The sequence below is a fragment of the Amblyomma maculatum genome, chromosome 11 (assembly GCF_055883805.1).
Source record: "Amblyomma maculatum isolate TAMU_Amacu chromosome 11, ASM5588380v1, whole genome shotgun sequence".
Lineage (NCBI taxonomy): Eukaryota > Metazoa > Arthropoda > Arachnida > Ixodida > Ixodidae > Amblyomma > Amblyomma maculatum.
Window position 1 is genome coordinate 88,384,830 of NC_139354.1, and position 71,801 is coordinate 88,456,630.

The 71,801-nt window shown below is 47.1% G+C and overlaps 2 protein-coding genes across 4 annotated transcripts; one reads left to right on the forward strand and one right to left on the reverse strand.

Annotated features, from left to right (window-relative positions):
- The first annotated feature begins 11,822 nt into the window (after nucleotides 1–11,822).
- On the forward strand, nucleotides 11,823–33,245 carry LOC146174339 (uncharacterized). Of its 3 annotated transcripts, XM_084585674.1 has the most exons (5): nucleotides 11,924–13,019; nucleotides 13,386–13,585; nucleotides 26,158–26,409; nucleotides 27,993–28,278; nucleotides 30,415–33,245. In XM_084585674.1, the coding sequence occupies exons 3-5, from the start codon at nucleotides 26,168–26,170 to the stop codon at nucleotides 31,291–31,293; spliced, it is 1,407 nt and encodes a 468-aa protein (XP_084441800.1). In that variant the 5' UTR covers nucleotides 11,924–13,019; nucleotides 13,386–13,585; nucleotides 26,158–26,167; the 3' UTR covers nucleotides 31,294–33,245. The 3 variants fall into 3 exon arrangements, with proteins under 3 accessions (XP_084441801.1, XP_084441800.1, XP_084441799.1); XM_084585675.1 differs by lacking the exons at nucleotides 11,924–13,019; nucleotides 13,386–13,585 and adding an exon at nucleotides 11,823–11,909; XM_084585673.1 differs by lacking the exon at nucleotides 13,386–13,585 and having other exon boundaries at nucleotides 11,925–13,019.
- Nucleotides 31,642–33,027, reverse strand: LOC146174340 (neprilysin-1-like). Its single transcript, XM_084585379.1, has one exon. It carries the CDS (start codon nucleotides 33,025–33,027, stop codon nucleotides 31,642–31,644), a length of 1,386 nt encoding a protein of 461 aa, XP_084441505.1.
- Nucleotides 33,246–71,801: the final 38,556 nt, after the last annotated feature.

Sequence of the window (71,801 nt, forward strand, 5' to 3'; positions counted from 1 at the left end):
GCTGGTGACTGAGGGCCGAGGTTTTATGGAGCTTATCATAGGAGGTTGTGGCCAATTACTGCACCAGGGTGGCCAACTCCTGTTCTGGCGAGGGAGTGCGTTGCCGGAGGTGTTCACCGGCATCAGGTCGCACCCCAAACCTGTATATGCAATTCCATCGACACGCGGATTTTTTATTTTTTTTTTTCATCCGGTGGAGAATTGCGCGGCACCGGGATTTGAGCCCCGGTCCTCTTGCATGCGAGGCGGATGTTCTACCGCTACGCCACCGCTGCAATATTATCTTCTCCCAAAGCAACACCCTCCAAACCGTTATTCAACGAATTAACATAATCCCATTCAACATCGCCCGCGATTAAAGAACTGACATTTTAGTCCACCTAATAATTAGCACAAACACTCTGCATCCGTCTTCTATGTACATCGTTCCCAGTCGTGAGACTAGATAGGCACAGCATAATAGTTTTAAATTGTCAATATCTCATATCATATACGGGCGGCGCTCAGTATCTTTCACTGGTGCCAACATATAGAATAACGTACTGTGTAAGTTTAAACAATCTGCGAACGTCGTGTCCTCACTAAAAAGATACCACCCCTGCAAGGAATTTTAAGTGTTAAACTAAATCCATGTTGTTCATATATTACCAGCATTGCTCCTGAAGTGATATTGCTTTATTATTAACGATGCTTGTAATGGATCTATCACAAGCCGTAGCGGTTAAGGATCCATGTGACTTTTCAGCACCTTTGTAAGCATTTTTGTGAGAAAAAAGCGTTCTCATTCTGATGTTCCAATTACGCACGTATTAAGCATTGGGCCATGCGAGTGCATTTTAAGGTGTACAATATGCAGTCCGGCAGTTTCACAATTTCAGTTCGAAAAGAAAAATATCATAAAAGTAATACAAAGCGCCAAGGACAATGCCAAATTCGTTCAAATAGAAAAAAAAATTTAATAATTCGAATTGCATGCAGAAAGGGGTAGACTGCTCGCCAGCAAGGTACAGTTCTATTCTGAATCAATTATGTGCGTGCTACCTGAAGCTTTGCTCAGAACGCTGTAGCACGGGCCATCAAAACGACGTAGTCGGCTGCCATTATCGTTAAAGGGCTCCATTACATAATATTGATGGCCAATTTGGCAGATAGACAGCACTATACCGCTAGGTAGAGCTTATTTAGCTGCCATTGCGCGTATTATATACCTGTCAATTAAAGGGAAGTGGTGGTTGCTCGTGTTGCATACATTGCAATAGGCACTAGGCAAGCATCTTAAAATTGGATTTTCAAACGAGCTTTCTTTGCGTATAAAGACGCCTACTGTACAAAACAGAGGCGGTAAAGTCACTGCATTTCGTTTGACAGCGTATCAGCGAAAAAGGGGAAGATGTGCAGTAGAACACTGAGCAACCAATGGTACAGGTTAACGCTTGTGCTGACCGAGCTCGCGGCCTTCTGAAGTGCAATGAAGAATGTCGAAACTAAATCGGTCTCAACTTAAGACCCCTTAACAAAGCCCTGTTTTGCCAAAGTTCATTTTATTTCCATCTGGCCATGATTTAGGCGAAAAGAAAACGGAAGGTAGCAAACAAACGGCAATGACAATTACAGCACCATTCACCTCGTCGCCACCGCCAGCCACTTCGTTGTCGCAGCATGCAGTGTGGCCGAGTGAGGGCCACTTTTTCTTTGAATGCCGCAGTCATGGGCAGTATCGAAGATACATCTATCTTCCATACTATCTTTAGATACATTTTGTGTATCGGTATTAGGTATCACCTGCTGAAAATGAAAGTATCGGAGTATCGATGTCGAAAATACATGTTTAAAGTATTGTGCATTTTGAAGATACTCGATACTAAAGAAAACTTCAATATTGAAACCACTGGGAGACTTTGGGTCTACTGCGCTCACTCAGACGGTAGTACAGGCCCTAAGAAAGCTCAGTGTGTAGTACCGCCTCAGTTCTCTACAAATGCCCCGGGCCCTCAGCGTCACATTTCCAGACTCCCTTTCTCTAAACCTCACAGAGACAAAGGTAAGTAGCTTCTCACGAGGTGCTCAACTTATAAGCACTGATTGCTTACAGCGAGGCTGCTAAGCGTTTACCATACACACAGAGAGATATGAAAAAAGCGAAAACGCAAAGCGAACACGCAGTAGAGATCACGCACACGACTATACCCGCTCTTCCCACCCTTTGCCATCTGCCTCCCGCCTCTGTTGTGTTTAATTCTCGTCAAGCAGGGCCCTCAGTGTGTTGTCGGATGCAGTAGCACAGCTCAAAGCCCCTGTGCTCCGTGTGCCGGCTCTGCTTGGTGGCAAGAACACAAGCTGCTGAGGCCTCAGCCACCACGATGCAGTCGGCTAACCACGTTCCTGTATTTACGGCATTTCACGGAAAACAAATCCATTCTTTTTAACTGCAGAGGGAACAAGCTTACTGTAGAATTTTTTGTGGAAAAAATATACAACCAAACTTTTATGAAATGAACGACACGAAAGTTATGTATGAAATTTCCAAGCACAGTTCAAATAACATATTATGCCTTGTCAAACATTTTTTTTTTTTTTTTTGCAAAAACATTTTAGCACACCTTGAAAAAACTTGTAATTATATCTCTGTCTTAAAAAAAAAACTTCTATTTTTGCAATATGCGAAATGATTGACACTATATTAGCCACTTTCTGTTAAAAAAGATGCTTCTATCTTTTATCTCCAACCAGCCGTATTTCTCCCGCGACCCTAGTGAAGCTCTAGTTTCTGAAGTACCTATAGGATGCTTGAGCATGGTTCAGTCTTACACACTAATAAGAGTCATCTTCATCTAATAAAGCACTGTGGTGTGCTCGTGTGCGTATGTAGAGAGGCGTTTCTCATTTGCGTCGCTTTTAGCACGCTCACATCGCACTAAATAATGTTCAGCCATTTATTTTTCTTGTTTTCCTTCTAGTTTTTAATAATATGCCGAGCTTCAAAGTTTGTTATCGGACTAATGGCAATATACCTGCTCAGTTCTCCAAACGCACGCAGGCTGCACCTTTGTATTTGTATATATAGCCATGTGCTCATAGTCGATTCGCATGAAGAGCATTATAAAGTTTTTAAAAATTTCGCTAGGCTCTTTGTAAAGCAATCGCTTAACTGTAAGCATGCCTTCAATTTAAAGTTAAGTTCTGAAAAGGACAGCTGCCCAAACAATAACTACGTTCTGGTGTATTCTTTAAGCCCTTTCAGAGAAACTACGTAATAGGCATGGTTTAAAGATTCCAGAAAGCACGGTGAAATTTGTTAATGCCGCTAATCGTATCACCACATTTATTATGTTAGCAGTTCAGTTACGTATCGAACTATTGACGATACAGTACTGAGTATATGTATCAAAACTCGATTTCAATCTTGTATCTTGTATTGGCATCGGAAATACAATTTTTCAGCGTATCGGGTATCGATATCGAAGATACTTTTTTGAAGTATCGGGCCTAGCCATGCAATGCCGGAGAATTCTATCAAAGGCACTCTTCTATGTTAGTCGGCTGCACAGCTATATCTACGAAGCTCTTTCCTGAAACAAGATTATTACATAGTTCGTCTATATAACCAAAAGTGGTATTCTTCGTTATTCGGCACTCCACTGGCGTCTGGCCCGTTTGCACGTAAGTTCATGGACGTATTCTTCTTACGAAGAGCTTGACATCATTGCCTGCGACTTCCGTCTCTGGTCACAGCAACTGATGGCAGAGGGCAAAATGAAACAAAAGGAAATAAAATTTTTACAACCCTTGAGCAATTGTTGTCTTACTCTTGTTGCTTTGTTTTGTTTTGGTTTTTGTTGTTTTTTGTGCAGGCCAAAACTGAATGGAGCAGCATACGAAACGACCATGGGCCGACTCCAGGCAGTGGCTTCCGGAGAGCCATGTTGCCAACCGTCGCCCTCGGTAATTATCCGTAGATCGCTCAAAAAGGTGAAATTTATTCAAAAGACGCGAAAATGTTGTGCCGCAGATTTCAATGGGATCACTGTTGTCATATTCGTCAACGCCGTAGCTAGAGGCCTCTCCCATGTGCTTCCAGTTAAGCCTGTCCTGTGCTAGATGCGACTAACTTATTCGCCCAAACTTCCCGATCTCTTTTACGATCTAAATCTCTTCTTTCGCCTGTTTTCTGTTGAGTAGATTAGTTGCCTTCAGCGACACCTGGTTTCTTGCACTCGCATTACATGTCATGTAGGACATGCCCATTTCTTTTTAATTTCAACCAGGATGTCGATAATTCGCATTTGCTCTCTGATCCACTTTGCTCTCTTCCTACTCATAACATGACCCATGTCGTTTTCATTCTTGCTCAAAACCTTATACTCGGCTCAATTTCAGTGAATTTCTTCATCCTCGATGTATGTTTCCTCCCTATAGTAAATCACTGAAGATAAGCAACTGTTTTATATTCGTTTTTGAAAGATACTTGTAAACTGATCTTCATAACCTGAAACTATGTCCTCTTCTCTGTAAGTTCACGTGATTTTTCAGTTCCATGATACTATGTCCCAAAAATCGATTTGCCGCCTATTGTAAACTGCTGTTCCTTTCCCCAAACAATATTACTAAAGTATCTACATTTTAAATGCGATAACAACTGACGTGCCTTTTCAGTCTCGGTCCTCACTCATTCCCTGCAATGGGACTCTTTATTTAATTACCAAAATAATGCAATCTGAAGTCAGACATTACTGTGCTTAGGCACTCGAAGTTTCATTTTTATCCTAAATTTCCCATTCCAATTCTTTGTATAGTATTACCTGTATACACGCTGTCTAAAGTAGGGCAAAAAATCTATCTCCTGCCTGACATGCTTACTGAATGCAACTTCACTACTTCCCTTGTGAAATATTATGGCTTTGGTGCAGTTAAAGTGCAGATTTTCCATAACCTTAAAATGTTCGTATAGGTCTTGGTTAAATAATAGAGATAATTTTCGGATGCAATGAAATGCTTTCTCGTTATATACAATATGAATGGATATTTTAACATTTTCAGTTTTAGTTTAAAAATACGTGTCTGTTAGATGTGTCTCAAGAGGAGAACGGCGAAAGCCAACATTTCCTCTTGTATCATTTGCCTCTCTTCCTTTGCCCCTTACCATTTACCTCTCACCGTTTGCCTCATTCTCTTTGCCTCTTTCTATCTTGTAACCATTGTAGTACTCCAAGTCATGATGTCATGCCCAGCCTCGTAGTCATTATCGCTCATCGCTAAGTGTTTTTACTCGTTTCAAGTCGGTTGCCATTTCAAGTCTGCGTTTGACACATTCGTCGTTTCATTGTCATGATGAGTCATGCCTAGTCATTTCAGTCATTACCACTCGTCACTAAGCGTTTTTTTTAATCAATAACAATCAGCAGCAGTCATTCAAAGTCGTAGTTTGACATACTACTCACTACAAGTCTTTTTCGGCATTATAGATCGACATAATAGTCATTAGCATTAGTAATTAACTCTGTCGACGTCTATTTATAACGTTTAATCATTATCCATTATTATCAATTGTTTTAATTCTTAAGCTCCCTCCTCCCACGTCAGCTAATTGCGAGTGACATCTCGCGATTCTCGCTCCATGAGCATAGAAAGGTTAAAAAACTTGCAGAGATTCGTCGGTGGCGTCTCATAAGAAAAATTTTCAATGTCATCCGCCTCGCATTCGTGATGTACCTGGTTAGATACCTGGTGCTGCCGGATACCACCTGACCTCTAAAGGGTTTAGATTTTCCCCGGCCCTCATCCTTCCCAGTCGAATTAACAATGAATGTCAGCGTTCGATCACATGACCATAAACTGTTAACATCCTGAAGCGTGACCGTCATGTAACACACACCTAATCACGGTCACGTATACAGAACCACTACGTAACAGTGTTTAAAGTGCAGTTTTTGGGGTAGTCCACGCTGCCACACTGCCTGTAGATTTTATACGTAACTATAGGAGGTATTCAAATGGGGTCGGGCCCATTTTCAGTTCAGCACTGCAATCCAGAACAGATAGTCAGCTAGTCACTTTAATAGGCCGCGAATCGAGGTTGTTGATGGGCATAAAATTCTTGGTGGGCATTTTTCATCTCATTTAGGCTTAAGCAGTCACATTAGATACGTATGCGCGAAACTTCCCTCGATTGCAGGGACATTATCAAGATGTCGACACATACTACACAGGAAAACGAAACTACAAATATACCAAGCATTGTTGATTGCCAGCTGCATTACGATACCTTGGTGTGGTGTACTACCTCAAAACCTAATTTGAACAAATTACTCGCGTATTGTAAGCATGAGAAAAATTACTATAAAATGATTTTTGTTTACTTCAAATAGTTTCTGTTGGGCAAATTTATGAATTCTTCGTACTAAAAACTTTTCATTTATCTCAAACACCAACAAAATACAAGGTCTGCAAGACAAACATAGCAACACTTAAGCACATACTCTGAGAGTGCAAGCCACAATTGACAGGCGTTAATACCGAAACCCTCTCGTCGCGATGGTCCGCTGCTCTGCGCAGCTCCAGCCTCAACAACAAACTCTTGGCCGTTCAACAGGCCATCGTAGTAGGGGCGATAAATGTTTATTTATTACTTTGTATAGGGAGATGCTTGGACCCAGTTCCAACTGGCCCGGGTCCTCACAAATCTAGGTGCAGCTCCTATTCCGGAGCCCCGATGGTGTCTAACAAGGTCCGCTGCAACTGTGGGTCATGGCAGCTGAGCAGCGGCGAAGAGACAAGATCTCGACGTTCTTAGGTGGCATACCTAGGCCCAGTCGCATCAAACCCTGCCAGACACCAAATAAATTTATTCCACTTCCTCCTCTTCTCCTGCTGTTACAAAACAAACAGCCACAATTTCATATCCGGAACTACGAACCATTAATATTAGGCGCGAGGACATAGCGTGGCGCCACCTCCCGGAAGAGCCCTCATGACGAAGTGGGATAACGCACGTCGAACGGCTGCTGTAGGATGCTTTCCTAGGCACTTCAGTTGCGCATTAGCATTACGTTCATTTATTTATTTAATATACACCTCCCTCTGGGCCTGTATAAGCTTATTTTGAGGTATGATCGGCAAAAAATCACTTCACCGAATCAGAGTTATCGAAGTTGGCGAGCTTTGCTGATAGACGACGCGCGCCGGCTGCAGCATTTCTGCTATTACGAAAAAAAAATAAATTAACTGAAGCAACCACACAATCAGTCAGGTGTTGGCAGTCCGAGCACATGTAATGGGATTCCTGTGCAAGAGCAGAGGACTGTCAGGATCCTGACAGATGTTGAGCGCCTTCGCATAGCGCTGGCGGAAGCGGCACCGTTCGCCTGCTTCCTTGAATGTAGTAGAGTAACCAAGATTGACTATGGGAATGAGATGTATTAATGTTTTATCAAGAGTGAAGACGTGTGTTCCCCGAAGTGTATTCTTGCGCTCTGACTACCGTCATTGGCACTCTTTGTTAGAGCCGATATTTTTGAATTGATATTTATTGCCTCAGGGAATCAGTAGGGTAAGAGATGAAGGATGAATAAATGATCAATGAATGGAAAAAGATTGGCCGATTTTATGAAGTCTAGGAGTGAGCGATGATGAGGTCCCTGCGCCCAAGCGATGTATGAGGCAGGATTGGTTGCTGAAAGTTCAGCTATCCTCAGGTGCCGGATTCGTGTTGGTTTGAGTGGTGGGCAGTCCCACAGCAAGTGGTTAATGTCGGCCTCAACATCTTCGTTTTTTACAGATTGGGCACCGTGGGCGGGGATATAAGTGTCGGAAGTATGACTACGTCCTAGTGACATCTGATGTGAGGGCAACACCGACCCGAATCCAAGCGCAACTTCTTCTGCGCGGGTGATACCGCGGGGAAGGGATACGTGCACGTGTGCGGCGCCGGAGGTGTTCCTTTCTTGATAAACGGAGGGTAGCATCGTACACTTCAAGGTGCCGTGGGATTGATGCGTCTTGGTTCATGAGGCCGGTCGCTAAATCAGCTTGACTTTGTGAAGGCAGCAAGTCTCGTGGCACCCACTTAATGCGTACTGGTTGTAGGATGCACGCTGCAAGCTGGTGGATGTCTTGGTAACTTTTAGGGCAGCGGCTGACACGTCGGAGCAGATGTACTGCTTGAAGTGCGTCAGTGCGGATGAAAACGTGGGCTGTAGGGAGCATGGTTATGGAAGACACGGAGCAGTGTGCCTCCTGAACTGCCACGAGCTCAGCGCAGAAAGATGTAAGTGGTTCCGAAAGCTGAAACGTAGTGGTCTGATTCAGGCTAGGTCTCCGTGGACAGTAGATCGCTGTTCTGGCTTCACAGTGTTGCAGGCTTCCATCCACGTCCACTACAATGGAATCTTCAGGAAAGTGAGTATCTTGCTCTTCAAATTTCTGGCGAAGCAACGATGCCAAGTTTGCAGACGTTGGTCTGCGGATATCAGTTGGCTTGTTGTCTCTAACTGTACAAATTTCCAGGGAGGGAGAACTGGCGCAGGTTGGTGAAGAATAATGTGTGACGTTGCATACGCCCTCAGTGCTTGTGTGGAATGTGACAAAGTGGCCTTGAGTCTGCGAGCTTCACTGTGCTGCTGCACCAGTTCATCGTTGGTGTTGAGCTGCGCATTCTCCTGCAACGCTACGACCGGTGTGAGTCATGGAAGGCATGTTATGGTCCTCATAGCTTCTCGATTTACGGCTTCAAGGCGATCCCGTTATGCTCTTGTAAGACGCTGGAATTGGGCCTGGTAAACAATACGTGGCTGCAGAACCGCCCTCACTAACTGGCGTGCAACTGACGAGCCAGCGCCACCCGTTTTAGGTGCAATTCTTTTTATTAAACTGACAGTTTGAAGTGCTTGCTTTTTTGCCTGAGAAAACCAAGGAATCGCTGATCCTGATTGGTGAAATGTTAAGCCCAGAATTTTCAGGCTCGAACTTTCTTGTAGTGGGGTGCCTGATAGAAAGAGACGAATTGGATTTGAGGTAAGTTTACGGCGTTCCCAGCAGTTGGCGACTGAAGTGTATGTTGTTTTACACACAGAAAGTTGAAGGCTAGTGGAGGATACGTAATAAGAGGTTACGTCTTATGCTGACTGAAGGGCGGCCTCTTGAGTGAGTAAATCATGGTGAGTACTCCATACCATGATATCATCTGCGTATTGCAAAAGCTTGATTTCCGGGATATCAAGTAAGCGCCACGCCAATGGGATGAAAGTAATATTGAACAACGTCGGAGACAATACTGATCCCTGGGGCACGCCACGTTGTGAAACGAATGAACCAACTGCGTCACACACTGAGGCGTATTGCAAATTTTCTTCCGTCTTCCCGTGCACAGTAGGTTTTTTTTACGCATATCTCGATCAGCACATCACAACATGCATCCAATGCTCTATCTGCCATTTGAAATTACTAAACTACTGGGCAGAATCATCTAGTTCACTCAGTGAAACGTTCGTGTAAACGTGTTCATTTAGAATAATTTGAGACCTTCTGGCCTTCGCATGATCCCTTCTTTCATTGGAAGGGTATTGCTCCATGAAGAAGCTAGCATCTTTTCCCTCCTTCCAGCAATAGTATCGTTAGAATTCACATGTGATCAGAGCAAATTAAAACGCGCGCGCCGTTTCTTCCGCCGCTCACCGACCTTTTAGCGCCAACTCTATGGACAAAATCTCGCTCGCTGAAATATCTGCAGCGCACATCATGAGAGTGATCACCTGCTGATATACCCATTCATATTTTAGTTAAAGAAGGAGAATTCTGTGCACTTAATGTTTCGGATAGCAATGGGAGCTTGCGCCGGGTTCCTTCGCTTACGTCAGGGTACAGAGCAGTAACGGACCGTAGCAACAGCTTAAATAAACTTCCGCAACCTCAGTAAAGATGCAAGATCAAAACATGCAAGGCTGGCAGCATATATCAACCCGAACTACAGAAATAAACGCGACTATTAGCTTTTAAAACGCACAAATCCAATCGAGCGTCTGCTTCAGCAGCAGTAAGAGGGGTCACGTTATCCCACTTTCTCCCCTAGGTCGACACTATCGCCGGTCGCTCCAGTGGTGGCGCTCGCGCCCAACATCGACACTAAATCTGGACATATGGGAAATCCCCAGTTGCGATACCTTCTATAAACGCCGAGCTTTGTCTCATATTCTTTCATCATTACTAAACAAATACATGCACACAATTTCAATATATACAGATTAGGTCCTTATTTTCGTATGTAGATTAGAATGTATGTTTGTTATGCCTTTACGAAGCACTTACTTGGCTCATAGCGAAAAACGGCACGAAAAAAGCGTTTTCACGCAGTTTCTTGACTATGAATCAATACCAACTCGCCTAAATCGCAGCCTCAATTACCTTACTTAGTTTTTGTCATGCTATTGTTTTTGGAATGTAATTTCAATGAAATGCTCTGTGCTTGTTTGGACGTTCATCAATTTTTCATAGCTTTGGTATTTTTATTGGTGCCAGCCATTCATGCATTTTATTCAGAACAGCCGCTGTCATCAATTGTTGTCATGGGCCTCAGTCAAGCTGCTTGAGTAGCTTTTAGCCCAGGAGTCAATGCAAGGTTTCTGAAGAAATAATTCAATTGAACTGAAATTGAATTGAGATGAGGATATATGCCTACAATTTTTCGCCGCGCTTCATACACCAAAAAATTTCCGCCAGTGAGACATACAGCTGCATACTGAGTATAAAGGCTTTACCGCCAGCAAAACCCGCGGCGGTTCGCAGCAAGAGCTTGAGTTGAGCTTAGCGGGTTACAGCAGAGCAATTTTTTTTATTGCAAAGGTTCATGCTCAACCGACATGCTGGACTTTGAGCGTTTATATCTTCCTGCTTTACTAGGGGCTCGCATCACTTTAGACGACTGTTCGAATCATCTCCCGAGACTGGCAGTGCATCGTCATGGCAGTGCATTCTGTTTCTTTGTAAATAAGGTGTTGACAGTGGTGTTACAAGTACGAGGAAGGTTGGAAGAATTCTTGCATTTCAAGCACTGTGAAGAAAGAGTCAACGAAGAATTTTGTATAATGCTGGCCGAAAACAAATTCACTGCACGCGATTCACTTTGTCTTCCCGCTATCAAAGCCTACGTGAGGCCGAAAGATCCGAAGAAATAAAATTCCCTGTTCAAAATGGACGTATACAGAGCTGTTTTCCCCCGACTGCTGAATGTGACCTTGTCAGTGCCGTCATTTCATTTGCATACTGCACTTTGTTCTTGTTTGCTATTTACGTGGAATGCGTCAACAAGGTTAAACCCATCTGCGTAAATGCGGGAAAAGCCTCAGTTGGTCGTTACCTAAGTAAATGCGAAGCTCATTGGCATTGAGCAGGCCAACAACGTATTCCAAACATTAGGAAGCCATCGCATATACCGTCGCTGCATGACCATAATCTGGCTTAGCGTGCACTTTCTTTCCGGGTGGTTGATGACCCGAACACCAGAAGCCATTCGGGCACTGAAAAGAAAAGGAGAAAAAATGCCGGCCGTACATTCGGAGTGGCCTTGAAAGAGGAGTGCAACAAACTTTCGTGACACTTCCTCGCGGCGTCGTTGTCTGTCTGCGGCGTTTTATCTCCGTCGAGCCTTGGCACGCACTCGCTCGCCCTCGGCTCTCATTCTCTCGTAAGGCCCGGAAGTCGCGCTCTGTTTCGCCATTCATGTACCACGGCTCACTTCCGATCGCACCGTTGGCGCCCGCTTTATCACTAGCCTGTCCTCTGAGCTCGACTCCCTTTCCTGTTGACTCTTCTACCAACTGCGTACGTCCTGCCCCCTGCGTGGGCTGCGTATGTGCCGCTAAGCACGCGCTCCCTGTGACGTCATCATATTGTGGCTGCCTGCGTGTTTGTGCGCAAAGGTGGGTGTGTCAGCTCTCTCGCGGCCTGTTAGCGGCCCTGAGCTTGTAGGTAAACTTCCGCCAATATGCGCAATGCATATCTGCTACTGCGCGCGCATTCGATAGCGCGCACGTCATCTTTTGTGGTTCGTGCATCCGTGCGACTCTTAGTGAGCACGTTCTTGTGTCTGTGTTTTTGGGTGGGTGTTCAATAGGTCCCCTCTGTGCGCGTCATGTTGAAAGGGGGGGAGGGGGGAGAGCAGGTATTGATGGCCCCACATTCAGAGGACGTCACTGTTACTAGTTGTAAGTGTTCTGTCGATTCCTAAAGAGTACGTGTGCAGGAGATTTATTCCTTTTTTTTTTCACTCGTATCTCTCTGCCCGAGAAGATATAATATGCATTCGGGCTTTGTTGTGTTGAAGCCTATTCTAGAAATAGGCGCCGTAGGAATCGCATTGTCATTTTTCGTCCTTGTTAGGTTATTTCATAATAAATACATTGCGCACCCATTGTCCGTGAGCTCTGCGCGTGTTAACGCGAGCTCTTCCACATTTAGCGCATTCCAACTTCCCTCGTCATCGGGGACGTTTGTTTGTTCCTGCATTGTGTATGCACGGAATGTGGTTCCAATGATGTGTGTACCATCGGCTGCACTGATCCGTTAAGTTATTTGCGGTGGCGGCTGATCTCGGTCGGCGTCAGCCTGTGTAAGCAGTGGCGGTTGTCTGCCCGTTCTCGGTTTGTTAGTGTAAGGGCTCGTACACATCTCTTCACCTCTGCACGGTTGTTCGACGGGTGCGTTGAACGGGCTTGGTGAGTCGGCGCCCGCCGATCAAAAAGAGAAAAAGGCTCTGGAACCCTTTATGCTCTCCTCCAACCCACTGGCTTCAAAAGCGGTAGATTGAGAGAGAGCGAAAACGCTGTAGTGGGGCGCTGGCAAGCTGCCCGTGCGGAGGGTGAGGGGGTGAGGGAAGTGCGGCGTCCTGGTGGAGAAAACGTGTTTGGGGCGCCAACGACTGACGCATCCGTGCCCCGGCGCCTTTCGCATCCGACGACACCGAGCTATCGTGCGAGAAGACGTATACTCCAACAGCTTTCGTTCCAGTCGCACAAGCCACGTCCGATGAGGTGAGTGCATGTCCTCCGCCTCCTCTATTATATGAACAAGACTGCAGTGTTTGCAAAGGCAAAATATCGTGAAAGTGTATAGTCCGCTTGTAAAAAGTTTTTGCAGTCACACGAACTTAGTTAAGGCTTTTCAGCCGGAGATACTGAACACGTGTCCTTGATCCGAGAACGAGGAAGCTTGCTTCAATGTACGATGAAAATTCATATCCGGCTTTCTTATTGGCCGACACGTATTTCAGGCTCCTATGCGGATTTAAGTCTCTGATTCCAATCCGAATACGCCGTGCGTAAAAGCTGACCCGAACATCACCTGCTCCTGCACGAATAACCTATTAGCTTCTTCTCTGGTTTTCCCCGTCCGTGAAGGTTCCCTGTGTAAAGACTCTTGGCTCTACAAGCGTCCTTGTCCCATCGTAACGAAGGCACCCGCAACGCTTGCGCAAAAAAGGCTGTCTTTGTGCGCAACAGAGACCATCAAGATTGCTTCGGCACTGTTCACTGATCCCGGCTTCGTCCCCCTCCCCTCCTCCCCACAACGAGTAGTGCGAAATTTCATGCAGTTGACAGTAGGTCTCATTCTTTCCTCTCTTGAATTTACTACGGATAATACACTGATGCCATATCCGCCCCATTATGCAAGCCGGTAGTAGCAGCCCGGTGTGCATAATTATGCGAAAGGATGTTCATATATATGAGCGTCGTAGGCATGCTTTCAAGTTCTCTTTCGTGGCCGACATAGGCGCACTGCTTGACGGCATGTGCGTATATGGTTGAACGTGTGAAATTATGTGTTTCACGAGAGCAGTGAATATAGACGGGGGACTAGAAAAAGTAAGTACACACGAATGTACGGCACTGATAACCGGCTGGACTCGTGAGAAAGTACGCCGGCGTTAGTAGTAGGGTGGGACAACAGTTTCCCTTAGAAAACGGCGCCTTTGTACGCTGCCATGGCAAATTCCTGTCGGAATAACCGCGCCTTTCATTGCCATGAGCGCTTAGAAAAAAGCATCGCTGTAAAGCTTAACCCTTTGAAACGCCTCTTTTTATTCTCTCTCTAAAACGCAGTTTTTGCTCCTAAATTGTACATTCCTGCTGTAACAAACCTTTTTTTTTATTTTGGCGTAGAAAATGATAGCAGTTAATTATTTTCAACATGTACGCAGTTTCATAAAAAGAGTCGTAACTGATGAAGTAATATCGAAATCGAAAAGTCGCGACCTTATAACGTAGATACCCGAAGGCTCGTGAAATATTTTCAATTTCTGAAAGAAAGAAAGAAAAAAAAACTTTGTTACTACCGGTTGCAGACAGTGTCTGCACAGAAATGGCTGATGACATGCTGCCCCGCTTAGTATTTTGAGAAGTGTAATTTGTCTGTGTTTGCTTTATGGCATAAAATTTACTTGTTGGCGATACCAGATGCGATATTAGCCTTCAAATAAAGAGGTAACCGCTGAACGCACTACACTCATAGAAACAGTTGCGAATTCGCTTTGTTCATAATTGTCTACATAATTGTCTACGTGACCGAGGGTACTGCTTTGGCACCTAGTGCGTAGTTACGAAATAAATCCACAGTAATCTGACTGCTTTCATGGGTTTCCTATTCGACTTTGGCAATCATGAATTGCAGTACCCATAAAATGACTGGCCGTAATTTTTTCCTTGAGTGAAATCAAAGCGGCTAAAAGCTGTCTTACTGAATTAAAATTGTAATCGAATTGTTATATTTCTGAAATCCCTAGTTATGCACGCAGTTACCCATGTACTTTGATTTATACCATTGAAAAGACTGCAACAATCTGAATCTATTCTTTCTATCTTTTCCTCGAATCTATTTTATTTTATTTTTAAATTTTCTTTTTGTACATGCTGATAAGTCGGTGTTTTGAACATGCCTTTCTATAAAGAGAAATCAGTGTATTAATCGTGCAACTCTAGTGCACCTTCACACGCGGGCTTAAACCTGCATTGATATAGACAAGTATGATGGCTCATTCGAGACTGTCAGGGAATAAGTTATCGGAAAGCTGCTCAACTTGCTGCTGCGTTATTCAGAAAATTAATTTTCAAAGCAGACAAAATTTGCACACTGCAGGAACGTCAGTGCAAAAGTAAAGATGCTGCTGGTTAGCCACGTTTGCATTAATGCCGCGGCTTCCTATGCCTACAGGTGTTATTAATGTCCACAGTCGAAACCCAGCTTCCGTGAACAAGGTGAGTGAGTGAGTGATTGAGTGAGTGAGTGAGTGAGTGAGTGAGTGAGTGAGTGAGTGAGTGAGTGAGTGAGTGAGTGAGTGAGTGAGTGAGTGAGTGAGTGAGTGAGTGAGTGAGTGAGTGAGTGAGTGAGTGAGTGAGTGAGTGAGTGAGTGAGTGAGTGAGTGAGTGAGTGAGTGAGTGAGTGGTACGACGGAGCGAAAAGCTGAATTCCTTCTGATGACAGTCTAGCACTAGCACATCTGCGGCGCTTCAGTGGTTTTTCGATCCGCGCAAGCGGTAGGAAAATGTAACTAGTTTCGATTTCAGGTACGTCAGCACACCTGGAGTCCGGAATGAAAGTTATATTTAAAAGTGGGTTATTCTGCACTGTAATCTGCAGCGGGGGCTGAAATGTCCGACTCGCCAGCATTCGAAGCTCCACGGCAATGATTCGAGTCTCCCTCGAGGCTGCAGTTTTCTCTTCTATTTTTCTCTTGATACTCTCACCAACCGAAGTTTTTTCTTTTTTTTTTTTTTTTGCTCGATCCCGTCGCCATGAGAACTTAACGGCGCTCTAGGCTTGCTTCCGGCTTCTATGAAAAGAGCCAGCGATGTCGTCTAAGATGCGGAACAATACTTTCTTTGGAAGTGTACCGCACCCGTCCATACCAATGTGCTTTGCCCCCCTTATCACCACGTCCGCGGCTCAGGAGGCTGCGTTTAGCGTACTTCATAATCTACACATATTTTCATACTTATCAGAGCAGTCTCAATCGCTTTTACAATAGTTGTTTTAATGTTATTTTAGAATGAGTTATCAGCATTGTAAATGTGCGTTACAGCGTACACGCGTGGTTTTTGCATGCGAATGTGTTGACGAATGGGGATTGTTTGCCCGAAGCTTATGAGTGAACAATGCTCGCGCTGTACTTTTGCAATCAAAGCCAAAAAGAGATCCTACCGCTAGGCGTCTAGTTACTGTCATTTTCCGCACGTCAACAGGGGTGGTTTCACTTTACCTTACACACAACATTTTCTTTCGTTGCCTGTCTGGTGCCTTTCTTGTATTCTTGAGTTCTTTCTCCGCATAAAAACCTTTACTAGCAGTTTCTAATTTGTCATGCTCAAATGTGGCGGGCTTTAAATCTTTTAAGGCACGTACATCTTGTATTAGCAACATCCTTCATCTCTTTAGGCGCTATTCGCATTAAGCAGGCCCGTTTTCGATGGAGGCGAAAAGCAAGGCGCCCGTATGCTGTGCGATGTCAGTGCACGTTAAAGAAACAAAAGGACAAAGCGCTAACGACACATCCACAAGAGAGAGGACACGGGAGCGCTTGTCCGTGTCCTCTCTCTTGTGAATGTGTCGTTAGCGCTTTGTCCTTTTGTTAAAAAATGCTGCACCAACTAGCCCAACAAAAAGTCCTTCTTGAACACGTTAAAGAACCCCAGGGGGTCGAAATTTCATGAGTCCTCCACTACGATGTCTCTCATAGACTGAGTTGCTTTGGGACGTTAAACCAAACAAACCAACAAAAAAAACTATGCCAGCGCGAATTATTGTTGAAAACAATTTACGGATTTGTCCTTCCCTGTGAATTACTTTTAGAAAGAAAGTTCGACATCTGAGCTCCACAAGTTGCACAATCCTTATGGAACAATCGCAACTTACTTTTATGAGTACCGGTAAAAACAGTGCACTTACTCGAGCATGGCAGAGACGCGAAAAGAGTGGATATATTGAGTTTAGGCGATTTTGCTAGGATGCTGCGTCAGTGTTCATTCTTTCCCATTCGGGTATTAAACTGTAAGCGTTGCGCAGCCACGTTGCATTGATGTGTTGGTTGTACGCCCATGAATGTTGAACGAGGAGTCATGAAAGCCGTTTTTCTTCCCTCATCTGTACCCCAACTTTGCTAGGCTACGCTTGTTCCGGCGCTCATGGTTTCTGTGCGTGAAAAACTGCGGTAGGAAATAAAATTAGTTTATGAAATCTATTTCCAAAAGAAAAAGAAGAAAACAAGAGATCCCATTTCCAAGCTTCAACCCTTCGAGCATCACCTCGCGGTCTCACCGACCTAGAATTCCTTCTAGAAAAAAAAAAACATTCTAAAACACTTCTTCCGCAGATGTTCCGAAAAACGTTTCTGAACACATTCTGTCAGGAAAAAGTGAACACTTTTCAAGGCGCCTTTCTCCGCTAGGTGTATATGACAACCTTGCCTTGAATATCTTACTTAAATTCGAAGTATGTGGAGCACCAATGTGAAAACTGTTACAACATCGTGCTTATGGGTCCGCCTTTAAAGCGAAGGGCTCACGCTGGTCCCAGTTAGACATTACAAGATTATTTTGCTTATATCATGCCTCCGTTTTTCTCGGCTGGGTAATGTTCGAGTGTGTTACTTTTTATATCAGGAAACAGCTTCCTGGCATGCTGTTACTATTTTCACTTTCGTGACTCATTTCCGCTGATCGACAGACAGAAGCTACAACATGGAGCTACACATAACTTCCTCTGCCCGACCTCATCAACACGCGGTTGCGTTTAGCTATGCAATATCATTAGGAGCGACCGTAAAGCGTACAAAGAGCATGTTTCTGCTGCCCTTAGCAATAAAGCCGAAACATTTTGTTGCCACGCGTGACCCTTTCAATGCCAGCCGACAGCACTCTCTTTCAACTCTAGCTGCAATTGTCACGAGCCAACACCAGGCATAGTTTTCAGCTACGCGAGAAATTATTATTGTTCATGCATGTCGGCTTCACGGCTGTCTCTCATTAAACGCACGCTGAGGGTCGTTTCCTATTTTTCCCAAATGACCTTCAGCGCTGGATTTGTGAATGCACTTAGGCAGCCTCGTGTTCTGTATAATGATTTACTCTGTATGCTGAAAGAGAGCAACGTGACAATGTATAAAGTCCCCTTTTGTGGTTTTGTCGTACCTTCAGCAGCACGCCAGCCAAATTCAGTCACCTCAGATGTCGCCAAGTTGTTGTTCTGAAGGAGACACAACAAATTGACGCACGGTTGGGCACAGCCAACCGAGGAATGTCGTGCAGCAGCAAAACCATATGCCCTGGCTTACCATTGCTTTGGCGTACTGATCCACTATCCCCACTGTTGCCATTGCATTGACCGTAGCTTTTTTGGACTTCGAGCACACCGATACTTTGTGTCACGCAAACCAAACTGGGCTCCAAGCTTGCCCAAAAACCAGGCACATTTAGTCGTTGTTGATTTCGTTGTTTGTTTTTTTCCTCTTGAGACGTGGTAGGTACTCGCCAGAAGGCATTGGCCAAGGTGTGGTGGCGTTCCCAAGGAACGTTCCGTCCGCGACAGCCAGTCAAAACACAGCAACGTCTTCTTCATGCGCCACCTGGAAGCCAGATCTCACAATTTTGTCCCACTTTCAAAACTGATGCCTCCTACTCCGTTCTTTAGTGTAACTTTGTCAGAGAAGATCAAGTCTTTTAAGAGGACGGCAGGTAGAGGTTCACTGGTCACTGACCATGGTCAAAAACAAAAGACGTTTCGAAATCGCTACGGCTCCCTTGTTCACAATGAGGCAGCCTGTTATCACCCCTATTTGTATAGACTTTGTAGCGTTTTAAGTGATTTGGTATTCCCGAAACATAATTTTTGTTTACCATGGTCAGTGACCAGTGAACCCCACTGAGTAATTATTCCTGACCAGATGGTGTTCCGTCAAATTGTCGACTATAAGATGACGGCATCTCTAGCGCATTGCTCGAGGACACAACAACTTCTTGGGCGCACAGCGAAACACTGGCAGATTAGCACGGGAGGAATCCATCTGTGCTATGGCGTAGTGATAAATACGGGCACACGTGACTAAGATTTAAAAACATAAGTTATTCCTTGGACACATTGGCCAAAACACACTCGTTTAACTCTGATGTGAAACTTTGAAGATGAGACCAAGTTGAACAATTTTTAAATGAGCCCCATTGACTGTAAATTGGCTGACATTTTACTATTCGACCAGTATTTTATTGTTTTAAGAAACTGAGGCAATAAGGATTGAAAAAAAGAAAACGAGATGACGCACTGCTCTAGCGCAGTATCTAGCTTAGCTGATCTGTTTGGTTCTGCCTGGGTTTGATACCCGCAAGCGACCAAGAAGCTTTTCATTTGTTTATTTATTTGTAAAGATGAAATGGGGCTGCAGATACATTCACGAGAGGCGATGCTGTACGAGCCTGGAGGCCGCACAGATATGTCGGGTTTTGCTCAGGATACGTGTTGCTGCGCTCGCAACTAGCAACCCACGAAACTTGGACTTTTTAAAGTCCGAACTATTCAAAAAATATATATATACCAACAGCCGTCGTTCTGCTCTTGCATCTCTCTCTCCGCCCATTAAACGAACGCTTATTTTACGATTCTGCTGATAGAGCATTTTCTCGCTTTTTAGAAGGTTCCTTTCCGCCCAAGACGGTATCTTTCAGTCTATCGAACCCGATTAGCCACCGTTTTCAGCTATAGCCGTTACCGGCTTCTCTCCGGCTTTTACACTTGGCTTTGGGCCAGTTCACGGGACATGGTAAAATGAAAATCGCGGAAACTAAAGGACTGGGGCAAGAAGACAACAGATTATCTCTGCTGTAACGGTTGGTTTTGTCGGCCTAAATATGACAACTTTCACGAGGCCTGCAGTTAGCAAACAATATTGCTGCTAATGCAGGTCGGCTACGCAGCTGACTTTGAGTGAGTCCAAAACATAAAACAAACGCTGAGAAAGAGTTGGGCTTTTCCCTTGTAGTGCCGGTGTAATTACCGAAACAGATGCTGAGAGCTCTTCTCGCCGCAACGTCGGCACACCTGATGAAAATATAACCGAAAAAAGAAGGCTGAACTAGACCTGCTCTGTCTGTTTATTTCTGCTCTCTATAGACACTCTATAGCACTTCTCAGAGAAGGCGATAGCGCCGAAACTTGTAAAGTTTAGTAATCCTGAAGGGTACCGTATATATTTTTATGTAAGGTGATTGTTTTTTATCAACGCGTGATACGAAACTGTTAGGGCAGCTAAGACTCGAGGATTAATAAGTAGAATTCGTTGTACACTACCATAATTCATGTACACTGGAGAGCAATGCAGTCGTTGCCTCTCCTAGCCGCTCCGGCGGAAGTACTTGAAAGCATTTCCGTGACTTCACGCAGTAAGAATTTCACTGGTCACGACATTCCGCCTTGCACCGTGAGCTTGTAACCTGTGCGTTGTAGGTGAACGGGGCTTAAATGCCTATACGGGGCAAGAGTGAATCTTTTCTCACTTAAGTGTAGTTTGTGTTTTATACTTCTTGTCTTTCTTCATTACTCATTTCTCGGTTGCTTTACAAGCGACGATTTTTGTTTTCCCTACCTTTCATCTTGCAGGTATCGGCTTGAAATGTAGGTCACTCTATATTCGAGTAAATGCGGTATTCTTTCTTTCGCAACGTCCCCTAATTCCTCAGTGCATCTGAGGAAACAGAATCTGGAGAGGGTAAGCCTTTTCGCCACCGGGATACTGTTTGAAAAGGGGGAGAAAGCACGCAAAATTTTTCCGGGGCTGGCGACCGGCTCAAACTCCTCGCGCTCGACATGTACACAAACACACTCATCTTACAGCACCAGTTTCAGGAATAGCGACGGCTCTCGGCCACTTTTTTTTTCTGTCAAAAGCTGTAAACAAACCGTATTTAAAGAACCCGCTCGTTTTCAGTATGTAAACATGTCATCTTCTCTCTTGGTTGTTTAAGGCACTGCTCCGCCCCTCGTCTCTATTTGCTTCGAGAACCCAAGCGAAGCCTCGAGCCAGCGACCAACTCCTCAATGTTAGCAATTAACCCAGCCCGCCCCCGCCTTGCTTCTAGGACGCTTGTTTCGCAACCCGCGTGCAAGCGAGCGAACATCTAAACGACCGCGCACTTATAAATTTGCCTCCCGTGCCAAGCGGCAAACAAGAAGCGGACAAAGTGAAAACATGAGAAGAGAGTGCTTAGGAGAGCGCGACTAGAAACAAGAGCCGCTCTGGGAGGCCATTTGAGAGCCGAACCCCTGCTCGGCTCTACTCAGCTGCCAAGCCGGTTTCCGCTCGGCGGGAGATCAGAGGCTAGGCGGGAAAAAATGGTGCGAGCGTTGTTTCGATCGAATGGCGCAGTTCGATGCCAACCCAGGAGCTGCTATTTGTTTATGCCGGAGCCAATGTTGATGCTCCTTCTTCGGCCTACTTGCGACACGGTGAGCTGGGAGCGTTTATCGTGCACCTGGCCAGGGTTGTTTCTTTTTGCATGAGCTGCCACCGATCTGAAGCTGAGTCAGGTTTAGTAGAAAGAGGGGGGGGGGGGGGGGGCTTGTTTTTGTATATTTAGGGATAATGCACGTGACTAGTCACTTACATCTCGGTTTCCGAGCTTTAATGCCACAATCAGATAAAGGGCAATCGATAAAGGATGGTTTTCGCTAACGCAACTCGGGATTTCCCCCAAGGTAAGTCAGCCGGTTGCGGTTGACCTAAGTAACCTACAAAGAACGCAGTCTGTGTCGAAAGATGAGAGAAAAAGGACGGAGGATGTTAAAACTTTATATAAACAACGACAGGTCTTAGCTAGGCTGTAAGGATTTGTGATAGGTGTTGTGATATGTGACCTCTGCTGAAAGATCCAGCCGAAATGAAAGTGTGTGGTGAGGGGTAAAGCGAGGTGAGTGGTGCTCCGATTGTATGAAAGATTCCGTTCTCTAAAAAAGAAAAAAATGTTCATGAGTGTTTTTTTTTTTTTTTTTTTGTACGCAAGCTTGCCATAAGGCATATTATAGTTCATGAGTTAGGAGCGAACAATCACTAACACGCCCCTGACAGGTGATAGCTGACAGATGACATGACCAGAAATTCATAGTAGGCATGCTGTTCGAAGTCTTCAGACCACCTACATGGCCGAGTTGGCAAACTCGGCTAGTTGATTTGATAAGAGGGCGAGACGGGACTGCTTACAACTGGATTCTAAGCAGTATGTGTCAGAAAAGGGGCATAAATAAAGTGCGTCTACGAGAACGATGATATCGAAAAGAAATAGCAGCGGGCAGACGGGAGCGATTGATGTTATTGCGATATAAGTTTAAAAGCAGGGCTGAAGTGTATTCCCCCCCCCCCTCCTTTTTTTTTCTTTTTACGTGGACCTTGTATAGTATTTGTACTCTCATTCCTCTAATAGAAAACAAACAACGCGAAACAGATTTTTTTTTAATATGCATATTAACTCTAGTATTAACTCTCTAATATAAACTCTAATATTACTTGTCTAATATTAACTGCTCGTTTCAGCAAGCTCTTCGTTTATTTCCTTGTATTCCACCGTGAAGTGCAATAGTGGTGAAGTGAATTGTTGCTGCCATTGTGAACCAAGCTTCTTCCATCGAATAAATGTTGGGCTGCCGTGCTGCGAGACTAATGAAACGTGTACTGCGGCCGGATTCGACAGTTTCAGTCATATAGCTGACATTGGAGCAGAGACAGCTATGCCAACCCACGTCCAGGGGCAATGAATTGGCAAACGAACAGGGAGAAAAACATCAAAAAGGTTTCTAATTGGGCTAGTTGGTGACCGACTCTTCAAACATCCTTGCGCTTTTGAAAAACTAGACGTAGATAACTACACAAGACACTAAGCGCTATGAACTGAAATTTTATTGCAGAGAACGCACATATGAACGCTTTACCTGAAAAACATCACAAAAACCGACCGACAAGTCAGCAATGTCGTTATCGTATCATTGAGTAAACGCGTTACACATCTGTCACAAAAGATCAGTTTTCTTTTTTTTTTATCTTCTCAAAACATTTTTTTCTTGTTTCGTTAGCGTAACCGAAGGGTCGCTTACTTATGTCCCTTTTCCTGATTGATTTCATACGTCTGAGTTTTTCCAAAGCGCAAGGTTTGAACATGAGCAAGGAGAAAATATTTAACTGTGTCACAAGTACCAAAAACAGAGGTGGTTCCATCGGATTTGTCAAAGCGACAATAGTTCGGCACCATTCACGAGAGATTCACTGCAGTATGCATCTAAAACATTTTGGCTACCAATTTGCAAGCTGTTGTTGCTAAGCGCTAGCTCACACCTTCCGCAAGAAACGTCTTTTACAATAGCTTCAAACGCTCAAAGGTTACGAATACGAGAGCAGCTTTGTGCAGCATTTCATGAAACTATGCTGTTCACTAAAGGGAGGAGGAACTCGCGGAAGGCTACGGTATCACTTGGAAATTTCGCCTCCGCACTGTGGCATTCATACCGGAGTGTCTAATTACTTCGATATATATCAGCAAACAGTTCAAAGTGTAAAAGCGGCTTGAGACATTTCTGCTTGAGACACTTGATATTTCCTTCTTTTTTTATTTGTATCTTTTAGTATTTTTATATCTGCGTAATGACCGTATTTTCGCTAGAAAAGAAATAATGTGTCTTATATTACGCTGGAGGCTACACGCGTAATCGGCCACTTGATAAGAACACTCTTTTTAATCTTCAGCATGCCAACTCTAAAATATCAGTGCCATTTAGCAGTTGTTCAGCAGTAATCAACCAAAAATTTATAAAGAAAACTTATTTTAGACACATTGCTTTTCTGATGACGTGAAATTCGTTTCATAAATCTGGTATTCATTTTTATACTTTGTAATCTAAGAGCCTTACAGGAAATTTTTATTACTTATTGTTTCTTCAGTGATTAAGGAGCGTTTTTCATTTAACCCACGCGCCTCTTGGCTATTATGCTGGGTACATATTTAAATTTACGACAATGGCTATTTGTGTCTATTGTCTTGTATTGTTGCCTGCATTGTAAAGGAGGCTGCGTGCTCCTGTCTCTTCTAAAGCGACTTTTGCCCGCAGTCTCCTCCATCATTACTATTATTATTATTATTATTATTATTATTATTATTATTATTATTATTATTATTATTATTATTATTATTATTATTATTATTATTATTATTATTATTATTATTATTATTATTATTATTATTATTATTAATTATTAACTGCAGTTCTTTTAATCTTCAGCTAATCTAGTAGAGTCTCCGCTGTCAGTAAGCAGTGAAGTTTGCTTGTATGCTTTCCTTGACATGATTTCATTGTCCTTTTCTCTCAGTGATTTCCCATCTGCATTGAAGCAAAGTTTTCCCGCTATAAAGCTATTTAAAGACTTTTCCTTTCTTTATTAAGGTCCTTGGTTCAAAGAGGCTGTTGCCACGACTGTGTGACGGCAGTTCTTTTTTTTTCCCTCTACCTTTCGGCAGTAATAGCAAAAAGCATCTCAACCATCGTAGAATTTCGTTGTGACTGATTCTGATTTGATTCTCCATTTTTTTTTCTAACCAAGCTGGAAAGTACTAGTGAAAAACGCGTCATCGCACAACACGCCCATCGACACGCTTTTATTGTTCGGGTTTTACGCATGGATTGTTCCACTTAAGCGGCTTAAGCATGCACCAGCCTGAAACCATCGTCTCTATGCATTCAGAGCGCGCTTTTTGAACGCGGCACTCCTACACACCGTTGGTGCGAAGGCGCTTACCGTGGAAGAATGCGCGCCTCCGTCTGGTCTTGAATAGTACCGCCGTACTTTCCCAGTTCCTCGTCACGTACGGGCAGTTTAAAACGCGAGACCGCCGGACGCCCATCTACCGTCTGCGGGGAGCCCTCGCACATTGTTGAAATGGCCGTCGGAAAACATAAACAAGAAACTTTCGGGGTGTTTGATATTACCCTGCTAGAGAGCGGGGGCTCGTGTCGCAATCGTGGAATCCCAAGCCAAGCGTTGCCAGCCTCATTGGGTAGGAACTTAACTTTTATTTAAAGGCATGGCTTTCTCGCTGCCTATTTTAGATATTAACTGGTAGCGCGAGTATACGAAGACGCTCACTCTGGTATTTCACGAGAAGGCGTTGTTTTTATGCATCGGTTTTTTTTTTTTTTTTGAATACCTGTGGTATTGCTTACTTTGAAAATCCCTAGATTTGCAATGTAAAGTATCTAGTTTACAGTCTGTAGAGTACAGTTCACACGCCTATTCTGCTGTAGGTAGAATTATTCTTTGATGCATGTGCATATTGAATGTAGAGTTTATTACAGAGTGCTATAAGTTTTGTTCTGCCACTCTGCTTAATGGAGAAGAGGCCGCACACGACATGACAACAAGCATTAGTCCACGTGGAGGCCCAGAGGAGTTTTTCAGTACTAAGGATGTGAATGGACAATTTATAATTGCAGGACAAAACTTGGAAGAGAAGTACGGCCCATCAATAAGCCGACACATACTCAAAGCACGGTGCGGTTTGATTGGAGCAATGCATCCAACAATTAGAAACAGCAGTAGTAGTTACCAGCCATTCTCCTTACTCTGAGCAAAAGAAGCAAAGGCAACAACCTAACGCCATGGGAGCTGTTCCCAGATAAGACGGCCTACAAACAAAAAAAAAAGGAAACGAGGCTGACGTGCTTGGCTAGAAACCTAGCCAAAATCGGTCGATCATTCGTTTGTTATTGATGCGTGTTATTGATATCCTTGCATAGCTAATAGCTTAATTCTTTGTGGCTTTCCTTTGTATGTTTGTTTCTTTCTTATTTCAGTTAACTGCAGGACCAGCAGTGCGAAATTCGGCAGGTAAAGGCAGAAAAAAAAAGCAAATAAACGGGAGACGGGCTCCTTCCCCTTCGTTGCATCCTTGATTATTTCGTCTATAACTAGATTGATTCGTTTTATTTTTTGGTCAGATTTATTATTTGTTTGTTTGTTTGTTTGTTTGTTTGTTTGTTTGTTTGTTTGTTTGTTTGTTTGTTTGTTTGTTTGTTTGTTTGTTTGTTTGTTTGTTTGTTTGTTTGTTTGTTTGTTTGTTCTGATCCGTTACCTCTTCCTCTTTTCAACGCCAGCCTCTGAACTATGCCGTCCGCGTCGTGGAGCGACGAACTGGTCGAGTGGCACGACGAGCTGACCCGCGAGACAGACCACATCCAGCTGGGACTGGTGGAACCTTGGCTCGACTCGTGCCAGCTGCCTGACGACGTGGCCGCGCCGCACCCTTCGCGGCTGCGCATGGGGCAGGACGCGTTCATCGCGCAGCGCCACCTTCTGGGCACGCATCGATACGCCTTCGCCACATTCGCCGGGTGCGACGCTTTCAGGTTAGCTAAGCAGCCGTTTTTAAAAGCGTTACATTTTAGTACTTACAGCTGCCAGTTTCTCGTCCGTCGCTCTCATATTCAAGATGAAGGCCAAGTTACGTGATCATAGCTTCAGTTCAGTTCAGTCGTTCTGTCGTGTCCGACTCTTCGTGACCCTATGGACAATATCGCGCCACGCTTTTCGGTCTCTCACCATCTTCCTAACATCGCATAACTTCATCTGCAGCGCCTCGAGGAAGCCATCCAATCATCGCGTTTGCTGCCTACCCCTTTCCCCGGTGACCCTCAACCTTTCGCAACATCAAATCTTTCTCCAGCGACTCCTCTCTTCTCATCAGATGATTAAAGTAGCTGAGCTTTAACTTTTGAATTTGACCCTCAAATGAGCAGTCAGGGTTCATGGTCGACGATATCGACTGATTTGATCTTCTGGTAGTCCAAGGAACTCTCAAGAGTCTCCGCCAGCACCACAATTCAAAAGCGTCAATTCTTCGGCGGTCAACCTTCTTCACTGTCCAACTCTCGCATCCATACATCACAACTGGAAGGACCATAGCACGAGTCATAGCCACATGTGCCACACATGTGCCAGGGATTCGCACCAACAACCTTTGGTAGTCGAAACTGTGATGTGGTGCGATCAGTTATAGTAGAGAGGTGTGGGTTTCGTGACGCTGTTTCGTGGCGTACACATTGGCATCAAAATTTAAAACCTAGATTTAATTTTTTCAAATTCGAGCTAGCGCTCTTCATCGTACGTCTGAGGTGGTCGAGCTGCTATTTATCCCTCTGCGTTTTCACATCAGGAACATGCGCTTCGCCGGAACAGTATCCTCCACAGTTTCAAACAGCATGGCGGCTCTGCTTTTTCAATCACCTCGCCAAACTCAAGGCCAGATGAAATAAATAGTTTATCCCTCTCCTATTCACAGACCAAAGCAAAGAAGCGAATGCCAGAAGCGTCGTACAGGAAGCATCTCGGCCACTTTCGGTGGTGTAGTTTGATCAATCCCCAATTAAATTTAGGTTCACGATATACCTGAACTTTATTCTCCGTGTCAAGCCCATCACAGTGACTCAGTAGATGCGGCGCTATAGGATGCCGTCATGAGGCAACGGAGTCAGAACCTGGCTGCCAGGAGCTTATTTAGTTCACCTCAAGATGCAAAAGTTCCCTTTGTGTCGTTCGGTGTCTGTTTAAATGACTCAAATGAATTCAACAAAATCTAAATCATTTTAACTCTTCCTGCGTTAGTCGTTTCTCTTTCTGCTTTAATCCCGCCTATCCCGGGTTCGTTAGAGGATTTGTATTAACTTGCATTTAAATCTCGTAACTACCAGCACCTCACATCTTTATTGCTTCAGTGGCTCCGTTTCTTGTTGGGCGATTTTTCCGTCGAATAAATTTTGTGCGTGACCTACTTTTACTTCCTAACTTCGGATCACTCAGCATCTTGGTGCCCTGGTTTGTCCCTCTGGTTATGGCATGCTTCGTCGTGTCCCGTCTAAAAGCGGCGTCTAATTTCGTGCTCAGATCAGCCAGACACTTAAGTATTACACGCTTTTTTCATCAAAACTTTCAGGTCGAGCCCCGAATTTGCGGAAGCCGTGTCCCACGTCCTGGACGGCACTCCTGCCATCTACATCTACCACAACAGGAACACCCTGTCCGACCTCCTGGACATTTTCCCTCGGACGCAGCGCTTTGTTCTCAAGCACGACCTGAGCGACATCGAAGGTTACGTGCACACTGCCGGCGAAGAACCTCATCCTCTCGTGCACATCGAAGGCAACTTCCTCGATTTCGAGGACTCCCGGCTCACTATCTACGGCGATGCTGTGGCCGACCTGCTCGCCGCCTGTCCGAATGTGAGGGTCATGTCTTTTACGCCACCAAAGCTGTTGCTGGATTTCCGGCCGTGCAATCTTCAAATTTTTTTACGCCACCTTAACTATAACTAAATATTTGCCCATGCAACATTCAAATTTATTTTACGCTACCACAGCTGTAGCTGGATTTAAGACCACGCAATACTGAAAGCGGCCGGTCATCACCATGAAATTTCATTGTACTGGGCGCATCAGGTGTTTCAATATTGTCTTGTGCTAATTTTAACAAATAGGCTCCTTGAGACGAGAACGTGCATTCGGTTCCAGAATAATGCCGATGTTAGCTGAGATTGGTTTTTAACTCCTAAGCTAGAAAACTGATTATGATAACTGGCATTCTTATCAATTACAGTGTTTGGTTCCAGATTTGTAGCTGGCCTATAAATATATCCAATTCATTCTCATAGTTTCTAAAACGCGAGGAAAATCTTTGCCGTTCTCAATCAAGTTTGATCGCCTCGCACCTAAAAACGGACACTTCAACCAAGAGTTTTTCAAAAGCGTGCGTCCTTTACCACGAGACTGCCAAAATTTGTTAAACCGAAGAGCCGGCCGGGAGTTAACGTGTTCTCAAAATCAATTAAAATGATATCCCTTATGCTGGTGGCTGGATAAAAATGTCGAATTTCAACCGGACACCAGATTTCATTGCATAAAAGGATAAGTATTACAATTGCCTAGCCAGCCTACAGTTGACAGTAGTCACTTCTTTTCCGGTGTCCGCCAACAGTGGTACGTTTTTTACTGTAGAAGCCGTGTTTACGACTCAAGAAACCAACATATATTTGTTTTCTTTGTTGTTTTCAATATTCAAAGTGGCGGTCAGGCCGTTTGATTCATTACGGTGATTGCCTTGTCCAGTGAGTTTCTAGGAGCCTTAATATAACAACGAGGCAGTCCATTATTTATTCGCTAGTAAAAGTCCCTTTGCGGGCACTGAATAAGATGGGGGGAGGAGGAGTGCAGAGGTATTTAGTGGTCAAGCGGTCATTACCATGTATTTCTTCCTTGAAATCGCATTTCTTCATTGATGATTGATATAATGCATGCAAATCAGAGCACAACTGTCTCCGAAGTTTTAGTCGACGCCTTAATATTCAACTCTTTCTGTCGCCTTACCCAAGTAAGACGATACTTACTGTCGAATGTGTGAGATTCCTTCTACTCGGACGCATCCTGAAATGTCTTCCTAATTGGCATTCCAGTCGCACTTCACTGATAATAAGGACCCTTATTCCAGATTTGTTTCATTACCGATGTGTCGCTATCTCACGTGACATCGAGTCATCCGATTGACCGAAACACCGGTACCATGGTGTTGCCACTAAGGAATCGGAAGAGGTGGCAACATCATGTTCCGGTGTTTCCACCAGTCAGATCACTCGAGGTCACGTGAGATAGTGATAGTTCGATAAAGACGCAAGCACTGAATACGGGCCAAGTGCGGCATCCTGCGGGCACTGCGTAACTCTTTTTTTATTATGTAGATGGTAGAAGAAACATTTGCGGGTTATCTGCTTTTTAGTTACCAATGTCCCTGGACTATGGGCCATCTTACTTCAACGATTTCCAGTTCCCCTCACGAGTCTCCTTGATTACTTCCGTCGAGATATTATGGTACAAATTAAGGCCCCGAATGACTTACTCGCAACCTAAAACTGCTGAACTAATTTTACGTTACAGCTAATAAAGATCGTTCGGTCGAAAATATATCGCCGTAATCCGGAATTGAGAAAAACGTGTCGCAAAAATGCATACGTGATTTCGTATCAATCTTGTCAGGCAACCATTCTTTGTGCAGAGTTTAGTGTGGTGTCTTACCATTTGTCTTCCCACTTGGCACCCATCAACTATTAAACTCGGAACGTTGTTAGCGAATGTAATTTGAAGTGATTACATATTACCATCTCACTCGAAGTGCAGGTGTCCACCAAGTAGAGAGACAGATACTCCACCTTAATGTCCCTCAAAACCAAACCAACTAAGAGGTTTAACGTTTTGCATAACTTTATGCCAGTATCTGCCAGTGCCTACACTCAGGTTGTGCTGATGGCACTTGGGAGCTACTCTTAAGTGAAACTTAAGCGTTCTCTTATGTTTTCTTTTCCTTCACAGATTCGTTACTTGGCTGCGGACATCCTTCCAGCTTTAGATGCCGCCCAGGAAAACAATGCACTACGCGCAGTCATTGGAAACCAGCTCGAGCTCGTGCTCGGTGGCTATGTGTATGGTGAAAACGGGACCGTGGAATCATTTGTTCCTGCCACGGCTGATCACATCAAATGCGCCGCCCAGGTTTGCCCCGATGCTGGCCTTGTGTACCTTGCGGTAGACTCTTCAGACTCTGTCCTGGAGCTTACAGAGTTTAACGGGCCCTCAAAGCTGTCCGTCGCCTACGAGTCGGAGACAACGGCGTTCTGTCCGTTCTCGAGTGTTGTGCCAGCCCTTAAGAAGTTCGAACTGTCCGCGCTCACCCTGAAAAATTTCAAAGACGTCGACCTCCACAAGGTCGCTAAGACGGGCGAGAAGACCCTGCGTATACTGTCTCTCGACCACTGCCTTGTCCTTGACGAAGAGGTGAAGTCAAGTGCGTTCCGAAATTTGGTGGCGCTTAGGGTTACATGGGCGACACCGCTAACCCTCCAGTGCCTCTTGTGCGAGTGTCCGGAGCTCGAATACCTCAAGCTGGGTTCCAGCGAGGTATCCCGGCTCTTCCTATCGCGCCTGTTTCCAAAAACATCACTAACGTCTCTTAGAAACCTAGAGCTCCGGTTGGAACACCCTCTTGAACACCATGGACTTGGCGAGGAAGACCTCAACACATTGCTCGAATCTTTACCCTCGCTAGGATACGTGGCCACTAACTCTGCAGAAATACGGTTGTTCTTGAAGAACACTGCACCGCACGTACGAATAGGAACTTTGTCCTGCCCGCTCTGCGCTGCTGAGATTTGCAAGAGGACAGGACGGTGCAGTGTATCCAGTATTGTGTGAACCTGAGTAATCTATCTTCGCAGTGGGAAGAAATATGGCTCTAGTTTTATTAGCAATGAGGGTGAAAATTTGCAACGAGTAGTCGCTTGGTATAAAGCTACTTTCGCTCGCGTAGCCCAGCCGCGGGAAAACCAACTGTCGCGCTCGGTTACGGTGCTAAGAGCCAGTGGTTAGTACTGGCGCACAAGCTAGCTGAACAATATTTATTATGCATATAAAAACCACCGATTTATTTACTGGGCGTAAAACGCAATACATTGTTTCTGGAAGGCAGTTTAAGATGATCTGCTTGAAACATTTATGACAGAATAACCAGATCACTGCTGATATTCCATGCGGCCATTTATTTCACCAGAGCTCACAGCGACTTTCTGGGTTCATGGGGGTGTTCAGATTGCACTTGAAAGTGTCGGCAAACTTCGCGTAGTTCTTGAAGGGAACGTTGACGCGCAGCTTTGCCGGAACACTGTCCTTGTAAATCACCTGCCTGCGGTACAGGTTCGAACTGAAGCGATCGCAGTGGGCCACGGCGTAGTTCACGAAAAACAGCTTGTCCATGGTCAGCGATTCTAGGCCTGGAACTCGAGCATCACGTGGCATATGACGGGATAAGTGCATCGCCTTGCGGTAGACGTCGTGTAGTGGGTGCAAGACGGCGTTGTCAGCGACGTTCTCGTCCAGAAAGAAGTCCTCGTCGATCTGTATATTTAACTCAGCTTGCATCTCGGCTGCGTACTGGTCCTGGAAGCACTGCAACTTGGAGGTAAACTTGGCCCGGCTGGGACTGGACCACCAGTTGACCACCTGGTTTTGAACGTTGACGGTAGAGCCACGCTGGTCGACGGCAGCGAACATGCCGCGCAACAGAGCAGGCACGATGAGCGGGATGAACAGCGGGTCGAACGTCTCTGAGATGTTGTTGGTGAAGGCGATGAGCCCGTGAGGCACGAAGAGCAGGTTTCGTTCCGCGATGTACTCGACCTCTCCTGCGACCAATGACGAAATCTGGTAGCGGGCATCAAGGTCGTACGACGAATTCGTGATCCAGTAGAAAGACATGGTCTCGTTTAACAGCTTGTAGTAGCCCAGCAACGCGTCGTTAGCCGGGAACGGACTGACGAACTGCGGGTAGTAGGCGTTCACTTGTTCCTCGCTCTCCCGGGCAGCAAGGAAGTCAACCCTGAGTTTCTCAATCTTCTGAGACGCAGCGTCCACTTCAACTTGACTCAACCAAGGTGCTCTCTGGATTGTCTGCTTCATGCTTTCGCGGACAAGATAGAGCAGCTTGTGCATCTCTTCGTCGTAGTGCCAGCGTGGAGTCGTGGCGTTCTCACGGCCAAACGTCATCCTGGCCATCTTGCGGACAAAGTAGGGACACAGGTTTTCCATCATGTGTACACATGCCTGAAGACGCTCGGGCACTGTCTCGAGATAATTGTCGTGGCTCAGCGGCATGACAAAATCGACGTCGCTGGGCAAAAGAGGGGAGAACTTGACGATCAGAGCATAGCCGAGGTAGTTCAGCAGAGTCTTGCTCGAAAACTTGCTCAGCTGAAGTGCCAGGCGCCCCACGTACTCTCGATCCAGGACGATCACGCTGGACTGCCGGTGGAGCTGAATGCCGGTGTCCTCGAGCAGGTAGTTGAGGTACGTCAACCAATGCCACGCGTTTCGCCGCTGAAGCTCTTTGATGGTAGCCGTTCGGTTGTCATAGGGAAGAAACTTCCGGGGCATCTGCAAAATCGGACAGTTACGTAGCAAGCATTTTGCATCATGACGGAGGAAATCACGGAATCGAGTGCCTAGCTAATGCTTTTGGCATAAACGGTTTTTAATGTTTTTGGAATCTGTTTCCATTTGACCAAGTGGTGTGCAGTTGGCATTTGTATTAAAGCTGCATCATTGTTACGATGTCGATTATTTATTTGTAATTATAAACTCAGTTTTCATCATCTTTGTGTATTTCTTTTGTTTCATCCATCTCCTCGCAGACACTGCGGAATATAACGTCTGGGCACGACGATAAAACTGCTCTATGAGAAGGAATCTGCAGGAAACGCACTAGTTAGCAGTTTGCCAGAGCTGGATACCACCGTAAAGTTACTATTATTACTATAGCTTAGGCGGATTTGCAACATGAGCTCACGCAGCCAATAGAAAATTTATAAGCTCATGTTTTGGTTTAGTTTCAGGTACTTAACGTCCCAAAGCGACTCAGACTATGAGAGGCACTGTAGTAAAGGACTCCGAAAATTTCGACCACCTGGGGTTCTTTAACGTTCACTGAATGCGCAGCACACGGGTGCATTGCTTTTCGCCTCCATCAAAAAGCTACCGCCGCGGCAGAGATTTTATGTCGCATCCTAGAGCACAGTTGTCGAACGCCCTTACCACTGCACCTTAGCGGCGGGTGTTTTGATGAGAAGTTTGATAGAAGTCTCATTATGATTATGATTAGACGTTTGCAACTAATAAATGATTTAGTAATTTGAAAAGAAAACTGCGCTGAATCAAAACTTTGTACAAGCCACCAAACACCTAGAAGCATTAACTTTAAGTTTTTATACATGGGCGCAAGCAAAAGTAGCGTTATTTTATCGCCGCTCCAATCAATGCTACCTCGAACCTGAAATGGAAGCACTGAGATCCTGTTGTGTTTTACGTAGACTTAAAAATTTCCCCCGCACAGAAATGCATGAAAAGCACCACCGCAAAACTACTGTCTGTTTAGAGCAAGGGTTTGCGAATTTATGACTACATGTCATCCGCACATAAGTCACGACGCTGTCACACTGCACCAAAAATAAGCGTCCTTTTCAAAATATCACGAGTTTGTTATTTCTCCTCTCTGCACTTCCAGAATCGATAGGCCTTTCAAAAGAAAATGATACTAACGTATGGATGCAGCCTTTCTCGTCAGCCTCATTGTTCTGTGTGGAGCGTTATTAGTTCCTATTGTGTTCTTGCGGTAAGCACAGAGTTAAAAGCTGTCAACGGGAAAACTACTTTCTATAGTCGGGCAGGAAAAGGCCAGACCTATTCGTTTCTAGACTCCCTCTAGGCTTTGCAACGCATGAGTTGCACCATCCACATTGGCTTCAAGGTCAATTTAGTGCGTGCCGAGATATGAAAGTATTACCATCGAAACACAGCGCAATAAGGTTTCTTCGCACGTAGTGAGGATCAGGAAACGTAATCTGCAGAACGTTACTTCTGATACCAGCGCACCACTTAGTACAGCAGAGATTTAATGCGTTGTGCTCAGGACCTGTAGATCAACAACTAAAAGCGGATTACTAAAGACAGAGCACATGAGCAGCAACAAAATGCTATAATCTGGCACCTTGATCTGCAATAGTCTTTGCTCCAGTTGCACGATGTCTTCAGCGGCCTTAACGATGCTGGCGTCGGTAAAAGTGGACATGAGCCGCTCCACCCGCTTAGCGTAGTCGGCCACCGACTCATTAGGGAAGGCCAGCTGGTGCCGCTTGAGGAGCAATTGCGGGGCTTCGAGGTGCACTTCGTAGTCGTCGTCTTCGAAGTCCTTGCGCAGCGTCACCTTCACGAAGGCAAACAGGCCGATGAACTTGTCCAGGACCATGGCTGTGTCCGATATGCGCAGCACCTTGGGGTCCTTCTTGAACGGCCAGCCTTCCAAAAGGTTCTCCTCGAAGATTTTTTTCAAGGTAACCCACACCGACTCGTTCTTCTCCGGTTGGGTGCAGTTGCTGAGGAAGAACAGCAGCTGAGAGGTGAAAATGAGGAAGGAATGCAACAAGAGCACTGTCTTGAGCTGGATAATGGAGGCCCACGCAGAAAAAGGTGGTCACGCAGTACACTGATACACTTACATGCCCTAAGAACTGCTGACTTTGAACAACTGTTGCATGCTACGCAAAACATTATAAATGCCTCGTTAAAATCACGTTGGTTACAGCTCAAAAGCATCTAGACACCAGAATCGCTCACTCAAATCAGTTCTGCACGCTTTTATTTGTTGATTTATATAGTTCAGTGCAGTTTAACGTCCTAAAGCGACTATATGATATAGGGGATACCGTAAAGGGAACGGGGCGCGCCTTTCGTTTCTAAAATGTTTTATGTGGACCTTATTGACATTCATTTCCTTCAAAAGTAATATTGAGGTCATCTATTCAAGGCCATCGAACGTACGGAACACTTCTGCCTTACAAAGTCTAATCCAATCCCTTTGTAGCTTTCCTTTCTTTGCTTTGCGACTATAGCAGAACATAAAGCGGGGATGGCTGCATTGATCAAAATTGTTCTTAGCAGCTTCTTGCTGTCCGACTTTATTTTTACAGTTAATAAACGTTTGTCAACATCGATCAAGCTTTTTCGGGTAAAGTTAGCGGAGATTCAAGCCAGCTCTTCTGCACTTGAATCTGTAACACGAAAATGTCTAAACTCATCATTCCGAGCACGTTTCCTGTTGTGATTCGACTGAGAAAAAAACTTCCCAACTCTACGCACTTCCTTAATGCTACGTCGGTTTAAACCCGCCATTATTTCATCCGATTTATATCGCGACTTTAAGTTGGCGATCATTTCGCGAAGCCCAGGACGAGACGTGAAACTAAAGAGGTGACCAGTGCCGTTCTCGCTAGCAAAAAAAAAAAAAAAAAAGAACTGTGCATCTTTACGAGAGCTAAAAACGCAAGGCTGCGAGTCAAATCCTGTAGCTTCCGTCTGGACGCCTTTCTCCAGACGTCTTTCTCTAGAGAGATGTAACTTTGAACATATGGCGCCTCCGTGAAAAGAGTTGCATAGACCAGTCAAGAGTTCGTGCACGTAACGCAAGGAGCCTGCAATAGTAGACTATCAACTATACACGTCCCACTTTCTGTAAGTTGCGCCTTCATTCTAGGGAGCTGCACTTTGGACAAAATTATAGTACGCTTATGCGCAACACTAATTTTCATGAGTCAGTTAGGATTTAGATAATTTCCTGGATATACGCCTTGTATATACGCTTTTGTTTATGAGGTCTTCTTGACTTCTCTTTCTGGCGCTGCCTTAAGGGCCAACTCCGCCATTTTTTTTATACATCGTCAAATTTTACTCATACCCATACCACGCAATTTCTACCGTTTTCTTACCATCGGTTTTAAATTTTGCCGAGGAACGTGTTTTGTCATAATGCTAATAAATTTAAAAAAATTCATTCTCTTGATTTAATCGGAGAGATATATACAGACTACCTTGCGTTTGTGACGCAACTGGACGCATGAACATTAATTTTCGCTCTACGTTTCATTAAAGAAAACTATTTGAGCTTGCTTCTGGTCTTTTGAGTCAAATTGTGACCCGAGCTTTCCCTACCAGACGCCAGTTTAGCTAAACAACACGTACACAATAGAGCTTGCGGCAGTAACCATACCATCATTAGACAGTCCGCCGCGTTAGCACTTAGAATACAGTTCCGGCTTTCTTTCCTGATTTTACCTCTTAAACTACATCTAATTAGTATATTTAGAAACTTTCTTCTTTAACGGGAAGAAGGAACTTTAAGAAATATGATTTTATTGCCAATTCCAAGCGTTAAAAAACAAAGTTGACTTTTAATTTAGTTCATGCGATCCTGACTCCCCTGACTCCACTAGAATGAGAGCCGAAAGCTGCCGATAACTATACTCACTTTTGTGGTGTGCAAACAGTAAGGTATAGAACAATTGCAAGTCATATGTGACGTCATTCGAGACCCTTTGCAAGTCCTGTGTTCTTAACTAAGATCCCTCAACGACAAGCGTCGAAAGAATACGAGCCATGGTACTTCGTGCGAAACACTCGGTTGAATGTGCTCAGATCCAACTTCACAATATTTCGCATATGTATACTGCAGGCGAGGTCACATAAGAGTTTGTAAATAGTTATGAACAAATCGTTTTAGCCAACAGCCTCAATAAAAGGTGGTCGTGACGAATTTCTTTTGTGTGGTCCAACAAAACTGGCGATCACATTAAATTTATTTATTTATTTTGAAGAGGGGTTTATTAGCGGTTATTCGGAGGACTGGAGACGGCGACCGGTGACACACGACGATCGTAGAGCAAGGCACAATCTCGTCCTAACAAGACAGTCCGAGCTTCGAGTGCGCGTGCCAGCTGATCGGCCAGGAACTCAGCCGTCTTCGTCGTCGTTTGCGTGGGCGCTGAATCATATTCTTCCTTACAATGTATTTATTTATTTATTTATTTATTTATTTATTTATTTATTTATTTATTTATTTATTTATTTATTTATTTATTTATTTATTTATTTATTTATTTATTTATTTATTTATTTATTTATTTATTTATTTATTACATTCACCAGGACACGCAACGCTAATTACATGAGGGGTGGGCTAACAACAGGTTAATATTTCCTCAATGAACGATTTCAAGCGTGCTCGTTCGCGATGAATCCAAACTTCTGCAAGCAAACTCTTCGTCCTTGCCTCTTTGAACAAAAAAAAAACTTAAGGTATGGAGATGTAGATGATCGTGGAGATAAATGGCTTCCGGATAGCATATATCGATTGAGTGACGATATGCAGAGGCGATAACGAAATGAATCAGTCTTGTATGATAGAATCTATGAAAAAGTAGAGTCGGGGTATTTTGCGTCAAGAATCTATACTGAGAAAGTTTGTTTATTTTTCAATTATGTAACGCTTGTATCATATGAATACTCAAAAAAGTACAAAACGTGTCGCTCTGTTCTGGGTCGATTCGAGAGTTTTTTGTGAGGTTGGTTTGTTGCTGGTCCTAGACCGAGCAGGCATATTCAAGTTTGGGGCTTACTGAGGTTAAAAAGCCTAACAGTTTTACATCAGAGAAAGCAAGTTTTATGATTCTTTGCAGATATCCCAAAGCACGGTTAGCTGCATTGGTGACATTGGTGACATGATCGAGAAATATCTTGTATAAAGGAAATGCGAAGGCAACTACATATATGTAAGTTTTGTATTTTGGCGCCATTTAGGTGTAGTTTGTTGTGTGATATGTTGAAGGGCGGGAACATGTAGTTGAAGTCATCTTATTTGCATTTTAAAAGATTAGTCAGTGTACCATGCTTCCGCTAGTCTTAATTTGCACTCTAAAATGAATGAGTTCATGCTATTACTGCCATTCAAATAGCGATTGCTCGCCAGCTTCTGCATTTTCCTGCCCCATTCGCGAAGCAGTCGCCTTAAAGGTTGGCCCCGTTGACGTCATTGCAGTTGGTTGATCGTCCGTACAAGATGCCCGCAGTTTTGAAACCGTTTTTAAGTTGAAAGGGTGTCTCCCAACAGTATGTCGATCCACACTTGAATATGACGGAAAGAGCATAAGAAACCTGCCTTTAAAAACAGAAATAAGGCGAGGGGAGCGGCAGCGTTACAGATGCTAGAGTGTCTCGACACGCACATGCACCGGCGAGGAGCAGCAGTTTAGCTACCCCAAGTACCGTGTACGTGTCATAGTTGTATACCTTGGCTATAGTCCTTGGCTATAGAGTCCTTGGCTATAGAGTCCTTGGCTATAGTCAAGCAGGGCTGAGAGCTCTTTGCCAGACAGGCTATCAACATTGCTGAGGATAAACATTGATTTTAACAGTGAGGACCTGAAAGTTAATGTATCCGCCTCGCATTCGGGGGGTGTCGAGATCGATCCCCAAGGTCTCTGTTTACCCCCTGCCGATACGACCATATGCAACCTTTCTCCTTACATGCCGATTGACTTATTTGGGGAAACGTTACCAAAACAATAGAAATTCCCAATAGGAGGCCCCACAACCTGCCAAAAACCTCTAAATAAAATATTTTCAAAGCAACGGCTAATTTATAACGTATTTTCTGTCATTATTTTGTGTGCAACTAATATAGCCACTATAATAAACATATTAAAACTGAAACGCATCGTTTTCCTTTTAACCAGAAGTTCAGACTATGAATACTTCCATTCTTAGGAATAACCAGCCTGTTTTTTGTAGGTTAAAATAAAAGTTGTAAAAACACTTTTCTGTCCTAAGTACAAACTGCTGAGTGCAGGTACGTTCACTCGCAAAAAGACGCCGTTTGCTTGGTTTGCCGAGCGTTCATCGGGTGATTATCGGCACGTAGCACCGGTTCTATGCGTAATTCCACTACTGACAACGTATGACTTCATACCGGCCCATGCTAGAACTACATTACGAGCAGTTCGTGATTTGAAGGGTATTTTCTCCACCCTTAGAGTCTCACTCGAATAATTAAGATGAGATCTGTTGCCTTGGTTCGCACTATGCTCTCTGTGTTTCCATCTTATAACGTGCATTTGACCGAACATGCGTCCAACTACCGCATACTATCAAAGCAGCAGCAGCATGAATCACGAGCGTCATCTCAGCCATCTCGAAGGAGAACGTTTTTTCGGAAGCATCTCTCGGCTTGTTCGTTTGGCCTCAAAATTCAGTCGTGCTCACACAGTTATTCAAGCTTACCAGAGTGAGTTTTCAGTTGCAATTAAGTGGCATCGATTTTTTTTTCCTCATGAGACGTATGAATTATATAAGAAGCACTGAAAACAAAGAGGGTTCATTTTCACTTTGAACCTCCAGTACCCAGTCTCGAAACTTGCTGCCCACCAGCCACTGTTTTCTAAATGCACATATTTGACAAGTTCCAGTCCACCAGACTGCGCAACTGGCAACAGCAGAACCGACTAATGCATGCACTAAAAAACGCCGCATAAATCAACCAAAGTACTATTGGATGAGTCAATATTTGCCGCCTGCTCATTTCAGTGACATCACGCGCTCAGAGTGACGTTCTCTTGCCTAAGTTAAAGTTGAAGAACTTCGAATCTAAAACATTATATACGACCACTGAACACCGCCACGAAAAAGGCCAACAGAACCAAAAACCGCTAATGCATGCGGCTCTTGCAAAGCGTGCGTGCGCTAATGGAGTGGAACGTGTTAAGAGCAGCCTCCTAGCTGCATGCTGTATCGAACCGTTTGAAACGTCGTTTGCAGCTCGTCGTCGCGTTATGTATGGACTCCATAAAAACTTCCACCTCCGGCAATACATTTTTTCCCGCTAAACACTGTAAAGTCCCGCTAAATTTATCTGGGATACGGCTAACTTGGCAACGCTTGTCTGGAGTAAATTCCCTCAGGAATGGTTCTTTCTCACCTTAGCGAGGTTTAAACGGTGGGGGGGGGGGGGGGGGGTGATAAGGTAACAGCGGAGCGATAAAAAGCATGCGCACAACGCTGCGCTAAAAGGGCGAGAGGTACGGCTTTAATTCCCGGTATGCGCATTGTAACCCCGCAATTACCCTACCCCCTAATCTATAGGGGGTCTCCCTACTGAAACTGGTCATTGACTACTGCAGGGGAACGGTCTCACCGTGCCACCAACCGCCAACTCCAGTTCTCGCCAGCTGCGGCGCTCGCCATGCTCAGCATCTCAGCACGGACCACTCTTACTGGCTTCGCCTCGCATATTCAAGCCTATAACTGCACATGCAGACATGAAGACAAGCTGTCGGGCTAGATGGTTTTCCATCTTTTTTGCTGAGAGTAACTGGATCAGGATCAGCCAAAGCCCGGACAAAGTGTTAGTGTGTCCTACTTGTTTCTCCGCGTTCTGTCTTTGTCCTGCTACGAGCAGGAAAACACGATGATGTGTACAGACACCCATACCTGGTTAGAGAAGAGCGTCGGCTGGTCGCGGTACCGATCGCCCCGCAGCCGGTACAGCCGGCGTTGCAAGTCCACCAGGTCGTACATGAGCTGGCCAGGGCTGTGGATACGGTAGGGCCGCGTGTCGATGCGCTGGTCAGCACGGTACCAGCTCGTGGAGCCACACACGTAGCCGTAGAAGTCGTCGCACGGGTTCACGGACTCGTTAAATTTCTCGTACAAGTTGCGCCCTGAACAGGCGAATGTGTCCCAAAGCGAATAATTAACTAAATATGCACGGCGGTGCTCTCAGTTCTTAAGTGCGGAATAAAATTTATGATTGACTAGACTTCACGCTTAAAACCTCAGAGACTTCCAGAGCTTCTTCACGGCACCTCGCGGCGGAAAGATGCCTTCCGCGGCCGCTCACCTTCCCAGAGGCAGACGTCCGAGTCACACGTCTCCACCGGTGCCGTATCGGCGCCCTTGTTCTTAATGAAGCCCGGCGAGTCCAGGTAGGCGCCCTCATCATCCTGACCCCGCGCCGGGTGGTAGCTCCGAGCCGAAGGTGCCGACGGAGTCCTGGTACGTCGAATGAAGACCAGGTTTTTGATTGGCGACTAAATGCTGAACAAATACACTTGATGTGGAACTCTAAGCGACGGTGTTACTGCCCTAAACAAGAGCTATTCGTGATAAACAATTTCACCGCACGAGTATTATTACTGCCCACAGACAACGCGCCCTGTTTCCTGGAGTGCCGCAGACAGGGCAGCAGCACTCCCTTTTTCAGCCCACTAACATAATTGGGCATCTCAAAAGAAATTTTTTTAGGCTCATCGTATTGTATATTGCTTCCGGCTTTTCAATCGAATTGTCATTTTCGCATAGCTATGCGTGGAACCGGCAGAAGCGGCTCATGCACAGAAGCTACTGATGAGGACGTTAATGTGGCTTTGTAAATGCACGCATCACCAAGCTTAGGGGGCTTTCTTTCTGCTTCGGCGAACACAACTCCAGAGGGCCTACTTATTCTACGGAGGAGGTACGTGCTTGTCCGGGCTCCCAGCTGCTATATACTTGAGATTATTACCTGTCGCCGTCCTTATACTTTGTCGTAGTCAACCTCGCGGAAGTGGCAGGTGTTTTATTTCCTTGCTTTGCCGCCGTTCTCGCTTTAACCTAACATGCTCGTTGAGTAAGCCATGGTTCGCGAACTCTTCGACCGGAAGGCACAGGCGCTTAAATACAATTCCAAAACGACTGAACGAAGTTGGAAGGGAGCCATGAATTATTTTGTTTAATCAGGAACTTCGTTAAACCGAGAGATACATTTTTCGGTCATTTGGTGGGGTAAGTTTGATTACGCGGTGTAGCGGCAACCGGGAAGCTACCGCGGCACCATTTCGACTAAGCGTAACTGCTAAGAAAATGAAATTGCGGCCCATGGAAAAAACACTACGTCACTAGCCCGTATGAAAGAAAACTAATTGTTTCTTTAACAAGTGCCCTAAGTGAATGCATTTACCCTGCAAAGGTGTCGCTGATCTTTGCTCCGGTGTGCTTTCTAATCAACGACCACAGTGATTCTTCCCAAGTTTGAACTCTTCAGCACATCGGACTTATCTTCGTGCACTCCAACAACCTACCGCAGCAGACACACGATATCCATCGTATCACCCGCTATTAGTGAAGTCACTTTAAAATTATACATCCCGTTTGGCAAGGCGCAGGTTAGTAAAAGCGGAATGAAAGTGCTCCGTGATGTTAATATTGGCTCGCAATCAACAAACTTTGAGCTCCCAAGCAAAACAGACCGAAAATAACATTTTCACCTTTATTTTCGAAGAAAGGGTTCATTAAATGGGACAGATCATGAACGTGGCTTCGTTAATTCGAGTTAGCCGAAGCATTGCAACGTACGGGCGCGAGACAGGGAATCGAGATATCTTCGTTAAATCTGGAGTTTCGCTAAATCGGGTTTTGTTACATCGAGTTTGACTGTACATGTGTGCCTGCTTGTGTTATGTGGGATCTTTATTCAAATAAAGTCAGTTTTTATTACACCTTCGGGCTATTCTAGAGTGTTAAATTCTCTAAACCCACATCAAGTAGTTCACCACACCTCATCGTAGTAAATAAAAGCAGTTGCATTGTGGTTGGCCTGACGCGCTCTGTGCAGCACATACCGTGGTCAGTATTGTAATGCAGTTGGTCTTCTTTCACCTTGAGGGGTGCTCTTATGAAGCAAAAAGAAAGATGAAAGAAATGTGACTAAGTTGCATTTCAGATATTTTCGTCGCGAATATGGATGACCGGTATGGTTTTCCTGCGGCCCAAGCCGCAGGCGCTTCTGATGTAAAAACATTGAAAACACATGTCTTCTCTATTTCCTTTTTTTAGTTTGGAAACATGTCCTTTCCGTCTGCTGTGCAATGTCAGCGCACGTTTTTTTTTTTCTTTATAATGTCAGTGCACGTTAATGATCCCCAGGTGGTCAAAATTACTCCGTAGCTCTCCACTACGTCTCCTCTTTCTTTTCACTTTCCTTCCCACCTTCCTCCCTTCCCTTACGGCGTGGTCGGCGCGGTTTAAGTGTCACAAGAACGAGTGGAGTGACAGCGGAAAGAGAAAGGGGAGCCGTAGTGGAGGGCTACGGAGCGATTTCGACCACCTGGGGATCTTTAACGTGCCCTGACATCACCCAGTACACGGACGCCTCTCCAATTCGCCTCCATGAAAACACACCCGTCGGCGGTCGGGATCGAACCCAGGAACTCCGGCAAGTAGCCGGACCTCTTACCACTGTACCACTGCGGCGGGGCTCATAAGCATTGCCAAATCCTATTTCCCATTCTGAATATTGATCTGAGTTTCACGTCACTTATATATTACATGTGATTACAAGAACTGAAAGGCGCATACTAGGCTAATAATGCTGTGAGCAACGCTAATTTACACGCAATAATGGCAGTGCACAGAAAGGTGCAGGCTGCACGGAATGCTCGTGCAAGTTCCTGCCGCCCTCCTCGCCACTCATACGCGGCTAATAAGATGCGAGACGAGAATGAGTATAAACATGTCATTTGCAGTTCCTTGCTCCTTACCGTAAAGAGAGGTCACTGAGCAAGGCTTTAGCCATTTACAAGGAGTTTAACATGACCAATGTGTCTGCAAGCGCTTTTAGCCCGCGCCTGTACTTTCCTCCTCGTCACGCTCGGGTGTACGGACTATTTGTAGAATATGACGGCTAAATCGGAATCCTACATGTCAAAACTAAATTTAACTGTAAAATGATATGGTAGTATCGTTGAAGACTGGGGGCAAATGATGCTTATTAGAATTCTTACAAGGCATATAGCGTTCAGTCGGCCAGTAAATGGAACTCCAGCATTGACGGCTCAGGTGCTGTTCATACGTACATGCCTGCTACTTCATGAAAGCCCTTAGAAGCAGCAATTCTTTCAAATCGGAAAAGGTCTTCTGGCTACCGCGAACAGAAGGTAGTGTTGCGGCGGACTCACGCCACGCGCTGAAAGAAGTCGGCGTAGCGCACGGCCAGCATGCCGATGCCGACTCCTCCGAGGACGGTGAGTGTGGCGGCCAGCAACCAGGCGGAGCCCGTAGCTGCGAGGCGGCGTCCCCTCCCGCCACGCGATGAGGAATGGGAGGAGAACTGAGACGATGAGGATGAGCGCCTCCTCCTGTGGTCCCGTCTTTGATACTCTTCCGCCCTGCGGTGCCGACGCGGAGATGACGAACACCTCCCGGCGATGGCTTTGTGGTCCTGGCGGTGACGGGGGCTCCGCCGCGGGCTTCTGTCGCTTGGACCTTGGCGACCCGCCATGGCTTAAGAAGTGACGACTTCCCTGAAATGTGCGGCTGCGGCTAGACCACGGAACAGAGGCCCCTGCCTCTTCGATTGCTTCTTCGTTTGCTCGCACCGCTCGTGACTGCTTGGGGGCTCGAGGAAAAGGATGTCTTCTTCTCTTGCCGGTTTCTGAAATTTGTTCCGGGCGGAGCTAGACTCGGAATGGTGGCAGAAGCAAATAATGATTTTTTTGTATCGATCTTAGGTCCTAAATCTGTACAAAAACTGATATTTTAATGGTGCTATGGTGGAGCGATTTGCGGCGAAATATCCTCAAGGCTAACACCACCGGTAGCTAGCATTCACTTAATCCAACTGAACTAAACACGTTCAGCTTCCGCCAGAAATCTAGAGACCCAAATCAATTCGTAGAGACCTTGCAGCAATTGTGGAAATCATGCACGCACAGGGATGAGAGTGAAAGTTAATTCCTCTGCAATTCTGATTATTTGGAACTTTCCCCATGAAGAAGAAAAAGGACAGCTTTGAGAGTGAGAGAGTAAACTTTTATTGTTTAACGGAATAGCGTGGGTGGTTTCCTCAGTCCAGGATACCATTGGCCTGGGCTGTCTCCCGGGTATCGGCTGTCTCCCGGGACAGCGCCCGTCTTGTTGTCTTCCATCGTGCTTGTCAGTTTTTCGCGTAGTTCTACACAATGGATTACCAACGTGCCCAAGCTTTTGTGTTAACTGTCTCCCGGGCCCTGGTGAGCAGGCTGCGCTGCTCAGAGAGACCCGTGTGAGCCAGCTCTGCCTCCCACTCTGCTTGGCTGAGCGCTCAAGCTTTATATTCCCTAATTGCTCTTTGCAGTTCCATATCATGTGAAGGATGTTCGAGACTTCTCCGCATGAAGTGCATGTGTTATTTTTTAATTTTTCGGGCCAGATTTTGTGGTACTTTGCTAGGTTTTGGAACGTCCTAACCTGTATGTTCCTCCAGGTTACAGCCTCCTGTCTGCTGAGGTCTTTGTGCGGTTCTGCGTATCGTTTTCTTTCTAATTTGAGGTATTGTATTAGTCCCCCTATGTGAGAGGGGTTGAAGGCTCTGGGGCAGCTGGTGCAGGTGCCTGGAAAGTATGTCCTCGGGCTATCCTGTCGGCAGCCTCGTTGCCGTCGATTCCCTCGTGTGCCGGTATCCACATGATTGTGTGCTTCACGTTGCCCGTCTTTTTTTTTCCTGCTCCATTATTTGGTGTGCCTGGTTGCATACGCGCCCCAGGAGGAAGGCACAACAGGACGTTTGGGAATCGCCCAGTATTATGCGTTTTCTACATTGGCTGCTGGCGTGTTTAACTGCAAGGGCGATTGCAACTTCCTCTGCATCTTCTATGTAGTTATTGGTCTTGATCGATGAGCTGGTCACCTCTCTTCTGGTGTGGTCAACTGTGGTGGCTACCGCCGCTTTTCTTCCCAGATATGGATTGGCGTCTACATAGAGTATGTCGCTGTTGTTTCTGACGACGTTGTTTTGTATGTGGCCCCTTCTCGCTTTTCGTCTTTCACTGTTGTGTAGACTGTCCACGTTTTGGGGAATTGGGAGGACCTAGTATTCAGCTCTGCTTTCGGGAGTGAGTGTTTCTCTTAGGGGGCTAGTTTTCTCGTCGATGGATGCTCAGTAGGTGTCTACCAGTCCGACTTTGTTCTAGTCTGCGTTCTTGGCAGACCAGGATTGCTTCTTTGTGTTCTTTGTAGGTGGCCGAGATGCCCATTGCCATAACAGCCTCATTGCATTCATGCCTTGGTAATCCGAGTGCTAGTTTATAAGCTTTCCGAAACTGCGCATCAATTTTCTGTGATTCCGTTCTGGTGACGTTGTGGCACGGGAGGCTATAGGTCCAGCGGGGGACTATCATCGCCGTTACTATTCTGATCGCGTCCTTCTTTAACCCTCCGTTCCTGTTTGCTATTCTCCTAATCATGCCGCAGACCTGACTGGTTGCCCGGTTGTTGCCGCCACCAAAGCTTCATACTTTCATAGAGGAAAATAGAACTACTACCAGCGGCTAAAGCACGCATTTCCTAAGGTTATCGTTAGTTTTTCGGAAGGGTGCCGGGGTCTTGCATATACCAGCAGGTTGTAGGAAAAAGGAAGTATACTATAACTTCAGCACCTTCGCCGTTAAAGTGCCCGAAAAGAATCCTCAAGTAGGATAAAGAATGCCTGAATGCTTACAGACACTGAACTATCAGTCATTCTCGCCAGAAAAGAATGTAAGGTTTGAGCATGGCTCGAACAAAGGGATAGAGCGAAAGCTGTGAGCGTTGCAGCAATAGCCACATAACACTGCCTTGTCAATTCGCGGTTTTTTCATAAGATTTTAATTTATAGGAAGAAAAAGGCACGGTACTGTCTCACTTGTTTCCTGTGGACACCTCAACCGCGCCATGGGCAGGGAGGAAGGTGGGAGTGAAAGATAGAAGACGCCTTTCCCTTCCTATAAATCAATCATCGAAGGAGGATGGTGGGGGTGAAAGTCGAAAGAGCGAAAGGGGAATCGAAGTGGAGGGCTTCGGGGTAAATTCGACCACCTGTGGATATTTAACGTACACTGATATCACACAGCACATGGACTCCTTTTCATTTTCCCTCCATCGAATCCCAGCCGCCGGTGGTTGGGATCGAACCCGGGTACTCCGGCAGAGTAGTCGGACATCTTAACCGCTGCAGCACCGCGACGGGGAAAAGAGAAGTGTTGTCTCACTGACCTCGAATCATCTGAATGGTGTAAACACTGAAACCGGATGTTACTGCGACTTCCCGTTACCGCGTTTCCTTCAATGACATGACTTACGGTAAGGGGTGGTGCTGGTAAGAACATTTATTTACACAAGAATGCTTGGATCGGCCCATAGGGGGCGCGTATTTGGGTTTGCTCGGTACGGCGGCCCCGCAAAGGACAAAACGACAGAAGAGACGAAGAAAGCGGGCTGTTCTGAGTAGCGTCTACCGCCCCAGGAGCCGAGCAGCCTAGCAATTAGCGGCGCATGCTTTTTCAATGGGCGTCATGTTGGACGCGGCACTAGCTTGAGAAAGCCTATACTACTACGACTGCTACTACTACTACTACTACTACTACTACTACTACTACTACTATTATTATTAGTAGTAGTAGTAGTAGTAGTAGTAGTAGTAGTAGTATAGAGGAAGACTCGTTTCACTACGTTGGCACTGATTTGTCTGTAGGTAACGGCCAAAATAACTGGCTAAATATTATCTTCACATTAAAGTTCACAGGAAGGGAAAGGCGCAGCATGTGTCACACTTGTGTCTGTGGACACCAAGGGATGAAGGTGTCCGCAGACACAAGGGAGGAAGAGAGAAAGAGGAACCGTAGCGCAGGGCTACGGAGTAGTTCAGGTGTCCACAGACACAAATGTGACAGATACTGCGCCTTTCCCTTCATGTGAACCAATTATTATTATTACTATTATGATTAAAACTGTGAAGATAATATTTAGCCAGTTAATTCGGCCGTTAACTAGACAATTCAGTCCCAACTTCGTGAAACGAGTCTTCCTCTATACTACTACTGTTACTAATGACAATAATATAATATTAATAATAATAATTCGCAGAGAAATATTACTGTGTACTACTATTATTATTATTATTATTATTTAGTAGTAGTAGTAGTAGTATTATAGGCTCTCTCAAGCTAGTGCCGCGTCCAACGTGACGCCCATTGAAAAAGCATGCGCCGCTAATCGCTAGGCTGCTCGGCTCCTGGGGGCGGTAGATGCTAGTCGGAACAGCCCGTTTTCTTCGTCTCTTCTGTTGCTTTGTCCCTAGCGGAGCCACCGTACCAAGCAAACCCAGATACGCATAAGGGACCGGTCCTTACAAGCACTAGGTGGAGGTCCCTAGTTGGGGACCCCAGTGGCGGTTGCCGCCGCTCGGGCGCGTCCGACTAAGGCTTGTTAAGCCTGTAAGTCGTGGCAGCCGAGCAGGACCACCTCCCAGTTCTCCCGGGTTGGGTTGGGGATGGGGGGAATAGCCGGGTTGGAGGGGCAGGCCCACACCATGTGATAGATGTCAAAAGACACCGCTCCACAGTGTGGGTAGCTGCCACTAAAGGAGGGGTCAAAATGTTTTAGGGCTGCCGGGCACAGGAATGTATTGGTGAAAAGGCGGAGAAGGAGCCGCTCATCCGCCTTTTTGAGACCTTTACATGGGCTGGGGTAAAAGCGATGACAATTTTGATAGTACGTCGTGATGTCATTGAAGATGTAGGCCGGATTAAAATTGGGTTCCTGATAGGGTAGGGAGGAGAAAACAGCCCGGTGAGAGAGCGCGCGGGCGGCTGCGTCTGCTGCCTGGTGGTGGTGACAAACTTTATTAAGATGAGCCTTAGCTGTGACATCCTAGGGATGGAATGGCTCTTGGGTGCGTGTCGTGGCCGGAAGGTCTGCTGCCTCGTTTCCTGCCAGAGGCAAACAGAGAGGGGGTGAAGGGTGGCTGATCATGGTCATGGTGGGGCGGGGACAGGTAAGTCACCACCGCTTGCGGTAGGGGCTAGCCTGCCACCGAATTTTATCTGTTGTAGGCCATCATTGCACCCGCCACTGCTTCAGCGATGGACGATGGCAGTCGCGGTGCGCGTCTTTCTATCCCTCTTCTTTTATTGCGAAAACAATACTGCTAGCACTTCGAGCCTTTGGCGTGTCGTGGCGCCTCCATACATGGCCTTTCACGTGACCGTGTGACATCACGCCAGACAGAGACAGGGCCTCAGCTCGCTCCATCGGATAATGCCGGTGAATCCTTACAGGAGCCGCAGCGGTGACGTCACGCCATTTTCACGTGACCGTGTGACGTCACGCCAGACCGAGAGACGGGTTCACTCTCTAGGATGGTGGCGGCGAGTCCATACACGGCGCTGTGTCGCAGCAGAGAGGGCGCTGGCTGTTTGTGACGTCACGCTAGGAAGGTAATTGGGGCTGTGGCTCGGCTCCTCGCAGTAGTCGGGGCGCAACCTTACGATATGTAGGACGATGCGTATAGGGCGTATAAGGCCCATTTAAATGGGCAAACAAGAAGTGAATTAAGCTGCTAGAAGCAACCAACAGCAGCATCCGTGCTTTCGCATTACTCCAATGTAGATTCTGCAGTGCTCTAATTTCTCTTTTTTTCTCTATATTCTCTTCTGTTCGCACAAGGCAGCGGAGCGTCTTGGTTGGTTGGTTGGTTCGCAGGAAGGGAAAGGCGCAGTAACTGTCACGCTTGCTCTGTGGACACCTGAACCGCGCCGTAAGGGAAGGGAGGAAGGTGGGAGTGAAAGTGGAAAGAGAGAAAGGGGAGCCGTAGTGGAGGGCTACGGAGTAATTTCGACCACCTGGGGATCTTTAAGTCTCATGTTAAAGATCCCCAGGTGGTCGAAATTACGCTATAGCCCTCCACTACAGCTCCTCTTTCTACTTTCACCCCCACTTTCCTCCCTTCTCTTACGGCACGGTTCAGGTGTCCACAGAATCCAAGTGAGACGGTTATAGCGCCTCCTATAAATCAATCTCTCGATCAGGCAGCGGAGGTGGCTCAGCTATAGAGCCAGTAGCAGGCTCGTGAATTTTCTTTAACATCTACCTGGAAGGAATGCCCATCCCTGAAAAGATAAAATATGAATATTAGGTATGTGGGTTCAATCGAACCAACGCAGTAGTCACACTTTTACCATGCTCAAAGCAACAACGCTACAAGTGACACGCATGATCACCCGCATCACCAACAGGCGGCATGGCATGCGCGAAGAGGACACACTAAAACTAGTTAGAAACCTGGTAGTGAGCCGAATTATGTACAGCCTGCCCTACCAGTGCCTCAACAAGAGTGAAATACAACAAGCTGATGCCCTGCTACGCAAAGCGTATAAGACGGCGCTCCGATTACCGAGCAACACGTCTACAGAAAAGCTCATGGCGCTTGGATTGCAAAACACATTCGAAGAACTACGCGAGGCGCAGCTTGAGTCGCAAAAACTCAGGCTGCTGCAGACAACGACTGGAAGAGCGCTCTTACAGAGACTCGGATACTGTGAGCAGATGCGAGAAATAGCGAGGACGGTAACGATCCCCGACGAACTTCGCAAGTCCCTCAAGGTAGCTCCAATCCCGAGAAACATGGACCCTAACCTCCACCAAGGTAGAAGAGAAGCAAGGGCCAATTTTATTCAAAAAACATACGCTCCTGAATACACGACTGTGTATGCAGACGCGTCCTCGAGAGGAGGACAGAACAAAATTGCAGTGGCCACGGTGGTCAATTCGTCTCTACGCGAAGTGACCAGCGCCTCTATCCGACACTGCACAGCAGCAGAGGCCGAGGAAGTAGCCATTTCTCTAGCGGTGGCGGAGGGCTATAGAGCTGGGCGGTCGCTAACGATACTCACGGATTCTCAAACAGCCTGTCGAAATTTCATGAATGGTAGGATTGGTCGTCACGCGCTTCGTATACTCCTCGAAGCGAGCGACAGATTTAAAAACCACGAAGAAAACAAGACCAGACACAAAATTATATGGGTACCGGGGCACATGGGGGTGGCAGGGAACCAAGAGGCTGACAGGATAGCTCGAGCATACACTACTTTCCGAGCATCCGACGTGTCCGCGGAACTTTTGCCAGCACCCAAGGCATACTCGGCCATACTAGAAAACTATAGAGGAAGAAGAATGCGATATCCCCCACCGCACAGTTCTCTCACCAGAGAGGAAGCTGTCATATGGAGACAATTACAGACGGGTTCATACAGAAACCTACACATACTAAACAAAATGCACCCTACCATATACGCTGACAGATGTCCGTGGTGCTATGAAAAACCAACACTATATCACATCACATGGGCATGTCAAAACATAGATGTGGTCCCCAAAATTCGAAACCCGAGTGCGGAGCAATGGGAGACTCTGCTGTCCAGCGACCGCTGCGAAGACCAGCAAGGTCTGGTACAGCGAGCCCAACGGGCGGCAGCAGCCAGCGGAGCCCTGGACTGAGGGCAACCGACCATTGTAAAATAGTGGACGAAGTCGACGGAGAAGACTCTTGTGGATACAACAAGCAGACATCTCTGAAGACGTCCAAAAACCGCCAAATAATATAGGACTAAATAAAGTTTTTCCTCCTCCTCCTCGTTCTTCCTACAGCCACAACAACAACGAGGCAACCACTTTGAAAGCGACGCAGACCCGGACGACTGACCCAGGCAACCACAGAGAAACGTCATTGATACAGTACCTTTCATTTAATACAGTTTTTGGACGGTTGGTAAACATTTATTAAAGACAGTCAAAGGGCTGAAGGCCCTGACCTCGGGGTCTGCCAGGACTCATTCTAATCTGGCAGCCTCTAGAGCGAGACCGATGAGTGCTCGTCGGTCGTACAGGGTAGAGATGCGTAGACGAGCTCCCAATTATGTTGTGTGGGTGTTGGCGTATGTTGTCATGGACAAGTTCCGACCATATGAAGGAGGTCTGCTTGGATATTGCAGTGTTTACACATCGGCATTTACCGCTCAGGAAATATAATATGGAACCTTATGGGATTGGGAAAATTGTTCATCTGGAGTTGGCGCCACATGATGGCCTCTGTCTTTGTAAGTTCTTGGTGCAGCCTGGATAGAGTTTGCGAGAAAGACGATAGTGTTGGAAGAGGTCGCGTGAAGTGATAATGGTGTCCTTCTTTACCAAGGCGGGCATGTTGGGGGCGGGATGATAAGCTGCTCGGAAAGTGAGCCCTCGAGCAAGCTCCTGTTCTCCCTCATTATCCTTGAGACCCATGTGTGCTGGAGCCCATATCAGGGGGGTCGGGTAATTAGGGGGATTTGATATGAGTGCGCGAAACGCTTCGACTGAAATACGGCCATGAGTAAAGTTAATAATGGCACACTGTGAGTCACTTATGACTACTTTAGCTTTAGAAGTGGAGAGCGCGAGAGCAATAGCTACTTCCTGCGCTGTAGTGATACGTGTAGAGCGTACGGAGCATAAGGCATGAAGAGTCATGTTCTCATCTGCTCATCTGTGGCAACCACTGTTGCAGCAGTCCGAGTAGGATTATCAGCCGCGTGTAAAGTACGTCAAGTCGGCCAGCGTATCGCTGCTGTAGTGACGCGGCCCGAGATTCTCTGCGATCTTGATGATGAGTTGGATACATGCTACGGGGAGAGGAAGAGTCTTGATGTTGGCCCTGATGGCAGGTGGGAGATTGACCCCCGAGGATGGCGGATGGAGGGGAGCGAGGCGAAATTGTTCGAGGATAGAGCGGCCTGCGGAAGTTAGAGTCGTTGGCGCTGGGCTGGGAGGGCCGCTTCAATGAGCTCGTCAACCGTGTTGGAGACACCAAGGCAAGGAGCTTGTCGTTGGGAGTAGAGAGGAAGACCAAGGGCTGTTTTGATGCCGCTACGGATAAGGCAGTCCAGGTGGTACTTCTCCTTGGGCGTGAGACGTAAATATGGAGCAGTGTAAGCAATACGACTTATGACAAATGCTTGGAAGAGATGAAGGAGATTGGCCTCCTTCATGCCTGCCCGCTTGTTAGCAACGCGCCGTATGAGACGGGTTGTCTGCTGTGTGTATCGATGCAAGCGTTGTACTCCGTTATGTTGGCTCCGTTTGCTTGGAGGTGGGGACCAAGGATTTGGATGTTGTAGACCGCATGCACGGGAAGGTTGTTAATAGTGGGGCGGGTATCTGGAGATGTGGGGGGTTTCCGAGCACCGGGATAACGCACAAAGAAGAGCTCAGATTTTGCTGCTGAGTAATTAAGTTCTTTGTCCGATTAATAGTCTTCAACTGTGTTGATCGCAGCCTGTAGTCTCTGTAATGTGTCCGTCAATGCCGCCAATCATGCAGACGTCATACGCGTAAATGCTGATGAATGGCCTCGTGGTGAGCACGCCGAGCCGGAAGGCCCATCATAGTGATAGTGAAAAGTAGCGGAGAGAGGACGGAGCCCTGCGGCTTGCCCTTGTTGCCCAGGGAGATATCCTCGAGAGAGTAGGGACCGGCAACGAGCGCGGCAGTGCGATCCGTAAGGAAAGCATGGATATAGTTGTATAGAGTTTTCAGTACTGTGGTTCATAGGAAAGGAAATGCGTTCCAAGTCAAGAAGTCTTTTTGAATAAGCTCACCGCCCATGCGACTTACACGCCACGTATGGCCCGCTGGCGTCAGTATGCGGAGAATATGATTACGTGCCCCCACTGTACGACTCTAACGCGCGGCGGCATATCTCATCTACTCTGGGATTTCCCTGCTTTTTCTACTGGACGCTCCGAGATCAAACCCTACCGCCTAAACTACCGTTCCCTTCTATAAACTGATGCTAACACACAGATGACATTTGCCAACTAGGACTCGCTTAGTGGCGTGGTTAGAACAATGTGATTCGATTGACAACCTAAACAATGAAGATTCTGTCTACTCCCCTTTATCCCCATCCATGGCCATGAGCCTTCCCATTCAATAAAGGACATTCAATCAGTCAATCAATCTGTCACGTAGGTTCTGTGGACACATGAACCGCGCCGTCAGGGAAGAGAGGAATGTTGGAATGAAACATGGGAGATAGAAATGTGAGGCGTAGTGAACTGCGGAATACTTTCGGCCATTTGGGGATCTTTAACGTGCACTGACATCGCACAGCACGCGGACGATTCTTAGTTTCGCCTCCATCGAAACGCAGCCGCTTGCGGTAGGAACTCAGCCCCGCTGGGGTGGTTCAGTGGTAAGTCGCCCGACTACTGTGCCGAAGTACCCGGGTTCAAACTCGACCTCGGCGGCTGCGTTTCGATGGAGGCGAAATGAAGAGGCGTCCGTGTGCTGTGCGATGTCAGCGCACGTTAAAGATCCCCAGGTGGTCGAAATTACTCCGAAGCCCTCCACTATGGCTCCTCTTTCTCCCTTTTCACTTTCACTCCCACCTTCCTCCCTTCCCTTATGACGCGGTTGAGGTGTGCACAGAAAACAACTGACAATTATCGCGCCTTTCCCTTCCTATAAATCAATCGTTAAGGACTCATATTTACGAAAAGTAAAGGCGTGCGTTTGCAGTGGGATGTCAGTGTATGTTATTTGCGGTTGTCTAAACTATTGCACAGCCCTCCACTAGGCCCCTCTTTTTCAATCTTATTTCACTTCTGCTTTGCCTCCTTCCCTAACCGCGTGGTAAGGCATCCAGTGAGAGCTGCATTAGCATTTCATATAACTATTTTACTTCTTAGGCGTACAACACTGCGGTAGCTTTTTCTATTTCGGGCAAGCATAATCCAGCCCTGTAATTGTCCGGTAGTGGTGGGGAATAACTTTTATTGGTGGAGCCATGAATTATTTGTTACAAGGCTGGGGCGACTGCTCGCAGAGATGCTGCAACACCAGTTCATCTCTACCGAGTGCATTAGCAGTCCACTGCAAAAAGAAAGAAAACGCATTACTCCGCCTCGCGTTGTGGCTCAGTGGTAGTACGAAACACGTGCCTGTTTGCTTGTTTACTTCAGGGGCCGAGGTACGACTCATCTTATTTTTGTTTTGAAGTTTTCTTTCAGGATTTCAAGTTAGAAAGTTGAAATGCACGCTATACGTATCTGCCATTTTTCATCGAACGGAAATGAATGCTTTAAAGAACACAGATTGTTTATAGTATAAATTAGAGGTTATTGTTTTCCGTACAACTATGCCACTTCAGCCGAACGGCACTAGTGAAACGCTGTCTAATTTCACACAGCGCAAAATGGATATTCGCACCATTGTAAAATTTTTGTGCGAATTATTTTTCCAAACACACCATTTTTGTTGAACTGCGCAAGCATGAATCTCTAACTCTGTGCGAAATTCACGGTCTGACTCAGCGAAGCACTACCTTATGCTAACGTATACGTTGACAATCCGAATCATGCAGTGTTCCAAAATCTTCGACTTCAGCTTGAAAAGACGCGAGCAGGAGGTCTTCTCGAGGTCGCCCGCCTATAAAATAACCGACTGCAGATATCACGCCATGTGAAGTACCATCTCCCGCTGTTAAGCCCCACCGTTGCACCTCCACCGAAGCGCAGCCCCGACCGCTGGAGGCAGCGTTTCGACGGAGGTGCAACCGAGAGGAGTCGATGCCCTGCCCGATGTCTCCATGTTAAGGACCCCCAGGTGCTCGAAACCATTGTAAACCGCACCTCTTACCTTATTTCACCTTTCCCTCCAACTTCCTCTCCCCCTTCAGTCTCTACGGAGATTTCTGACTACGCAATTCCTTTCCTATAAGCAAATTTACGTTGTAACGTCATTCTCACTGAAACAAAAACCCCAGGAAATAGCTGTGAAAACCTGATACGGTAGAAGCCTTAGAAACCGGAAACCTGAGGCGCTCCGTAAATAAAAAAAACATCTATTTTTTGCAAAACAAGACACTTGTACTGTCTGGCTGCAATATCGACCAGCATTTATAATTATTTGAATTTATATGCTATTTTTATTTTCGACGCACTACATTACTATGCGAACGCTAGCGCAAACAGGCACCACTGCTTCGGCTGCGTTGACTGTATTGTGTGAAACGAGGTATTATCATCCGAGACGCTGTTCCGACAAGATGCGGGTCGCTCTAGTCCTCGGAAATCGCCCTCCATTCAGCCTCAAGTTCCGAGACTTGTTAGATTTGCTCCCTGTCTTTGCAGCCTGTCCCTGCGACAACCGCCCGAAATGGGTCTCTCTACCGGCACCTTCACCGTGCATGGGACCGTCTCTTGTACTCCCAGCAACTCTCGTGAGGCAGCGCCGTCGCACTACCTGGAGGCATCTACCGACGGCGAAAGACTGCTACTCCGTGCTTGTGTCAACATCACACCGTTGGCGCAGGAAGACCTGGTATTCCGTAGCGCTGCTGACGCATCCTGGTCGAAGGGGACTGCGGACGTGTTTGCTTTCGGCCATTCTCGGGCCGAGAACCCACCCCCAAATTGCCGCATCCGCACAGACCGGAAACCACGTTACACTGAGAGCAGCATTGTAGTCGACGTTAGGAATTTGTCCTACAACACTCAGCGTGGGTCCTTCCTGGCATCTCAGCAGACATCGACATTTGGCTTCTCTTACACTCAAGGAGCCGCAACGGAGCCAGCGTGACAGAGGAACTGCGTCGCAGCCATTCCTCATAGCAACCAGCCGCTGCTCACTAGTACAGTCGGGCTGAGCAAGCCCACCTTTTATCGCTGTTATAGTAAGTGTGATTTATTACTTGTATAAGATTAACGATTATAACGACATTAAACCACCCTGTTGACCATTGATATCGTTTATTTTCGTTCCCGTTCTGTAAGCTAATCGCTGAACGCCCATAGCGAAAGGCGGCGAAAATGTGAATTCTGCTTCCAGCAACCTGTGCAAGCACAAGCAGTTCATTCTTTAAACTGCTTCGCTTTCATGGCACTGTGAAACTTTGTTCCTTAAGCAGGCCATGTTCAAGGAAGAACACTATGTCTGGGCGCAATATCACAGTCGCAGCTGTGCCGTGATGTTTTACATGGGATGGGCTGTTTTTTAAGGTGATAGCCTTTAATGGCCCATGCTGTCGTGAACAAAGTGTGTCTTCCGGCGTTTTGAATGGCCGAGGCGGGATGCGTCCCTGCCATCTTCAATGCCACACTTGAACGCGCGCTCTGTGAAAGGTGGCTGTCCCTGGCCCGACGGGTGGGACTGGTAAGTAAACGCCGCCTGCGGCGGGAGCTGGCCTGCCACAGAATTTTGCAGCGGCTGTCGCGTGACGTTCCTTGGCGCGCGTTCAAATGTGGGATTGCAGATGGCAAGAACGCTAGACAAGGAGACCTCAGGCTTTCGCCTTTCACTACTTTAGTCGCTAATGTCTCTCGTCATTTTTAATTGGTCTTCCTCTTCATATATCTTTAATCGGCCTCGAAAATGGACGTTTAGCAGGGTAAGCAACGTAAAGGCCCAACTCCAACGACATCCTGGGCGTCGGCGCTCAGCGTCGGCGCTGTTGGCGTATGCAGAAACCGGTTTGAGCATGCGCACGGTACGAGACGCCAGCAAACTTGAGCAAAGCGCCGAGATCTGTCCGTGCTAGATTTCGGCGTCAGCGTCCACGCAGGCGCCGAGCTGCTCACCCAAGTAGGTCTCTCATTGGCGCACGTCTAGGCCCCGTACACCAATGAAAGGACAGGGTTGCCGCGACCTCTGAATTTTGAATTTTCGCTCGCGCTGAGTCTTCGCGTGCTTTTTCTTTTTACTTTTTTTTTTGTCATCGCTTCGCATCGTCGCACGTGACCGTGATGGCAAAACCCTTCGCCGCCCATCGGTTGATCTCAGCCGTGGAGGAACAAAACTCAAAAGACTCGTCTCAGCTACGGTCGCGGAAAACGGGACGAATCGATGTTGCGTCGATGGCGTTGCAGACTGTATTGAAAAGCCGAGAAAAATGTGGACGATGTATATACGTTTATCTGTGCAGAAGTAGAAAGTGTAAACTGTAATTAAGTTCCATGTCTAAATTACATCTCTTAATGCTTTAAAAGCAGAACTAATTGAGTGAGTATTAAAACTGCAACAACGCACCAGCGCGAATACAAGCGTCATCAGTGAACGCCAACTGCGCCAGCGCCGAGTCGCATGGAGATGCGCACCGCTTGTGACGCCCACTTTGGCACGGCGCTGACAGCGCCGACGCTGAGCGCCGACGCCTAGGATATGTCGTTGGAGTTGGGCCTTAAGAGCTTTAATAGGTGTTGCACCACTCATCATTCTTGCTATCTAGCCTGCGCAAGAGTTCAAATGAGTTCGCCATTTTGCATCCAAACGTGTAAGCGTGTGGATGCAATCCGGTTCGAAGCTGCGCCAATAAATGCGTCATCCGAGCACACTTCCAGTCGCCGCGACGGCGAGCTCCCGCTATAACGCCGCCCGCTCACTACTCGTTTACCATCGCCCGCCTGGGATCGAATCCCGGCCTCGGCGGCCGCTTTTCGATGGAGGCGAAAAGCAAGGTGCCCGTGTGCTGTGCGATGTCAGTGCACGTTAAAGAACCCCAGGTGGTCGATATTTCCGGAGTCCTCCACTACGGCGTCTCTCATAGCCTAAGTCGCTTTGGGACGTTAAACCCCACAAACCAACCAACCAACCAACAAATCTGCCGCATTGTTTTGTAGCCAGAGTTGCATTCGCCAGAGTTTCACTGTTTTCCGTAGATCCAACACGTTTAGTTTGCGCATGCGAGAAGAGCCCAGTGACGTCACACCGAGCTGCTAGAGCGCACCTCGCCGCTCGCCTCGCCGCTGCTCCGACCACCGATGCAGAGCAGCCTAGACGCCCGAACAAAGAGAACGCCTTGCCAAGCGGAGACGCCAGGATCCAGAAAGCAATAATAACAAATTGGTTCACACAGAAGAAAAGGCGCACTATCTTTTACGCTTGTTCTGGGGCACCTGGGAGGAAGATGGGAGATAAAGTGAAAATAGGAGCTGTAGTGGAGGGCTTGAGAGTAATTTCGACCACTGGGGATCTTTAATGTGCACTGGCATCAAGTAGGGGTGCTGTTCTTGGCCCTACGGGGCTGAGGAGGTAGGTCAACGTCGCTTGCGGCGAGGGCTAGCCAGCCACCAAATTTTATCTGTTCTAGGCTGTTATTGAACCCGCGCCGCTTAGGTGGTGGACAGCGGCTGTTGTGGCACGCGTCTTTCCCTGTTCTTTTGCGTTCTTTTCTACTTTCTCTCTTCTGTCCGCACGAGGCAGCGGAGGTGGCTCAGCTACAGAGCCAGTAGCAGGCCCGTGCGTTTTCTTTTCCTTCTTCCTACAGCCACAACAACTGACATCGCACAGCGAGCCACTGATTTGTATCTGTTGTAGGCCGTCATTGCACCCGCCACCGCTTCGGTGATGGCGCATGACGGCTGTTGTTGTGGTGCGCGTCTTTCTCTCCCTGTTCTTTTTTTATTTCTTGTCTATTTTCTCTTCTTTCCGCACGAGGCAGCGAAGGTGGCTCAGCTACAGAGCCAGTATCTTTCGTCCTACAGCCACAACAACAACTGACATTGCACAGCACACGAATGTCCCTTCGTTTCTCCTCTATTCCAGTCGACAGCAAAGCGTAAAAAGTGGCACCTAGCAGCAGCAAAGAGAGAATGAGCTAAGAAGGCGAAGAGATTTGATTTGATTTGATTTATAGGAAGGGAAAGGCGCAGTAGCTGTCTCACTTGATTTTATGTGGACACCTCCACCGCGCCGCAAGGGAAGGGAGGAAGGTGAGAGTGTAAGTGGAAAGAGAGAAAGAGGAGCCGTAGTGGAGGGCTACGGATTAATTTCGACAACCTGGGGATCTTTAACGTGCGCTGACATCGCACATCACACGGACGCCTCTTCATTTCGCCTCCATGACCTTGACAAAGGGTGATGCAAGACTGCCGAGCGTAACAGCCGGAGCATAGATGCCGAGATGGGGCCTATAGATGAGCGGTCAGCGGGAGCCAACCGAAGAGGTTCTTAAAGCACGTCGTGTGACTGATCACTCCTTTCGAGTTTCCGAATTTCGTCTGCGACCCGGACATTTGAAGCAGACTTGTGAACAGTCCGTTTGAACAAGTGTAGTATATGCAAGACTATGGCATAAAATGGACTTCACACCACTGAGTAACCCAATGCATGAAACTGCGTTTTGAGACATTTTATTGCGGAAGCACTATTACCCCATGAACGACCTTTCGCGTAATCGCGGACAACCCCACGTTTGACATTTAACCGTCAACCGTAAATGACCTATGACTTCATACCGGCTGCGATAAATGGACTAACAAGTCAAGTCGTCGGGCGATCCTGGATCGTACCAGGCCAGCCGGTGGTTCTCCCGCTAGAGGCGCCGCGTTCGCTGTGACGTCATACCAGCTGCGAGAGATGGGCTACCAAGTTGCGTTTGCGTCGTCGAGTAATCCCGAACAGGAGACAAAATATATTTGTTCGCTTTTAGTCGCGGAGGTTCAAGCCCCCATCCCCTAGGCCTGCGTGCCGGGGGTGGGGAGTAAGGGGCCTCTATTTAAGGTGGACAATAAAGGTTGTGCTCCATCCATCCGGATTGTGCCACGCCGGCCAGCGGTTCTCCCGCTAGAGGAGCTGCGCTTCCACTTTGACTGACGGCATAAAAGAGGCGCGCTGCTAGTGGCAGGCCCATGCATTTTCTTTTCCTTCTGCCTACTGCCACAACAACAATGTTAGACAGACAGATGGGAAGGACGAAGGGTAGGTGGTCGTAGCCCTGTTGGGGCTGGGATAGGTAGGTCACCGCCGCTTGAAGCGGGGGCTGGCTAGCCCCCGCTTCGGTAGTGGACGACGGCTGTTGCGGCGCGTCTTTCTCTCCCTCTTATTCTTTCTTCTCTATTTCCTTTCTGCCTGCACGAGGCAACGGAGGTGGCTCAGCTACAGACCCAGTAGAGGGATAGTGCACTTTCTTTTATTGCGAACTCAATGCTACTTTCACTTTTCAGCCCTTCGCATAGCGAGGGGGTAGCTACCATTGACCTTTAGCGTAACGTTTGGCGCGCCGCCAAGCACAGCTGCGCAAAAACAGGGGCCCCAACTAGCGCCGTCGGCTTGCAAGGCGGTAGCTACCAGCCGCGGCCTAACTCCCGCTCCCTTCGTGAGGGAGCGCTACAACCGGAGTGACGTAATCCCATCTGCCGCAAAGACAGGTAGGTCACCTACCTGCCTCAGTAGCCGCAAGCGGCGGTGACCTACCTGTCCCAGTTGGCGCGCGAGGCGGTAGCTACTGACCGCGGCCTTACTCTTGCTCCTTCCACGAGGGGCGCTCCAGCCGGAGTGACGTCATCCCATCTGCGGCAAAAAACAGGAGCCCCAATTCGCGCCATCGGCTCGCGAGGCGGTAGCTACCAACCGCGGAGCTGTAGTTGTGTCACAAGCTCCTAAAGCTAAGAAGAATTATGGGGTTGCAGCTGCAGCTACCGCCGGGGGTGCAACGTTTGATACTATAGGAGGTGGCCTAGCGGCAGGTGGAACCAACGCAGTCTCCAGTGATGCTCTCATTTCTGCTGGCGTAAAAAATGCCGTTGCAGCCGGTGCCGGAGAGGTTGGTTGGTTGGTTGGTTCATAGGAAGGGAAAGGCGCAGTATCTGTCACACTTGCTCTGTGGACACCTGAACCGCGCAGTAAGGGAAGGGATGAAGGTGGGAGTGAAAGTGGATAGAGAGAAGGGGGGGGGCCGTAGTGGAGGGCTACGGAGTAATTTCGACCACCTGGGGATCTTTAACGTGCGCTGACATCGCACAGCACACGGACGCCACTTCGTTTCGCCTCCATCGAAACGCAGCCGCCGAGGCCGGGATTCGATCCCGGGAACTCCGGCACAGTAGTCGGGCGTCTTACCACTGCACCAACCCGGCGGGGCAGGTGCCGGAGCGGCAGTTGTACATTCTGCATTAACCTCCCCCACAACCAAGTATATCGTTGCAGCCAAGGCACTGCTTGCCTCGCTACTAGTTATACATAGAATACCAGGGTATCATCCCGCAATAAACAATAGTTGAACCATATGCCGTGGCCAGAGTATCACTGCATATACCATAAGCATAACCACGAGAACCACAATCAGCTACACCACCAGCTGAACCTAGGCGTAGCCCTAGAATTACCAGGCGAAGCCACTGCCAATTTTTTTCTTCCTACGGCCACAAAAACAAACAGAGGGGGAAGGAGGCGCTGAAGGGTGGCTATTCCTGACCCTACGAAACTGGGATGGTAGATCAACACCGCTTGGGGCGGGAGCTAGCCTGCCACCGAATTCTATCTGTTTTAGGCCATCATTGCACCCGCTACTGCTTCGGTGGTGGACACCTGTTGTTGCGGCGCGCGTCTTTCTCTCCCTCTTTTTTTTTTCCTTTCTTCTTTATTTTCTCTTCTGTCCCCACGAGGCAGCGGAGGTCTCAGCTACAGAGCCAGTAGCAGGCCCGTGCATTTTCCTTTTTTTCTTCCTACAGCCAGAACAGCAACAGAAATGCTAGCTACAGCCGCAACAGGAACAACAAGAGAAAATAGAGAAGAAAGAAAAAGAAGATGGAGAGAAAGACGCGCGCCGCAACAACAGCAGCCGTCGTCCACCTATGAAATCAGTGGTGGGTGCAATGACGGCCTACAACAGATAAAAATCGGTGGCTCGTTAGCCCCCGCCGCAAGCGGCGTTTACCTACCGTCCTAGCCCCGTAGGGCTAGGAAAGGCCACCGTTCGCCACCTCTGCCTGCTGCGGTTTCGACACCGCGCACTATGTACGCTGTCAAAAACAGACGCGCGTTGCGAGCGCGCGCAGAAACGGGCTGACGCATCTCGGCCGACACCGCGTACGGAGCTTTCGCTTTGTGAGATTCTCGACAGGCTGCGCAGCCATCGACATAAACGCTGCGTCTTAAACTCCCGCTGTACTGGCTAGTACTGTAGTATAAGCCTGATACAAAAATAAGGTTAGTAGTTCCGTAAGGGATATAACATTCCGGAGAATCACTTGCGAAATTTCCGGACGCACTATATCATCGTGCGGAGCGAGCTGGTGCGTTTCGGCTCCGTAGCTTCCACCACACTGTCACAGAAAGTTGTCCCCGTGTATAGCAAATTATTCCCTCAAACATGCTTGGGTACACCCAGAATGTAAACTTGCCAAAGTAATTTACTTAAGAACAAAGAAGGTGCCTTTTCTACAGATAATATTAGACCAATTGCATTAATATCAAGCATTGTAAATTAATTGAAAGAGTCATACTTATACATATTTCGGACTTCAGGAACCAAAACAATATCCTCAGCTCTTGTCAAATTGGTTTCTGTCGAAAAAGTTCCATCTCGAATGCGCATGCTGACCTCGAGAGTCGAGTTCTTTTAGCGCGGCGCTAAAAAATGCACGCTGCCCTGATCACGCTAGATATAGCCAAAGCCTATGATAGTGTTGAACCATAGCATTCTATTGCAAAAATTAATAATAATAATAATTGGTTCACAGGAAGGGAAAAGTGCAGTATCGGTCACACTGCTCTGTGGGCACCTGAACCACGCCGTAAGGGAAGAGAGGAAGGTGGAAGTTAAAGTAGAAAGAGAGAAAGGTTAGACGCAGTGGAGGGCTACGGCGTAATTTTGACCACTTGGGGATCTTTACCGTACGCTGACATCGCACAGCACACGAACGCCTCTTCGTTTCGCCTCCATCGAAACGCAGCCGTCGAGGTCGGGTTCGAACCCGGGTACTCCGGCACGGTAATCGGACGTCTGACCACTGCACCACCCCGGCGGGGCCAAGGAATAAAAGCTCTTAACTTTCCACATTATTTAGTAGCCTGGATTTCTGCATTCCTACAAAACCAAGATTTTTGGTGTGCATCAAATGGCGTTCATTCTGGCAGATAAAAGCAGGCCAGGAGAGTGCCGCAAGGAGCAGTCCTCCCACCTGTGCTTTTCAGCACGCCCCGCCGGGGTGGTGCAGTGGTAAGACGCCCGACTACTGTGCCGGAGTTCCCGGGTTCGAACCCGACCGCGGCGGCTGCGTTTCGATGGAGGCGAAACGAAGAGGCGTCGTGTGCTGTGCGATGTCAGCGCACGTTAAATATCCCCAGGTGGTCGAAATTACTCCGTAGCCCTCCACTACGGCTCCTCTTTCTCTCTTTCCACTTTCATTCCCACCCTCCTCCCTTCCCTTACGGCGCGGTTCGGGTGTCCACAGAGCAAGTGTGACAGTTACTGCGCCTTTCCCTTCCTGTGAACCAATTCATTCAACTTTTCAGCATACTACTCAGCTCAATTACAGTTGATGAAGACGTTCGCACTTACGTATATGCAGATGACGTTCCGATTTTTGCAGCTGCATCGGATATTCAGTTGCTACGAAAGGGGCTCGGGCCGCGCCCATGTTGCTCCGAATTAGTCGTCCACGGTCTGGAATGCAGAGAGATGTGCTTTTAAATGGTTATGTATGTGCGTCCAAGTTTAGAGTTAAGTTCAGTCTTGTTTTCTGGTTCAGCAGCTTATAAAATTCGGCCGCTTGATCCCTTGGAGCGAGAAGCGCTTCGGTTGTGTCTTGGACTTCCAAAATTTGTTGCCAAAAATGTGCTCTACCTTGAAGTCCGGATTCCTCCTTTGATATAGAGATTACAAATTCTAACTTTTCAGACGTACCTAAGGATATATGAATCAGAGTTCCACCGATCTATGTCCATTTTCTGCTCTCAAACAACCTCATTTTTCTGTGTTCGTTGGCCTAAATTTCACACCCCGCAGGTAGTTATGGTCAAAAAGTTGCTAGACCATTTAAATGTTTCCCTTCCTAGTATACTACAGATACAAACCAAACAAACGGGTCGTTTGTTGAAATTGTCTTTGACGACATATTCCCGAATAATGCTAGAGACTTATCATCCGTGATTCTAAACGGGTTATTAGAAGATCATGTAAGAAGCCTTTCTGCTAGTTTAGTAATAGCTACTGATGCATCTCAATGTAATGAAAAAGCGGGTATATATTGTCCGCATTTAGACTGGCATTTTTCTGTTCAGCTTCCGGACTTCACCCAAATTTTTGAAGCGGAGTTTCTGGCGGTGGTACTCGCTTTACGGAAATTAGATTCCTCTTTTTCTAATGTGGCTGTAGTTTTCGACTCTATATCCTTGCGTTCATCCATCTCTTCGTCAGTGGATTCTGGAATAGTAAAAACCTTTCTCTGCCTGATCCTTCGGCATTTGAAACTTGTATATATGGTATGGGTACCAGGCCACAGCAATTGTGACTTTAAATGAATATGCTGATAGTTTGGCAAAAGACTCCCTCAATGGCCCCGTATTATCTATCCTTCCAGGGACAGCGTACATCACCGCAGCGAGGTTTCGGAGAAACGTTCTATTAAATATGAAAAATGTACATCTTTTAAGATCTGATGCCTACCTGCATCTAAATTATTATTGGAATCGGAAATTATGTAATTCACGGACTCGAGATTTCTCTAACAAGGCTGCGATGCCCTTCCCCACCTTTAAATTTCTATCTTTACAGGTCTGGTTTGGCACTTTCTCCAGTCTGCGCATATTGCGGTGAAGAGGAATCATTAGATCACTTTTTATTGTTTTGCCGCCGCTTCACTACGTTGAGAAGACAGTTGATCGAAAGGCCATTGCAACAGCTTGGCCTCCGTTTAAGTAGCCCAATATTGTTATCATTTGGCGCCACCATCCTTGGGCACAGTCACAGGAATGTTTTCACCGCCATGCAAAATTTTTTACTTGAATCAAATCGTTTGCCTTGCTAAATATTTAAACATCACTTGTTCTACAATTATAGTGTTAATTGCCCATACGTGTTACTACTTTTCTTTTTGTATTTCATTTATTTAACTTTTTGTTTTCTTTCCTCAACCCCTCAAATAACGTTTTTTTTTTTACACGCAAGTATACTTCAAAAATTTTCCTTGTTCCAAATTCTTGGCCGATCCCTCTCTGTGGGTATGTGCCATGTGTTATTTGGTCAACAACAACAAGAGCTCGCAAGCAGGCGAAAGCCAGTGGTGCCCGGATTGGGGGCGTCAACAGCTCGCAAGCATCGGCTGAAGAGGTGAAGATAACAGACATATAAGCATTGAATAAAGTTTACTCACACGCTCACTCCCTCGTTTCGCCTCCATCTAAAGGCAGCCGCCGGCGGTTGGGTTCGAGCCCAGGTACCCCGGCACAGTAGTCAGGCTTCTTACCACTGCTTCACTGTGGAGGGGCTGGACACAGCCAACTACAGAGAAATTTGATGGACAAAGCGGTTTTCGTTTAATAGAGAGGTTAACCGAAAAGAGAATACGTTGTGTCTTGGTATCTCTGTGATAAACTGGACAGAGAGGTTAATCTATACCTTCATGTTTCATTGTTCTTGGATATTCGATGTAGTCCAACTGAAGAGCATTAGGGGACGTCTGGTGATACGGCATGATTCCAGTTTATGAAACAAGAGAATTGATAACGAACCCGATGTGCCAGGACAACAACGCTCGTGTTACGCGATAACGAAGGCGACGCAAGGACGGATACGTTACCTAAAGGGGTGAGTTGGCCAGCTGGCCCTGTGATTTGATTATTGTGCCTTCACGCCGCCATTCTTGCCTCGCGTCGCTGAGAGGACATTTGCGCGTCCGGCGCTCGCCGGCGCGTTCTCGCAATGCCAGGAGCCAAGCGGCTGAAGCCTTTTACGTTTTGAGGCCGTGTGCCGCAAGGCACCACAACGCTAGAACTGAAGAAGATCCTAGTGAAACATTTTTCGAAAACGGAACTTGGTGGCGTTCAAGATTTCACAGGCGGGAAGTTCGAGAGTTTCCCGAAGACTAGGGCTCCTGTTGAGAGAATCCTGAAGGATCCCGTCATAGATGTTAAGGGAACTGCGGTGACTTTTGACTATCGGGGCACGCGCGCGAAGCTGGTGCGCGTCTCTGGCTACTTATCGGAGAACCATGACGTCGAGTTGGCAAGTGCACTGCAGCCCTATGGAAATATTGTCAGCGTTGCTCGCGAGACCGTCCCCGGTTTCCCGTTCGTCACTACGGGGATCCGACGGATCAAGATAGAGATGAAGTATGAGATTCCGAACTTCCTGGATGTGATTGATACAACCATCCAGTGCGAGTATGAAGGAGTCTAGAGGGTATGTCGCAAGTGCGGATACGAAGGCCACATGGCCGCGGGTTGCAACATGCCACAGTGCGAGCGTTGCGGCGCGTATGGGCATGAAGTGTGTGATGCCATGTGCCCTAAGTGTGGTGAAGACCACGCTGTAAAGGCATGTAAGAAGAGGACATTTGCTTCTGTGTTAGGGAATGAAGACGTGAATGAACAGCCAGCCGAATATTGGGAGCAGCCTGCACCAGCACTCGTGCTGGCAACTCCCGAGAACCCGAAAGATACCGAGACGTAGGGTGATGCGTCTACAAACGCCATCGCCGAGCAAGATAGCAAGGAGGCGACGGCTGCGGCCGCACCATCTGAAGAATTAGAGGAAAAACAAGCAGATGTTGACTATGAAGACCACGAGGTGCCCCCAACATCCGCTTCCGGGAAAACGGTTACGGACATTGCCGCACCCTCTACAGCGCCCGAACAGAACCCCGAAAAGAAAACTGAAACTGGACACTGCCAGGTGCCCTCAGTGGCCGCCATGGTAGAGGAACAAGAGTGTGCAGCCGGCGTCGCTACCGCAACAAAACATTTATTTATAGGAAGGGAAAGGCGCGGCAACTGTGTCACTTGATTTCTGTGGACACCGCAACCGCGCCGTAAGGGAAGGGAGGAAGATGGGAGTGAAAGTGGAAAGAGAGAAAGAGGAGCCGTAGTGGAGGGCTACGGAGTAATTTCGACCACTTGGGGATCTTTAACGTGTGCTGACATCGCACAGCACACGGACGCCTCTTCGTTTCGCCTCCATCGAAACGCAGCCGCCGAGGTCGGGTTCGAACCCGGGTACTCCGGCACAGTAGTCGGGCGTCTTACCACTGCACCACCCCGGCGGGGCTACCGCAACAAAAGACCGATCGGTTAAAACTGAACATCTTATTCAGTTTCAACCGCAACAAAAGACCGATCGGTTGAAACTCAAGAAGATGAAGAGAGGGACATCGATACGACCACAGTGCGCCCCAAACGCAAGCGCAGTCCCAGAAAGAAGAAATCCAAAAAATCAGCGCCATCAACCTCATCGGAATCTCCCGCCGACACGCCGTTGACGAAGCGTGCGTTTCTGAAAAACCCTCCACCAATAAGCGAGAGCAGCTCTGACACTGAAACAGGAATGCCGAGCCAACCTCCCTGTCACATTTGCAACACAACGAATTGTGATTGCTACTCGGACATCTCGGACATTAACGACGCCGATTCCACAGCGGAGTCACCTTCCGCTTCTCCCACTGCTCATGACACCGCTCCCTCCTCATGAGGTGGTCGCGCATTCCCCCCCTTCCTTCCTTTAGCTACATCCTGGCCTTTTCCTTCGTTCTCGCAACGCTAAACATTCGCGGCTTTACTAAACCTGCGAAACAAGCTGAAACAATAGACATAGCCCGCGCCAAAAAGATCGACATCCTCGCACTTCAAGAAACTTATATTCACCGGCAAGAACAGATTGAAAATTTTGACCTCCGTTTCAGCACAAAATCCAATTGAAGTTTCGGAAGGAAGGGTTCAGGGGGAGTTGCGCTCATCTTCCTAAGAGACGCTGGCCTGTCGGTCTTACGCCATGATCGGGACAACGCAGGACGATTTGTCTCGATTGACCTTAATAATGGCATGCGCATCATTAATGTATATGCCCCATGCCGTTTCGGACAGCGAGAATTTTTTGAGGGGCTAGAAGAGAGATTTATTGGCCCAGCCAAAATATTGCTATTGGGCGATTTTAACAGTGTCCTCTTCAAAGAAGACCGCCGCTCTCTTCGGGGTACACCGCGGCGGCTTAGACGAGACCACAATGGCGCACAGGCCTTGCGTGATCTGGTGGAGGAGTTATACTTAACCGATGCTTGGCGCGCACTCCAAACTGGTCGCGCCGGCATGACCTGGTCTGGCCGTGGTCTCGAAAGTCGTATTGACTGCGTCTATGTCTCTGCTAGCGTAGCCGGTTCCCTGCACTCTGTGTGGGTATTCCCCAATGCCCTAAGTGATCACAGGCTGCTTATCACGCGCTTGTGTGCGGCTGATATTGCTCCACGAGAAAAAGGTTGCTGGAAATTAAACACGCGACTTCTGGATGACGAGCGTGTCCAGCAGGAAGTCGTCAAAGTTATAAAGCATTACGTCGCCCCTAACATGAATGCAGAATGCTGGAATAATACGAAAATCTCCATCAAGATTTGCCTCCAAGAGTGGGTGAAGAAAATGGCGCGGGAAGAAAGAGAAGAAATCCGAATAGTCTCGGATGCCATCATCGCGCTATCGGCCCAATTTTCTCAGGGACCAAGCATCCCCGCGGCGTTGGCCACCCTGCTTAAGGAGCTCCATCGTCTTCTAAATCGGCGCTGGGACAGACTTCGCGCAACAGCACGCGCTGAACGATGGGAAACCGAGGCATGGTGTTCGCGTCATCTGCTACGCCGTCGCCTTGCCAGAAAGAACGAAACCCTCTCTGCAGTCGAAGATCCACTCACCGGTCATATTGTTACGAACCCTGAGCCGGTATTTAGTTTAGCACGCGATTTCTAGATCGAACTTTATGCTGCTGAGCCCTGCACCCCCACATCTTTCCAGCTGGATGCAGCAACTGACGCACCTAACCTAGACGACACATGGCTGTCGTCTGAAGTGCTACACACAGCCCTAAAACAGATGAAGCCAAACAGAAGCCCGGGTATGGACGGACTTCAGCCAGCCTTTTACATAAAGTTTTGGCCGTCGCTAAAGACCACTTTCACCAACTTAGCAAACGACGCCCTAGAGCGAGGGGAACTAACTCCAAGTATGAACGAAGGCCTCATCACACTCCTGTGCAAGGACACCTCCAAGAGCAGCGACCTTAAAGCTTGGAGGCCAATAACCCTTCTAAATACGGACTACAAGGCAATTGCAAAATGTCTCTCCTTACGCCCGACGCCTGCTCTATCATCAATAGTAGGCCCGCACCAGGCTTGCTGTGTCCCAGGCCGCTCGGTAGAACTCCATGGCATGGCTCTGAGAGACCTTTTGACATGGATGGAATCGCGCAGACTCAATGGCTTTTTTTGCTCCCTGGACCAAGAGAAGGCATTCGACCGCCTGAGTCACGAGTACCTGTTTAGGACACTTGAGCTCGCGCGCATTCCCGCACAGTACATAAATATGTGCAAGGCGCTTTATGCCGCTCCACAAGCAGCAGTCATTGTACAGGGGCGCATCTCAATGCCCTTCCCCGTGGAAAGTGGTGTCCGACAAGGTTGCCCCCACTCCCCGTTGCGCTATGTCATAGCGATTGAGCCCCTCCTGCAAAAGATTGCTAGAGATGGCGGCATTCGAAAAACACCATTGCCAGCGGGCCCTCCCTGCACTCCAGTATTCGCCTACGCGGATGACGTTTCTGTGGTGGTGCCAGACACAACATCAGTGGAGAGAATACTTGAATTAACTACGGAGTTCTCCCAAGCGGGTGGGGCTCGCCTCAATTACAAGAAGTCCACTATTAGGGCTTTGAACACGACCCCCTCCCCTACAACTGTCCAATCGATCTCTGTTACTCGCGAGACACGAATCCTCGGATATTTCTTTGATTAGGCTGGACCAGCGCCTAGAAAGTGGAATAAGGCTGAAGAGCAACTCAGCATCAAAACCCATAATCTTGGTGCTCTAAAATGTCCCCTGACTGCGCAGGCCACCTTTATCAAGACAATGCTGATTTCTACCCTCGGCTTCGTGGCCAGCATTCTTGACATCCCCCCGGACAAGAAAAAACAGCTCCAGAAATATATATACCGCTTTTTTGTGGCAAGGAGCCCCCTATTAGGTAAAGCGAGCCATTGTCTGCCTGCCCAGATTCAAAGGTGGCCTTGGGATGCCCTGTCTGGATATTCTCGCAAGGGCTCTGCACATCAAATGGACATTCAGAGCCGTCGAATGCGACATGCCGCTAACAAAAACGATGGCTTCGTATTATCTGTCGACACGGCTGCGAACATTCACTGAGAAGGCCCTACACCACAACACCCCGCATGCAGGGTCACCCCTATCATTTTACCGAACCGCAGCCAGAGACGTAGAGTACCTGAAAGAAAACTCGTCTGACGTTGACCCACGAACCATGCACCTGAAAGATATTATCAATATGATCACCCCTCCGCTCCCTGCCCGCCTATCAAGCTACATGCTATGTGCAGAAAGACCCAGTTGGCAGTACATAACCGCCCACTTCCTCGATGCACGCCGAGCCTCCCTGACGTGGAGGTTCGCAAGAGGCATTTTACCAATCAGAAGGCATGCCTTCGTCTCTGCGACGTCAGGAATGATTGACCTGTATCCCTTCTACTTGGCCCGAG

What these genes read in the sequence shown, in the direction of transcription:
- LOC146174339 (XM_084585675.1), top strand. Translation starts at nt 26,168, where the DNA reads ATGCCGTCCGCGTCGTGGAGCGACGAACTGGTCGAGTGGCACGACGAG. An exon ending in GCCGGGTGCGACGCTTTCAG is followed by an intron (nt 26,410 to 27,992) that starts GTTAGCTAAGCA and finishes CAAAACTTTCAG; the next exon opens with GTCGAGCCCCGAATTTGCGG. An exon ending in TGCTCGCCGCCTGTCCGAAT is followed by an intron (nt 28,279 to 30,414) that starts GTGAGGGTCATG and finishes TTTCCTTCACAG; the next exon opens with ATTCGTTACTTGGCTGCGGA.
- LOC146174340 (XM_084585379.1), bottom strand. Translation starts at nt 33,027, where the DNA reads ATGCCCCGGAAGTTTCTTCCCTATGACAACCGAACGGCTACCATCAAA.